The following is a 58,039-nucleotide window of genomic DNA, read 5'->3' as shown; positions in this document are numbered from 1 at the left end:
GCTACTGCTCAAACACCATGCCAGGCCATCCTACAACCACAATTCCTACCATGATAATCATGGACTCACCTTCTGAAACCATAAGCAAGCCTCCAATTAAAGGCTTCCTTCTCTAAATTAGTTGCCTTGGTTATGGTGTCTCTTTAGCGATAAAACACTAACAAATTCATTTCTAAGCTTTGGACATCTTGCCCCTTTTGTTTAACACACTCTTCCATGGTGCTCTACAAGTCTTTCATATACATAGAAATGAAGCTTGCTTACCTATTTTGCTCCAGGTCAAGAGTTCTAGGTCCATCAGCTAGTTTTGGCTAAGATCAAATCTGAAAAGCTGAGAAATGAACAAGAAAAACTGATAGGGCAGGGATGTCTGGGCTGAAAGTAGGAAACGAGGGGGGGTGGTAACCCACTGTGTCAAAAATTATTTTCTTAAAAAAAAATACTTAAGATACTCTCTTCTGACATCAGCTCTGGGAGCCTTTGGATCAGCTGGAGCTAACAATACTGGATGCCATAGGAAAAGCTTAAAAAAAAAAACCTGAGCCGGGCTTTGGTGGCGCACGCCTTTAATCCCAGCACTCGGGAGGCAGAGACAGGCGGATCTCTGTGAGTTCGAGAGCAGCCTGGTCTACAAGAGTTAGTGCCAGGTCAAGCTCCAAAGCTACAGAGAAACAGTCTCGAAAAACTAAAAAAAAAAACAACAAAAAACAAAAAACTCGTGGTCTGGGAGTCAGCCATGTCACGCCCTCAGACAGTAACTTGCTGCAAGACCCTAATAGGATCTTCAGCCTCTTGATGCCTTGGTAAATCTTTAACCCAGCTCTCTCGCTGAACTGTGAAAATCAAGCTTGATGTCTACATAGGTGTATGCATGCAATAAATAAAAAGAAGTGTCCAGCTAACAGACTTCTCTCCCTCCGCTAGGACCAAAGACTTTTTTTTTTTTTAAGATTTATTCATATGGTTGCTGGGAATTGAACTCAGGACGTCTGAAAGAGCAGAGGTCTAACCTCTGAGCCATCTCTCCAGCCCTGACCAAAGACTTAATAGAAACTCACACTGTCATTTTACCAAATATCTACTGGAACAGACAAGCTGAAACTTCAAGAACTACTTTTGCATTCTTTTTAAATTTGTTTTACCTACTACAACATTCAGAGCTCTACTGAAATCACAAATCGTTTATTTTTTTAATATGTATTTATTATGTATAGTGTTCTTCCTGCATGTGTGCTTATACGCCAGAAGAGGGCACCAGATCTCATTACAGATGGTTGTGATCCACCATGTGGTTGCTGGGAATTGAACTTAAGGACCTTTGGAAGAGCCAGCAACGCTCTTAACCTCTGAGCCATCTCTCCAGCCCCCCAAATCGTTTGTTTTTATTTTATGTCCTTAATCATTCCAACTGGATCAACATTAACTCCAGGTGCTAGAGAACTGGCTCTGTGGTTAAGAACACTTGGCTGCTCTTACAGAGAACAGGATTTTGATTCTCAGCACCCATGTGGCAGCCCAAAATTATAACTCCAATTTCAGGAGATCTGATGTCCTCTTCTGGCCTCTATGGAGACTCACTTCTTATGAGTCTCACAGAGGAGCTTGCTGCAGGCAAGAAGGTGAGGAATTCCACGTTGCTCAGTGCTTTCAGCTGGGGCCTCCAGGCTTGGTTCAAAACAAGAGTCTAAGAGCATTGAACACACCTTTATTCAAGTAGAAGTACAAAAGCACGTTCCTAACCCAAATGCGTACATGTGATTTTTACAGATTCTGTTACTTAAGGATGAATCAATCCTCTACCTCAGTCACCACAGGTGACTATTGGTCTCTATAAGTAAGAGTATACAAGTTTGATAGGGACCAAAAAAACATGCATTTTTTTATTTGCTTTTATATCTAGATCAATTTGATATATGTTGATTTTCTTGCCCTGATGAAACACTACACTTGCTGATGGCAAAGAAGTAAAATACAGTGGTAGGACTATCCTAGAGGTTAGCCACAAGGTTTACAGAGTGCAATTTATCTTATATACTGGTTGAGGATCCTAGGGAACATTACAACATCTGAACTATAAAAGCCTCAACTGCTTGATTGACAACTAGAATTTTAAATAATACTTTTCTTATTCATAAAATGTTATGAATTTTAAGGTGAAAAAAAATGTCTTGACATCATGTAAAGAATCATGAACTCTATGTAGTATAGGGCAGGGACCCTGAACTCAATACCTGTGATCACATCTATAAATCAAAACAGCCATGATCTTTTATATGGCCTGTAGATTCTATTGAAATACAAAAATAAAATCCAGGCACAGGAGCGCATGCCTATAATCCCAGCTACTTGGGAGGCAGGAAGATTGCATGAACCCAGGAATTCAAGACCAGCCTGGGCAATAAAGTACAACTGCATCTCAACACAAAGTATGGCAATGCACAAACAACTGTGCACAAAGCCCTAAGCTTCAAAATGCTATCCTGGCTTGATGAAGGGCGTGGAGGGGAGACAGATAAAGAAGCAATCCTAATGGTCACTATTTTACCAGAAACGGACCTGCCACTCTCTTGAAATACTGTCTAGATACATCAGTAAGAACAGCCAACATCTTTATTAGAAGGCTGTTTTTCCTTACCAATTTCTCTGATTAGTGTGTTCTTTGTTTCCCTATCAAAAGCAGACCTGAGCATTTTATTGGCCTTCAATATAGGCGTATAAAAAGGTTTTTAACATACACATACATGCAAAGTAGGCACTGAATGAAAGTAGCTAGGCCACCAGGAAGTCTTACTAGCTCCCTGATGTCCTTGGCATTTCTTCTAGAGGGCTGTGGATGCAAACAAGGCAGCTAAAAACTTGGGCATTACTTGTAAGTGTTTGGGTGCCTGCCACAAACTCAGGAAGACTGAATCCTCCAAAGGTGGATGGCTAATATGGAAATACAACTCTAAAGGAAGCTTCACCACAGAAGAGAAGATCCCACAGAAGAACAGTGTCAGCTAGAGATAAGCTTACAACCAGGACATCATTTAAAGAGTCCTATGAGAATGCAGAAATCAACAGGAAGCCAAGGGTATGGCTATAGAAATAATAGCATGTAGGGTCCTCAGAAAAGAAAGGCCCAAGTCTCCTGTGGAGACTCAACTCCTTGGCACTCAAGCCAAGAACAGAGAAAGCTCACAGAGCTACTGTCAGAAGCATGTCAACATTGGTACAAAAACAGCATCCTTGGCAAACTGTGAATATGAATCAATTTTAAGGAAAAACATGTTTTAATGTGTATAGGCCAAATTAAACTCACTTAAAATGAGTTCTATAAATAAAATACGCGTACCTACTTAGAATACTTATTAAAGGATGCTGTGAGAAAACACGTTCACCAAATATCTTCTGGATTTAGTTATTCTACACTGAAAACACTGGAACTAAATAGGAATAATTACACACAGAAGTAACCATTTTCTCTCCAATACTTTGATACTGGATAAGGCCTAAAACAGAGTGGTAAGTTTCACCGTTTGCATTCTATCAGTCTCAACTGGTGCAGACGTTCTGATCTTACCATTTTTATCATCTTGATTCTCACCTGGTATATTATGATGACAGATGAACCCCTGCTCACAGACTTGGGTATTGATTCTTCTATGTGAGCAAGCACTGGGGCATGACTGAGTTTCCTCACATACACACCTGTCTTCACAACTTTCTACATGGCACAAATGTGACACTGAACCAACAAGGTAGATGACAGATGGCTTTTTCACATTTGACAGTGGAACTCTACTCCAATACAAATCCCCAACTGGGACTAAGGTATGAAAATAAGCTGAACAATGTACCATGTCCTATATATTCTAGCACTGACTTACAGGAGTCAATGAAGAGTTTAACATCAAAATACTTCCTAATATTCATCACATTCAGCGGGTTTCTCTCTGGTATGAATTCTGATGCTGTCCAAGGGCCAGAATATGACTGAAGACATTACCACATTCAGTACATATGTGACTACTACAGTCTTTCTCACATACTGAATGAGGCCTGAACTTGACTAAATGTCTCCCCAAGTTCATTGCATTCATAAGGTTTCTCTTTGGTATGGACCCTTTCATGCTGGACAAGGTGTGCTCTCTGACTGAAGTTCTCGTCCCATGCATCACAATCAAAGACTCTCTCTCTAATGTGAACTTCTTGCTGCAGAGAAAGATCGGAGTTGTGACTGAAAGTTTCTTCATAATCGTTGTAATCGTAAGATTTCTCTTTCCTGTGCATTTTGTGATGCTGAATAAGGCATGAGGTTTGGCTGAAAGCTTTTCCACACTCATTACATTCATGCAGTTTCTCTCCCATGTGAATTCTTTGATGCTGAATAAGATGGGAGTTCAATCTGAAGTCTTTCCCACATTCAGTACACGTGTAGGGCTTTTCTCGGAAACGGGCTCCTTGCTGTTTCACATAGGCCAGCCCACATTCATCATACTCGTAGGGCTTCTCTGGATGATGCACCCTCTGATGTTCAACGAGATATGAGGTGTGGCAGAAGTCACTACCACACACGGTACATTTACAGGCCATGTCCTTGTGAGTTCTCTGATGCTGAGTAAGATGCACACTTCGGCTGAAGACTCTCTCACAGCTGCCACACTTGTAAGACTTGGCTTTGGCCTGAACCTTCTTATGCTGAAGCACATCTGAGCTCTGGCCACATGACTTCTCAGGGGCATCACAGGATTTATCAGACGCTTCACATTTGTAGGATTTCTCTCTAGTGTGTATTCTTTTATGTCGACTAAGACTTGAACTCTGACTGAAAGATTTCTCACATTCCTTACATTTGTAGGGTTTCTCTCTTGTGTGAATTCTCTGATGTCTAGTAAGAGCTGAGGCCTGATGGAAGGTTTTTCCACATGTATCACATTTATAGGATCTGTCAGTGGTAGGCATGTTCTCCCATTTATTAAGGTGGGACAGATCCATTAAGCTTTCTTTATAGTCACTACTCTGTGTTAGATTTATGGGTTCTTGTTCACCAACAGCTGGGTTCTGGTTGAAGTTCATGTCATACTTATTGTCATCAATGGTCTGTATTCTAAGAACTCTCTGATCTGTATCAAGTGTCGAGTCTAGACTGAAGCTTTTTTCAGGTTCACTGTTCTTCTCATTGGTGAAGTTTTTCTTGCTGATTGTTATTTGTCTAAACTCTCTCTCCAGAAAGAGAAATTTCCTTAGAATTTCCTGGAGCCTTTCTAATCTGTCCTCAGACTTATACACCTCTCTGGTCTCAGGAACTTGGGTAATATTCTGTTTGAATTTTCCTATTCTCACTTTGTATGAATGTACTTCTTCTGAAATTTTCCGCTTAGGGACCAACAGCTTGTTTTCTTCTCTGGTCTCTCCATCTAATACAATATATAAATAGAAAATGCAAATGTAATCTGTACCCTGTGCTTACAAAAATAAATAAATAAAATGAGGAAACTAAATAATGTAGTATCCTCAAAGATAAGCAAATTTTATTTACTTCAAAAACCAATCACAAAATTCCAACAGCAGATTTAAGGGCAAGAACAGCAGGAGCAAGGTGGGACAGAAATGGATCAAAGGGTGATACAAACAGGCTATTGTAGCAAAGTAAAACAACAGGCAGTAAGAAATTTCAAAGGAACAAATATAAAAATGGGTTAAAATGTCCTATAACTTGAACTGGGACCTAGCACACTTGTATAAAGAATTACTAACTGTAATCACAGGCAGGCTCTCTTCACAGAGAGTTGTGAATGAATGTGAGTTGAATATGAGCTCAGTCAGAACTTGGCTCAACACCTGAACTCTAGGTCTCCACTGATTCATGTGACAGGTTCTGCCTTACTCACCTGAATAGTTATCTTTTATGACTTCTCTATTCTTAGTTTCCAGATCAAAGACCTGTAGATCTTGTTCCCGCTGGGAGATCCCATCAGGCTTGGAAACTGGAAATCCTGCTCACAGAGAAGGAAATGGAATATGGCAATTTATCCTTAGATGCTACTGCCCTCTTTTCTTTTTAGTAATGATTAGTACAGAAGATAAGTTCTGAGAAGACATTGGTCAGGAAGACCTGGAGAACGAAGGTCCTCTAGGGAGTTCAGACTTGTACTCTGGTAAAGGGTATGCTAATGGGAGAGTTTGTAACTTGGAAGCAGCAACTTTCATTCAAATACAATTCAGGGAACTCATGCATGGGTGTGTGTACCTGTCTTCACAGAAGTTATCATTAGTATTCCTGTGGCCTAGTCACAATGTTGGTATTAGACCTGGTCTACAAGTACCAAATTGTATCCTCAAAATGTAATCCAAACACGTGCTACATAGCAAGTTAAAGTATAGCAGCAAATCAGTAATAAACAAATTTAGCAAAAACCAGTAAGGGCTGTTGAACAGAAAAATCCTGTCTCAAAAAAACAAAAAAAAAGGGATGAGCTGACTTGCCCATCACCTGAGGAACTGATAATGACAATGTGATGCATATACACAATACAATTTTATTCAGCTATGAAGAAAAATGAAGAAGCTGAGACATGGCTCAGCAGTTAAACAGAGTGTATTCCATTTACAGAGGACCCGAGTGTGATTCCCAGCACCTATGTCAAGCTGCTTACAACAGCCTGTAAATCCAGCTCCAGAGAACTGGATGACCCCTATGGACTCTAAGGGCACATGTGCACACAATTAAAGTAAGCCTTTAAAAAGAAAAATAAAATTTGTAGAAAAATGAAGCTGAAAATGTTATACTGAATGAGGTCACCCAGGTCCAGAAGGTTGCAATTTCCAGATTTCTGTATTTAACTTGGTAGTGTCTGGACAAATGAGGAAGTTAAAATGGACCTGGGGGTAAGGGGAGTGTTAAAGGAAAGAGAATAGTGGAAAACACAGAACACAGAAAATCGGAAGGAAATACTGGAGTGAAAAGGGTTAAACATGAATGGAGGCTAGGTGGGGTGGGATAAGGAGATGGGGGAGATGATGATGATATATGTAAAGGCCATATAGAAACCTATTGTAAGCTAATTTAAAAGGGTGGGGGGGGGCCTAATCCCAACACTGGGGAGGCAGAGTAAGGAGATCTCTGTGAGTTTGAAACCAGCTTGTTTACAGTAAGTTCCCAGCCAGCCAGGTTAAGGGAGGTTATGTTGCATGGGTAGATGATATTGCCTCCCCAAACCATAGGTAAATTAAATGAAGTACCAATGATAAGTGTGAAATATCTGCCGAAGTTGTTGATTGGAGTGGCTTCAGAGCTCCCCCTCCCCGAAGTATACAGGATATTGCTATTGCTCTTGGCCTGGTTGCCTTCCAGAACTAAGTATGGCTCTATTACTGAAAAGACCACACATATCTTAACTTCAGAACATAAATCAAGTTGGAAACTTCTATCTTTGCTGGCCAGTTTTCATAGTGCCAGAGGTGCTATGCAGGATACTGGGGAGTAAAACCAATGTTCTTACCTGTGAACCTGTCAAGCTACCATACCTCCCTGCTAGGCAAGCTGTGCCCACTGACACAATAACATCATAACCATTATGGAGATAACCTAGCACTTCCTCATTGGATTTGAGGCCTATTCTAAAGGAAAAAAATGTATGCCTGGGTATAAAACCTAGCCAAAAACTCACAGCTGGAGAGATTATAGGCCCTACTTCTGGTCTGCTATATAGACATGGTGTTAACCTGTCTTCTAAATATGCTTACACTGACAAATTAGTGCTGCTTTCGGCTATGGTCAGAGAAGCTGCTATATGGAGTAGGTGACAGTTAATGGAGAATCTAACTAGTCAAAAAGTTGAGAACAAGTGACTGTCAACTGCTCAGCCCAAAAGAGAACATCTGGATCACCCCCTCCATAACTCATCAGAGAAGGGGTTTACGTAGTGGGAACAGCGTATGAAACAAAAGTTGTTGCTTTCAGGAGCTCATGGCAGCAGTGGCTGGTTACCAACCTAAGAGTGGTCCCACTGCTGGGCGGTGGTGACGCACATCTTTAATCCCAGCACTTGGGAGGCAGAGGCAAGAGCATCTCTGAGTTTTAGGCCAGCCTGGTCTACAGAGTGAGTTCAAGGACAGCCAGAGCTACACAGAGAAACTTTCTCAAAATACAAAAAAACAAACAGGGCTGGAGAGATGGCTCAGTGGTTAAGAGCATTGCCTGCTCTTCCAAAGGTCCTGAGTTCAATTCCCAGCAACCACCTGGTGGCTCACAACCATCTGGAATGAGGTCTGGTGCCCTCTTCTGACCTGCAGACATACACACAGACAGAATATTGTATACATAATAAATAAATAAATAAATATTAAAAAAAAAAGATAGGGCCCTAACATTCCAATATGGATAGAGGAAGGACTCAAAGTCCTACCTTTTCTTGCTCATCAAGAGAACCCAGGTTTGGGTTCAATTCCCAGCACCCACTCAACTGTATAACTCCAATTCCAGAGGCTCCAACACCCCACAGACATACATACAGGTAAAACACCAATGAACATAAAATAAAAATAAATCTTTTTTGCCGGGCGGTGGTGGCGCTCGCCTTTAATCCCAGCACTCGGGAGGCAGAGGCAGGCGGATCTCTGTGAGTTCGAGACCAGCCTGGTCTACAGGACAGGCTCCAAAACCACAGAGAAACCCTGTCTCGAAAAACCAAAAAAAAAAAAAAAAATCTTTTTTATTTTATTATTATTATTATTTTAGTGGCTAGAGAGACAGCTATGGGTGCTGGGGACCCAACTCTTGTATTTTTGGTTGTGAGCCTAGCCTTTAATGGCTGAGCCATCTCTCCAGCCCAATAAATCATTTTTTAAAATTGGTCTCAGGCATTATCACCACTAATAATGCTCCTGGATAGCCAGAAACATGAATCTTGTATCTTACATTTCTTTTTGTGTTTGTTTTTTCAAGACAGTTTCTCTGTGTAGCCTTGGCCATCCTCAAACTCTCTCTGTAGACCAGGCTGACCTCAGAGATTCACTTGCCTCTGCCTCTCACATGCCTGAACTTCTTTTGAAAAACAGCTTATAGGGTGCCAACTTTGCACCCAAATGTCACCATAACAGCTACCCAATTTTGTAAAAAGGAACATTTGGGGACTGCAGAGATGCCTTAGATGTTAAAAAAAACCTTGTTACTCTTGGAAAGGACCTCGATTTAATTTCCAGTGCTCATCGGGGTTCACAGCTATACATAACTTCAATTTCAGAGGATTCAATGCCCTCTTCTGACTTCCACAGGCACAAGCATGAACGTGGTACACATACAAATAAGCAAAACACACATAAAATAAAATGAATTAATCTGAAAAAAAAAAAGAAAAACTTTAAAGGACATTTAGCTTGGAAAATATACGAACCTTGGGAGACCAGGTGAGAATAAGATCAGAACAGATGCATGAACAGCATGCACTGTTTCTGAATCCCAGCTGGGGGTTTAAGCAGTCAATCCCTTTTAGACTCTTAAATGGGATCTTTCATGTCAGACGAAAGTACTGCTAAACTACAATAGCAGTTGCCTCTACACATATGGCTTGGGGTTTACATCCCTATCATGGCAAAATAATAGTTATAGTGTAAAAATGTAACATGAGGGCCAGGCATGGTGGTGGAGCACACCTGTTTTTTGTTTTGTTTTAGAGACAAGGTCTCACTGTGTAGCTTTGGCTGGCCTTATAGAGATATATCTATCTGCCTCTACTTCCCAAGTGCTGAGATTAAATCTGTGTACAATACCTGGCTCAGCCCTTGCCTTCAATCCCAGCACTCAGGAGACAGATCTCTTTTCACCCTGAACAGACTGGTCTATACAGAGTTCCAGGATGCCTGACTTAAAACAAAAACAAAACCAAAACAAACAAACAAAAAAAAAATCCCAGAATTTTAATGTCATATGTGTGTAGGAAAGACTCAGCCAATCATCTTGCTTGCAGGAGGCGGGGTTCCCCGAGGATATTTTTTACTTATAAAGATTGCGGGTGTGCTCCCGCCTGTTCTCCGCTGGAACCTCTGGTTCTGTAAGTCTATTTCCCAATTAAAGCTGTATATATTATTACAATTTCTGTCTGCATTCATTTACGCCAATACAATATGTGATTGACCTATTGTGCCAAGCATACAAAAAACTAAGACAGCATGTGCCTCAGGGAAAGAACCAGGTCCCAAGCCTAATTTCTCAGAGCCTCAGTTTTCTCAGGAGTAATTAATACTATCTTGCATAGACAGTGAGATTGCTTAGTAAAGGTGCTTGATCTAAGTTCGACCCCCAGAACCCACACAGCACAAGGATAGAACCAAATGGAAAGCTGGCCTCTGACCTTGACACACAAAATGCACAAAAATGCAGGGTGCGACACCCCACCCCACAAAATTAGCAAATGAATGAAACTTTTTAAAGATTTTTGTTTCCCTTGAGACAAGGTTTCCACGTAGCCCTAGTTGTCCTAGATTTCACTCTGTAGTCCAGACAAGCCTCGAACTCAAGATCTGCCTGCATCTACCTCCCCAGTACTGAGATTAGAGGCTTTAAAAAAGCCCCCCCCCCCCCCCGCCTGCCTCTGCCTCCCAAGTGCTGGGATTAAAGGTGTGCATCACCACCACCCGGCTAAAAAGGCCTTTTTAAAGAGTAACATCCTCTACTCACTGTTGAGTTACAGCAAGGATTAAATGAGATACACACATCCACTGCATGTAGTATAAAGAGAAAATAGACATGACAGTAGCAAACACTTTGTGCAAATCACTGTTGCTTCCAAGACGTCAACATTTTTTTTTAAACTCAGCCATTTATTTATTTGCTGCTGTCTAGTGCAAAGACTTAACAAAGAGACTAACCTGGTGCCTGTGACAAATAAAAATACAGCCACGGAAAAATCATACACCGGAAAGGGAGCCTAAGCATAGACTGAAGTATAAAGTTCTTATGTTATAATCCCAAACACTAAGTAAAATTAGTAAGCATATATAACCTTAGATTCCAAATGGAGTATGGTGACCTGCAAAAATAAAATTCCCAAGAATGTTAAAAATGGTTGCTAAGAATATGCAGGCTTGGATGAGCAGTGGTGGCATGCGTCTTTAATCCCAGTGCTCCATAGGCAGAATCATGCAACCTCTGTGAGTTCAAGGCCAACCTGGTCTACTGAGCGAGCTCCAGGACAGTGAGGGCTGTTACACAGAGAAACCCAGTCTCGAAAAACAGAAACAAACAACAAGAATATGCTGGCTTGATCACACTAACAAGCTGGGTAGGACAGGAGGGTTTCTTGTAGTCTGTGGGTATGCAGGTATGTAGGACAAGATAAAATGAAATAAAGTTCCACCTGGTAGTATATTATACTATAATAAGGCTTATGCTAAACTACTACAAAATTTCTTTACTACAAAAAGTACACAAGTTAATTGTTGGAAATTCTGTATTAGTAAAATTAACAGTAGTTTACAATTATATATAATCATTTTACAATTTACAAAGCTTTAAAATATACATCAATTTTGATGCCCTAAACTATTTAATTTTTGTGCCCCCCCCTTCCCCTCCATCAAGGACAGAGTTAAGAACACTTAATTAGAAAAGGTAATATAAATACATCACTTGGTATCGTACCACAAAAAATCAGGGACAAGAAGACAGAACTTTAAAGGAAGGAGAAAATTATACCAAACATGAGGAAAGTTTGGGGGTCACAAGAAAGTGAGGTTAAACAGTGGACAGGCTATATTCACTAGTAGATGAGCACATAACATGTGCTCCCTGCTCTAAAATAACAGGAAATGACGGTAACTGAAGCGACAGGGTTAGCTTTGTGGCTTCTCACACAAGTAGCTGGTGTGGTTTATGAATGAACTGAGTTCCAAATGCATGTGATTTTAAAGAAGGCTTCCACGTAAGAGATTCACCAAAGGTCATTTGGGGATCGGCAACTTTTACATAATGGTGGCATCCCAAGGAACATCTATTCCATCAACCAAATTTAGTATCTTACAATCTTGGAAAAGGAGTTTCCGTGCAGGGACGAGTACTACCGATGGAAAGCCGATACCTGGGCCATCTCTTGGTGATTCCTGCCGTTAGGACTGCAAGTGTTTCTCCAGAGAAAGCACTTGCCTGGGTATGACTCAGGGCTGGGCAGGAATTCACACAATGAATCCGGGTGGTGGGAAGACGGAGAAGTATGCCTATAAAGATCAAAGAGCCAGGAATGGAAAACACACTGAAAAACCTTCCCAATGAGCAAACTGCCTCCCCACAGGTAAGAAAACTTCTTAGATCCAACATGAAATCAAGAAGGTTAAACAACAACAACAAAACAAAACAAAAAAAAAACAAACAAAAAACCCTAAGTGCTACCAAAAAAAAAATTGGTGGAGAAAGTTTTAACTATAGACATAAATGCACAAGAGTGGATGCAAGATCAAAGACAGGTCAAAATAAAGGGGGGAAGCAAAGCTCACATCAAGGAGTTTGCCAACAATCCTGTCCCCTCCCCTGCCCCCCCTCACAGGTATTTCTCAACATCACTATAAAATGCCTAATCCCAGGAAGCCTCAAAAAAAAAATAATGATTTAAGAATTTAGCCTGCCTAGTATGGGATGTCTCGGGCCTTCTGCTGCATGGGGTATGGTTGCTTGGGATTACCACCTAGTAATGCACTATAATATGTAGTACTACCCACAGTGAGTCACAACTTTAAATGAAGTCTCTCAAACCTGTCTATTTGGAGATGAGTTTGAAGATCTTAAAAAGTGAGAGACTACTCAACAAGAGAGATTTTAGCTTTTCTGTTAAATGTGTGTTTCTTTATTGGGAAAACTCAGGGCACAAAGGAATCAGAACAGAGTCTAAGGGGTTGGGAAGATCCTTAAGACTCTCACTTAAAAAAAAAAAAAAAAACGTAGCCAAAACTCAACCAAGTTTCTCTTTGCTAACAGGAAACAGATGTCCTACAAAAGCAAGAAACATGAACTGGGGATAAGGAGTAGAAAGGTCTCCTCCTGATAACCAAAAGGAACCCTAAATTAACCCTCCCAGAGGAGAGGACCTTAAAAATGGAGGGCTGAAACCTGAAACTTGAACATACTCTACGGACCACCTCGAAGACCTCACACCTACTCAGAAACAAGGAAGAAATTCAAATATTGAGCAACAGGAGGGTCCTTACCCAGAGAAACCACGTTTCCATAATTCTCTAACATCACTTCTCTGTAGAGCTCCCTCTGAACAGGGTCCAGGCATCCCCATTCCTCTCGAGTAAGATGCACAGCCACATCCTCGAATGTCACAAACTCCTGAAATAATAATTCTGGCTGCTTTCAGGAACGGGCTACCATTATAGCACCATGGCCAGAGAATGATGAACATGACACAGAGGGCATCTAGTGGCTATTGAGAGAGAACAGACTAGAACCTAGAGAATAAATCCCGTAAGTGCCCATCACAGTATTGTGAACAAAGGTGGTGGTGGGGAGATAGAAAACTTGTTTGTGTCAAATCCAGGTCTCTGAAGAGGATCTGTTCCCAAACTGCTTCTGAAAAGATTCCAGGCAAGTTTAACAAATGGAACAAAAGAGAGGCCACACTCAATCAGCAACAAGAAACCCTGAGGAAAAACAGAGGGTCCCTCAGCTCACCTGGTACCTGGCTGTCAGGAGCGCAGCTGCCTGGTCTCCTGGGCTTCCCTCATGGGGAAGAGCAGGCACCTGGGGAACAGGTGGAGCTGAGGGAGGAGAAAGGAGCCAAGAGTGAGAGCAGCCTTTTCACTGGACTCCCTTTTCAGAAGATACTTCTCCTGCCCAAAGCATGTGTGGCATCCTCCTTCACATCATCATTCCAATACAGTCAATAAACGTTTACCAGGTTTTAGGTAAGTCCACTCCTCCTTGGTAGCTGTTCTCACTTACATATGTTTAAGATTGTGATATGCATTTTATTAGGGTTCTCACTTTATCCTCAGGACATCCTCCCAAAAGGGTAAGCATTACACCTGTCGTTTGATGAGCAAAGCAAAGAATAAAGACAGATAACATTTCCTGGCAAACCTGGTCTACAAGTGAAAAATATGGCCTCAAAAAACAACAAAACGAAACAAAACAAAACAAAACAACAACAAAAAAGAAACCACAGAAACAGCAGCAAAAAGAATGCTGAGGACCTAGCTCAACTGGTGTAGTACTTGCTTGGCATGTATGATGCTCTGGGTTTAATGCCCAGCACCATATATTGGGTATGGTAGCACACAACTGTAATCTTAGCAACTAGAAAGTGGATGTAGAAGAATCAGAAGTTCAAAGTCATCAAAGCAAAGCAAAGTTCAATGCTAACCTGCACTACATAATAAGACTGTCTCAAGAGTTGAAGGGGACCAGGTGTGGTGGCACAAGCCAGTAATCCCCGGACTCAGGAGGCAGAAGCAACAGAATTTCTGCGAGTTCAAGGCCAAACTGGTCTACATAGTGAGTTCCAGGACAGCCCAGCTATGTAGAGACCCTATCTCAAAACAACAAAAAAGTTGAAGGACTTGAAGTGATTTATTCAGGGTCAGACTTTTTAGCAAACTTTTGATATTTTCCCAGATACCATTTACTATAAACTCCATATGCCTTCTTTTTTTTGTTACTGGGCACTGTTCTCTGCAATCACTGTATGAAACTTTCAGGAACAAGGAACATGTTTCTTCATAATCCTTTACATGCTCCAACAATGCCCCAACAGCACCCTCCACTTAACGGCTGCTAACACACAAGTTATTTCAGGCACTAGCATTGGTAAGATACAGTTTTTACATAACAGAATCAGCAGCTAAGTACTAGTAATGAATGCCTACAATTCTAGCAGTTGGGAGACTGAGACAAAATTCATCCAAATCATGGGCTGGACAGTACTAGGCCAGCTAGGACTATGTAGCAAACCTTGGGGGTGGGGGAAAAGACTGCCAAACCTACCTATCTAATAAATGTACATGAATGTACAGTTAATATGTAACATTTGTGCATTTAAACAGACACTGTGCTCAATCAAATTAAATGGTTGCTTTCTTGACCAAAATTAGATAATTCACAAACTGCAGTTGCAACAGAATAAATCATCAGCAAAGAAGACACAAAGTGAAGGGAACATAGGGAGGAAAAGGTTCTTTCTGAGTCTATGAGGAAGTGAAAACCAGGTAAGGCTAGTGAGATGTGGCAAAAGCAGCCTATCTTAAAAAATTATTAGGGTTATGGTGACAGGTGCACATTTTCTAAAGGATAAACAGCCAGGGCAGGACAGAAGTGCCCAAACCAGGAAGGAATCCCTTCTGTCCCTCCCTTCCAGTTCTTCCTCTCAGGGCCATCTTTTGACTCCAGCCCTTGACCTCTCACCAGGCCTAAGAATCCCTTAATACTCCCATTCTCCTGGAAATAAGTGTTGTCTCCGCCTTACCCCCAGGGAATCCCTGCTCCATCTCCGTGTCCTGCAGAAACTGAAGCTCTGGGGAAAGACATTCAGACTGGCTCTCCAAAGACTGAAACTGGACCCTTGGTGATCCTGCTGCTTCATGGGATATTTCCTCCATCCCTGTTCAGGAGGATAATGACCATCACTGCAGGGTGAGAATAGGAGAAATTACTTAATATATATGGATAGATATTTAAGAAAAATTAGCAAAAAATAAATTTTAAGGTCAGCCTGGTCTACAGGGCAAGTTCCAGGACAGTCGGAGCTACACAGAAAAACCATCTCAAAAAAACAAATAAATGAACAGAAGTACTCAATTCCAGGTGTCACTGTCCACAGAGCTAAGTTCCTCTAAATGCAATTAATTAATTAAAAGTGCATGGTAATTTGGGTGCAAAAAGGTTACCAAAATAATAGCCCAGCGGAGGTGGTGCATGCCTTTAATCCCAGCACTCGGGACATGAGGCAAGCTGATCTCTGTAAATTCGAGGCCAGCCTGGTCTACAGAGAGAGTTCCAGAACTGGCTCCGAAGCTAAAGAGAAACCCTGTCTCAAAAACAAAGTTACCAAAATAAATAGAAAAAAGAAAAAACGGGAGCTGAAAATACATACAGCTCAAGGTATGAGTATTTCCTAGTGTGGACAAGGTCCTGACTTCAATCCCTAACACCCTTCCATACACACACACACACGAAAACAAAAACCGGTATTATTCAGTTTCAAAACTCAAACTGTACAGTCTAAGAATTCCGCACTATTCTGACTCTACTGGAAATTCCAAATCTGTGGTATTAAAATGTATGTGTGTGTGTATTACATATGGCTGGGCCTGTAATCCCAGAACTTGGAAGATGTAAGCAGGAGTTCCTATTCAGGAGTTTAAGGCTAGATTCAAGGCTGTCTCAAAAACAAAACAAGCTAGCCTCTAAAATTAAAAAAAAAGAAAGAATCAACCAGTACAATCGCGTACATCTCTCCATAGGGCGTTCTAAGTATTTGGAGGCTCAAGTTCAGACCCGGAGAAACACGCCAGTTAAGATTACTCATTGTTTTTCTCAAAAGCAGGCCCCTTAGGAATTCTGTGGTAACCGGTTCTGCATTACTCAACGGGCCTGACGGCTAATGACACAACCCACTTTGGAGACGGACCCTCAGGGCAGGCTGGTGGGACCGCCGGGAAGCCGCACGAGGAAGGCTTGCGGCGTGCCTGGTGTCCTTCAGACCCAAGGACGCGCACACGGTTCCGTCCACCTTCCACCGCCCCCCGTGACGCTCCCGGCCCGTCCACAGGCCTCGCCCAGAGCCGCCCTCCATCCACTTCCCTTTTAGGTGAAGGTTCGGTTCCCAGAGGACGAAGTAGGCCACACCAACCTAGCTGCCACCGGGGCCCGGCCGCTAGGTTCGCCAGCACGGGGCCACTCCGGTTCTCCGGACTCGGCGACGAACCCGAGCTGACGAGAAAACAGGGCCGCGAGCTCGGCCCTCCGCGCGCCCAGGCTCCGGGAACAGCCGTCAGCCCGAACGCAGCGCCTCCTGCGCGTCCGCCGCAGACCAAACAAGCGACCGCTCCCACGGCGACGCGACAGCGGTTCCGGGGGACTCACCCAGGTGGAGAGGCGGGTCTAGCGACTGTCCCGTCACCGAGACGCTCCTGGCTGAGCAGCGCCAGCCTTTCCGGGGCCACACTCGACTGCCCCCAGGCTGGCGCTCCCGTCACTTCCGGCGGCGGAAGTGCACGGGAGGGCGGCTCCGGGGGGAGGTTCCCGGATGAACGGCCGAGACTCGGGGCCTCTGGTAGGAGGACTTCAGGATTTCTGGGCGAGCTCTTGGTTACTTATTTGCTTGTTTTTTTTCAAGACCAAACTGAGGTCGCACGGCCCTCCCTGCCGATTGAGGTCCATCTTACATTAGAAAGGAGGGCGACAGATGTTGGAAAAGAGCCCCCGACTCGTCCCTGTCACTATCAGACCCCGGACGCTGGCCGCCGGGAGAGTCCACAAGGATTCCTGGGCAAAAAGTGGAATAACACTAATGACGCCTTCTCGGGCCCTCACAACCCTCGTGCCCAATACTGGTTTGGGTGGGCCTTGATTCTTCTGGGAAGTGTCTGACCCCAAATTACCCACAGAAGGGGACGATCTAGGTGAAGGGGACTCCTTTATTTAGCGGGAAGGAAAAGTTAAAAGTGGCTCCTTTCTGACTCAGGCAGGAAACAGCAGCAAATGACCTTGCAGGTGTCATTTTTAAGATGAGGAAAGTGGGAGATCTGGGTTAGAATGGGCTAGGGCGCGATGATAAAGGAGATGGGGGACAAGAGAGTAGGGGACACGGGAAAGGGTGGAGGGGTATTTGTCCCAGAGGGACAAAAGACTGCCTCTAGATAGAGCGGAGACGGATTTGGCGCATAGACAAATGGTAGTTTATAAAGGTAAAGGGGGAAACCCTATGTTAGGACGAGGTGTTAATTTTAATTGGGCATGTTAATTAGGTGAGCCAAAGGGGGCTTTTTATTTCTGGACTTCAATACTTTGATAGCTGGACCTTGGTAGTTAGTCTCAGGAGGAAGTGGCCAAATAAGGGAATAGACCTTGGAGGCTAGCTTCAGGAATGTAATCTAAAGGTTTTTAGCAAGGTACAGGGAATGAGGGAGAAGGGCAAGGCCTGCCAGAGCCACACGTTCCAGAAGGCTAGTGTCCCTACAACAGGTGTTGCCCTACTGGGAAAAAGCAAACACATTTTTTCCCCAAGAGGATTCAACTGAAGTCACCAAGATTTTTCTGTCAGGCAGTCCTTTGGGATTCGCAACCCCTTCCTCCATGTTTGCTTCCAAGCCACCATGAGTTGAGCAACTTCCTCAGACATGAGTTCTCTGCTGCTGTGGGCTGCTTCACTAGGCACAAAAGGAACCAGTTTAAGTGAGGACTGCCTGAAGCCGTGAGACAAAAGGAAATCTCCCTTCAGAGTTGATTACAAGGCTAAGACTGCCGTAATTTTATTATGTTTTCCCTGGAAAGAAACCAGTGATACCCAGAATCTTGTAATTTATAAACTTATAGCTATCTAGTATTCTACTAACTGCTACATAAATCAAGTATTTAAAAATACTGCCCAGGGACTTAAGCGATAGCTTGGTGTTTAAGAACACTGTTACTCTTGTGAGGATAAAGGTTCAGTTAGTTCCCAGAGCCCATACTGTGGCTAACAACCCTCTGGTCACTCCAGTTCCAGAGGAAGATCTGATGCCCTTTGACCACTGGGAACACTGCACACCCTTGGTACTCAGATATCCATACAGGCAAAACACGGGAGGCAGAGGCAGACGGATCTCTGATTTCGAGACCAGCCTGGTCAACAGAGTTCCAAGATGGCCAGAGGTGCGCAGAGAAACCCTGTCTGCAAAAAGACAAAAAAACAAACATTAAAAACACTTAAAATAAAAATGAATCTTCTTCAACTTGGAGAAATGGCTTAGCTATTAAAAGCCCTAACTGCTCTTACAGAGAACCAAAGCTCAGTTTCCAGCAGCCATGTTAGCTTACAAGCACCTGTAACTCCAAATCCAGAGGGTCAAATGTTCTCTTCTGGCCTCTCTGGGCTCCCTCATACATGGCGCATGCAAACACACACACACACACACACACACACACACACACACACACACACACACAAACAAATCTTAAAAGAAAAAGATACTGCTATTGTGGTGGCCTATGCTTGAAATCCTAGGACTCAGGCAGAGGCAGGTGAATCTTGAGTTCCCAACCTAGTGAGCTCCAGGCTATCCAGAACTACATAGTAAAACCCTGCTCAAAAACAAAACTAGGAAGCCGGGCGATGGTGGTGCACGCCTTTAATCCCAGCACTCGGGAGGCAGAGGCAAGTGGATCTCTGTGAGTTCGAGACCAGCCTGGTCTACAGAGCTAGTTCCAGGACAGGCTCGAAAGCCACAGAGAAACCCTATCTCGAAAAACCAAAAAAAGGGGCTGGAGAGATGGCTCAGCGGTTAAGAGCATTGCCTGCTCTTCCAAAGGTCCTGAGTTCAATTCCCAGCAACCACATGGTGGCTCACAACCATCTGTAATAGGGTCTGGTGCTCTCTTCTGGCCTTCAGACATACACACAGAAAGAATATTGTATACATAATAAATAAATATTTATTAAAAAAAAGAAAAACCAAAAAAAATAAAAAATAAATAAATAAAAAACAAAACTAGGAGGAGGACGAAAGAAAGAAATCAGAGCATAAGCCTCATAACAGGGTTTTTAAAAAGTGAGTGTATGCATGGGTGTGTGTTTCTGGGGAGCTTTACATGTGTCGTGTCTATAGGTGTGGGTACATGTGTGTGCATGTGTACGTCAGAGGATGATGTGGCCATCCCTCAGGCACTAACCACTTTTTTAAGGCAGTCTATCACTGCCCAATTAGGGTAGGCTGACAGCAAGCCTCAGGGATCTTCCTGATTCTGCCTCTGCAGTAGTGGGATGACATCACCTGACTGGGATGATGACATATCACCTGACTGCTGCTGCTTTTTTTTTTTTTTTTTTGAGGCAGGATCTATGTAGTCCTGGCTCTCCTACAACCCATAGATGTGTCTGCCTCTACCTTGCAAGTTCGGGAATCAAAGGTGTGGGCTACCACACACAGTGAGGCTTCATTTTTTTTTTAACGTGGGTTCTGGAGATTGAAGTTGGATCAGTATGTTCTTGCAAACCCTTTATCAACTGAGCCATCGCCCCAGCTGTCACTCTGTCACTCACAGCTTTATCTCAGCCCTTTCCGCTCTTCCCTGCTGCTTTGCTTCCTCGTAGCAGCTTGTCTGGGTAATCTCCCTCTTTCTACCTCCAGGAAGTAAGACTTTTGTTGGAGACAGAGTCTCACTATGTAGTAACCCAGGCTATTTTGGAACTTACTGGGTAGCCCATACCGCCCTTAACTCAAGATCCTTCTTCTCTGCTTCCCAAGTGCTAGTAGGTTTATTGATGTGCATATCTTTTTTTGTTTATTTATTTATTTATTATGTATACAATATTCTGTTTTGCGTGTATGCCTGCAGGCCAGAAGAGGGCACCAGACCTCATTACAAATGGTTGTGAGCCACCATGTGGTTGCTGGGAATTGAACTCAGGACCTTTGGAAGAGCAGGCAGTGCTCTTAACCTCTGAGCCATCTCTCCAGCCCCTGATGCGCATATCTTAATGCTGGCCTTGATACCACCTCCCTAGTCACCAGCTTTATTTGGGTATGGGCATATGTCATAGTCTGGCTTATAAGACATGGGGGTGATCCACTGGGATATGTTTGTGGAGGTTTCCCTTGCTCTCAGAAAACATGAGGAATGGGAGTGACTTTGTGGTTTTTGTTTTGTTTTGGGGTTTGTTTTGTTTAGTTTTGTTTTTTGAGACAGAGTTTTTGTTTTTGGTAGCTTTGGAGCCTGTCCTGGAGCTCACTCTGTAGACCATGCTGGCCTCGAACTCACAGAGAAAGACATGTATCATCACCACCACCCAGATTGGTTTTTTGAGGCAGGGTTTCTCTGTGTAGCCCTGGATGTCCTGGAACTAGCTCTGTTGACCGAGGTCTCAAATTCGGCAATCTACCCCACCACCACCTAGCGACATCATATTTTAAATTCCTCAAATGTCTTAGAAATGACACAACATCCTGTGTATCAGAGCTTTAAGCCATAGGCAACATCTGTAGCAAACGTAAGTACTGTGTACCACTGACAAGCAGCAAAAATGACACACCTCGTTGGATCTGGTAGTAATTCCAGCACTTTGGCATGAGAATTGCCACAAGTTTGAGGCCAATTTTGGAAACAGTGAATCCTAGGGCAACCTGGGTTGTAGTGAAACCCTTTCTCAAAGAGAGAAAGGGGTCAGGAAATTTCAGCAAGATGGCTCAGCGTGGGGGAGATGCTCAGTATGAGAACATACAGACCTAAGTTCATGACCAGACTCTCTGAGGAGAGAAGACTTTTTTCTTTGTTTTGTCAATAGATGGTTTCTCTGTATAACCCTGGTTGCCCTGGAGCTCTCTGTAGACCAGACTGGTCTCAAACTCAGAGATCTGCCTGTGTGTGAGATTTGTATATGTGAGTGCGGGTGCCCAGGGAGGCTGTAAGAGGATGACAACATCTCCTGGGCCTGGATTTTTACTAGAGTTGTGGTCACCTCACATGGGTGTGAGGAACTGAACTTTGTAAGACCACTATGCACTCTTAACTGCTGAGCCATTTTTCTAGCCCTGGACAGGGTAATTTTATCACACCAAAGTAACTAAGGCAGGTTCTTTTTTTAAAAAAAAATTAAAAAAACATAATTTCTTTATTGGTTCTTTGGGAATTTCACATCATGCACCCCAATTTTTCTCACTTCCCAATTACTCCATATCTGCCCTTCACCTTACAGCATCCCCTCCCTAAAATAAAAACCTAAAATAAAATTTGAAAAAAATGAAACAAAGCAGAAAATGTTTTGCTCCTCTGTCTTTCCTGCCTCTCCAACAGCTTTTCATTCGCGTTAGTGGCATTGGGAGCTGCAGTGAGTCACTCTGCAGACCCTTTTGTCTATCAGTTTTACTTGTAAATTACAGTCAGCCATTGGTCTGGTTCAAGGTCTCTGGCTTCTGGCACACCAGTGCCAATGGACCCTCTTCTAAACACCACTCGGATATTCCTCAGCTACCCTGAGTCCTGGAGATCCTGAGGATATTGTGCTGCAGGACCAGCTTCTTCACATGCTCTAGTAGATCATAGATGGAGCAGATGTTAGGGTGGCAAACCCAAGGTCCTGGATGCAGACCTGGGTGGTAGTTGAGCTGGTCAGACCTGGCCACTGCGGACCCCCTCAGACATGGGCAGAGCCAGTTCTCCCACAGTAAGGCAAGTTCTTAGCAGAACATAGTTAACTCTAGTTTATTTTATTATGCAAGATGATTCTGTTGACCCAAGGGTTTATTGATATAAACCTAGTGATGAGTCTGTGCTAAGCCAGTCACCCTCTCAAGTTCAGTGATACCAGAATACTTGGAATATTCCTGAGCAAGCCTAGAGCAGTATATTATGTTGCTATATAATCAGACTCATCATTCTGCTTCTCTGAGAGTTAAGAAAGATCAAACAGCTTGTAAAGAGGTAAGTTGCCTTTGATATCTATTCCAGAACACACATGTTCTTTAGTTTGGGGTTCCTCCTTGATGTCCCCTCATTTACTAATGATATATTTTTCATATCCTTTGATTTTACTATCCACAAAGCAAGTATAGTTTCCTTATTTTCCACTCCTACATCATTCTGATTTCAAGGTGTATTTCATAAGGAAGTTGGCAGCTTCACCAGTGTGTGTGTGTGTGTGTATGTGTGTGTGTGTGTGTAATAGTAGTAGCAGTAGTGTAAATTGTTGTTCTTTCCCTCCTCTGGAATTTCTCTAGGTTCTCTTTTCTCCTTAATGATCCAGTGTTGTGGAATATTTGCACACTGTGTGAAGATGTTTTGCAGTGATTGGTGTAATAAAAAACTGAACAGCTAATGGCTAGGCAGGACTTCTGGGCAGAGGGAACTCTGGGAAGAAGGCGGAGTCGCCTGCCAGAGTTGAAGGCAGCTGGATGAGCAGTATGGAGAGATGAGGTCATGGAATGTGGCAGAGCAGAGATTAGTATAAACGGGTTAATTTACGTTATAAGAGCCAGTGGGACAAGCCTAAGGTAAGGCTGAGCTTTCATAATTAATAATAAGTGTCATTATTTGTGAGCTGGCAGACCAAAGAAAAATCCATCTAAGCTAAGGAGCCTACATGGACTGACTTAGACCCTCTGCATATGGATGACAATTTTGTAGATTAGTCTGATTATGGGGCTCCTAGTAGAGGGATCAGAACCGTTCCTGGCACATGAGCTGGCTGTTTGGAACCTATTCTCCATGCAGGGATGCCTCGCCCAGCCTTGGTGCGGTGGGAGGAACTTGGTCCTACCTCAGCTGATATGACGTGCTTTGTCGCCTCCCTTGGGAGGCCTGCCCCTTTCTGAGAAAGAGTGGATGGTGGGGAAGGGGGGATAGGCGGGAGGTGGGAGGAGAGAACAGGAAGAGTAGAGGGAGAGGAAACTGGTTGGTGTGTAAAATAAATGAAAAAATTTCATAAAAAAAGGAAAATCCATTTACATCCCAGAGCTACTGTCTCTGATGAAGTTATAGCATGATTTAAGACAAGGGTAGAAAAGATGAAAGCATCTTTGATTTATCTTTTTTTAATATTTATTTATTTATTTATTATGCACACAATATTCTGTCTGTGTGTATCCCTGCAGGCCAGAAGAGGGTACCAGACCCCATTACAGATGGTTGTGAGCCACCATGTGGTTGCAGGGAATTGAACTCAGGACCTTTGGAAGAGCAGGCAATGCATTTAACCTCTGAGCCATCTCTCCAGCCCCTCTTTGATCAAGCAAAAGAACAAGGAGTTGGAGGGACGACTCCGCTGATAAAAGCACCTAACACTCTTGCAAAAATCCTGAGTTCAGTTTCCAGCTGTTGGTAAACCAAGCCCCACCCACATGTGAAAGTTGTTAGAGCATAATTTACGAGAGTCAAATCTCTCCTTCCACCTTGTTATCGTCCAGGGATGGAACCGGGGTCAGACTTGGCAGCAAGCATCCTTACCGGCCGATCCCATCTTACTGGCCCCATGAACTTTCTGAGCTCTTGCTATGTGGCCAGTACCCTTTACATTTATCTTTCACGATGCCTTTATTGCGTAGGCAAGTCATATAAAAATCTCAAGTGACGCTTTATAGAGTTGAACAAAGCCCATCCCATGGATTAATTCACTTGATTAACGGCCACATTGGCTAGCACTAATGTCATACACAGAGCAACTAAGTGAGATGGATGGATGGAGCTACAGTTTCAGGTGTGGGAACGTCATTACGCTTTGCTGAAGTGACTATCTGGGGCATGCTTTTAACTCCCATAAACCTATAAACCTAAGTCAGGTTGAAAATGTAGCTTAGTGGCATAGCATTTGCCAAATGAAGCCTAGATTCAGTGCGATATGGAGACTCAGTGTGTTCAGTTGCTCACATCCATTTCCTAGAATTCCCTATTCTCCCTTTATAGAATTCCCTTATTCAGGACGTTCAAATGTCATACTCTTGCCACCTGTGTCTCATGGTAAATGATTGGAGAGAAAAAAGTATAAAGTTTATGTAAGGACTGAGGCTGTGAAAATTTAAATAAGTTGTAAGGGTCTAAGTAGTGTTTTAAGATATGTAAATGCACGTTATAAAGGTCTAATAAAGTGTCTTAAGCTGTGTAAATGCAATATGTAAAGGTATAAGCATATATACTGATTTAAAATATATATGAAAACAAAAAAATGTTTCAGATTGCTTTCCCTCTTTATGGTATCATTATGTTAGAACTTCAAAAGTTCAGAGTTTTAACATTAATCAATGGAGTTCTGATAAGCTCTCAATCTAGCTCTGGGGCTGGAGAGATGGCTCAGAGGTTTAAGAGAACTGACTGCTGTTCTGGGGGTCCTGAGTTCAATTCCCAGCAACCACATGATGGCTCACACCCAGTATAATGAGATCTGAGATCTGGTGCCCAGAACACTATATACATAATAAAAAAATAAAAAAAATTTCACACAACTGAAAACAGCTTAAGGGAATGAGACCATGTATTCCTCAGCACCACTGAGAAGCAGAAAAGGGATAAAGTCCTTCTTACTTTCTCTATTTCTAGGAAAGACCACAAGGAAATGTCTTATTCTAGGTGAAGTTCCAAAGATCCATTAAAAAAAAAACCTAGCTCTGATAAGCACTGCTACTATTATCATAATCACAAGCTCTAGATTTAAATTTTCTTTGGTTGTCTTTAAGTATAGACTCAAAAGTGCTTCTCATTGTGCTAAAATCATCTGTTGCATCTATATACACTCAGTCTTCTGGATAGCAGTGTTCATGTTTTTAACCCAAATCATTTTGGGTCCCCATGTTTCTACTGTGACTTACAGGCATAACTCTACAGCTATTTATTTATTATGTATACAATATTCTTTCTGCCTGTATGCCAGAAGGCCAGAAAAGAGCAACAGACCTCATTACAGATGGTTGTGAGCCACCATGTGGTTGCAGGGAATTGACGTTTGGAAGAGCAGGCAATGCTCTTAACCGCTGAGCCATTTCTCCAGCCCTATTTATTAATTTTTTGAGACAGGGTTTCTCTGTGTAGCCCTAGCTGTCCTGGAATTCATTCTGTAGACCAGGCTGGCCTCAAATGCAGAAATCCGCCTGCCTCTGCCTCCCAAGTGCTGGGATTAAAGGTGTCCACCACCACCACTGGAATTGAGTCTACAGCCTTTTATACAATGTGGATTTCAGCACAGATTACAAACAGTGGTAATGCTAGCATATCTAAAACTTATCTCTTATTGTAAGCTTTAAAAAATTATTGTAAGCTTCAGGGAGTCAACTTAAATACACTTCTCAAGGGTCAAATGAACTCTAGATAAGTTCAGTCAACCAACAGCCTGTTTCCCCACCTGCCTGTTCCATTTATTCCTGAGGGTGCGATCTACCTCACCCCTTCTATGGTCTTGGGACTCCCTTCCCCCAACTATCAGGAGCATGTGTCTAAAGTTTCAAATGTACACTTAGGAAAAAATTCCCCAACTTTACCTTCTGTCCCTAATGTGTGTGTGTGTGTGTGTGATGTGCTGCACACAGGCAGGCCTCAAATTCATGCTCTTCCTGCCTTTGCTTTCTTGTGCACCACTATACTCTGCTGAGAGATGATTTGAAAGTTTTTATTTTCCGAACCTATCATTGTGATGCTAGGTGAGATCAGACTATGATTATATATATATATAAAATCTGTCCAAGTAACCTCTCAGCTCCAGGTGTTCCCTCAATATCTGCATCCTGGATAGTTCCAGAGTGACTAGCCGAAGGTGGTCCAGCCTAACAGCTGCTGCCTGCACTTCCCTAACCCCAGAGGTCTTGGTCTTGCAGAGCCTGGACACTGAGTGAAACAGCCTAATCTTCCCAGACCTGACCAGCAACCCAGCTTTCATGGGTCCCCAAAGATGTCTATGTCCCCAGACATCAGGAGACAGCCTAAAGAGCATGGTACCCCCATTCCTGCCTCATCACCACCCTTTCCTATGTCCTCACCTTTTATAATAAGAGGGAAGAATTTTGATAAGCCAAGAACCACCCACATTTCAGAACCAGGCGCTCCCCCAGCCCACCTTCAGCAACTCAGCGCCAGCGGCGACATCATTACCAGCAGCCAAATGTGACACATTTCTACTTAGGCCACGAGCTGCAAAGCCTTTATAAAGCCCACACCGTCACGGTTCTCTTCTCTCTCCTACTCTCTCGTTCCTGCTCACTCAGAGTCAGCCTTGCATGCGCGCGCACACACACACACACACACACACACACACACACCTATAGATCTCTTGTGTGAGGTCTGTTGCGGGGTGTAATATTTGCGGCATTCCTTGGCCCCTACACACCAGGTACTCTTTCCTCTTTCACCACAAAACCCTAACCCGAGTGCCTAAGTCAGACAGTTCATAACTGACTCCAGATCTAGTGGCTCTGACACCTCTTCTAGCCTGGAGCAAGTCTTTCTCTGTACCACCAGCTCCCAAATAGCAACATGGAGACATTAATTATGAAAGCTTGGCCTAAGTTTAGGCTTGTCCCACTAACTCTTATAACTTAAATTAACCCACTTGTTTTAATCTACATCCTGTTGTGTGGCTCATTACCTCATCTCTCCATACAGCTCATGTTGCTTTCTGTGACTGGCTGGCGACCCTGCCTTTCTTCTTCTCCAAGACCTCTCTGTGCCCAGAAGTCCCACCTAACCTCTTCCTGACTAGCTACTGGCCATTCAGCTCTTTATTAAACCAATCATAGTGACACATCTTCATACAGTATAAAGGAATGTTCTGCAACACTGGCTCCTGCAGGCACCTGCACTCATGTGCACATACTCCACCAGAGAGACACACACAGAGAATTTAAACAAATCTTTAAAAAGTTAAGGCAAACTCAGTGGTGGTGGCACATGCCTTTAATCTCAGCACTCAGGAGACAGAGGCAGGCGGATGGATCTCTAAGTGTAAGGCCAGCCTGGTCTACAGAGTGAGTTCCAGTACAGCCAGGGCTATACAGAGAAACCCTATCTTGAAATACAAAACAAACAAACAAATAAAAAGTTATGCCAAAGCCGGGCGGTGGTGGCGCACGCCTTTAATCCCAGCACTCAGGCAAGGCAGGCGGATCTCTGTGAGTTCGAGGCCAGCCTGGTCTACAAGAGCTAGTTCCAGGACAGGCACCAAAGCTACAGAGAAACCCTGTCTCGAAAAACCAAAAAAAAAAAAAAAAAGTTATGCCAAAGAACAAAACTAGAATATGGGGCACACATGAAATGGGGGTGTAGACAGAAGTTTCTGTCCTGTCTGGTCCCACAGCCATTCAGTCCCAAATAAACACACAGAAGCTTATATTAGTTATAAACGTTTTCACCTACTGCTCAGGCTTATTACTAACTAGCTCTTACAACTTAACTTAACCCATACTTCTTATCTATGTCTAGCTAATGTGGCCTAGTACCTTTTCTCAGTAAGACATCTCATTCTCTGCATCTGGCTGACAACTACATCTCTACCTTTCCTCTTCCCAGAATTCTCCTAGTCTGGTTGCCCCACCTATACTCTCTGCCTGGTTACTGGCCAATCAGTGTTTTATTAAACCAATATGAGTGACAAATCTTTACAGTGTACAAGAGAATTATCCCACAGCAGGAGGGACGTCATTTACTGAAGTTTATGTAACCCACTGAATCCGATACAGACCTGGGCTGGGATACCATTTACCTGATTCCCATATACTTGTATTGTAATGGGTCAGGAAAATGGAACTTTGTTCCCCTTTATTATAGAGTACACCCACCTTGGTAAATAGCTAGCCATAGGTCACTTTGATGGGGGGAGTTCTGTATGTACACTATCCTGTTGCACTCTTCCTTGAAGGAAGTAGCCTCTAGCCTCTAATCAATGGGTGCTAAGTATAGCTGCAAACTACATCTCAAGTTATCATCATATATGGTATATCATGGGATATACCATATCCCACCCCACTTCACAAGTCAATGTCAGCAACTGAACAGAGCCCACCTTACCAAGGATTGTCAATACTCCAGTCATCATCAACCAAGAGCCCTCCTTGCCTCATAGTGAGTGACCAAGCTACTTCCCAATGAATGGCACCAACTGTCTGAGACCAAGCAGCACCAGAGACAGGGGTCAGAGCCATGTGACTAAGGGCATGCTCCTCGAGTCTGGGGAGATGACTCAGTGAGCAGAGTACTTGTGCAAGCTCGATATGTTGAGATCAGATTCCCAGAACATGTTTTTAAAAAGCCATGTGCAGTAGCACAAGGAGCTGTAATCCCAGCAAACCCCTACTAGGTGATGGGAGGCGGGAACAGGAGAGTGGTGGGAATCCTCAGAGCCAGCCAGCCTGGTATACGCAGCAGTGAATAACAAGGTGAGGTGAGGTTGTCCTCTGGTACGTGTGTGCTTGGTTTCACACACGACACACTCAAAAGTAAAGGACATCAAGCTTGCTGTAGTTCTGGTAGAATTTAACTTTGGCCTGATCCCCAGCGGGGTTCTGGAGCTCAGGCAACAGCAGTTTCCCCCCCGTGGGGCCAATGAATCAGAGTGTCATAGATCACATCGGCCACTGGCTGGAGGCATAAAGGGAGGAAGTCCTAGGCAAGGCAATTGCAGTGTGTGGTGAATCACAGAGCACACACTTAGTAGTTAAAAATGGTTTGGCAGCAGGGCAAAGTGGGGCAAGGCTGGGGATATGTCTCAGTTGGTAGTCTAAAATGCATGAACCCCTGGGTTTGATCCCTAGATCCACATCCAATCCAGCATGGTGGTACACACCTGTGATCCTATCACTGGGTGGTGGAGGCAGGAGGATCAATTCAAAGTCATCTTTCCGCCCCCTACATAATGAGTTCAAGTTAGCTTGGGTCTCTACACCACCATGCTGTGACTAGGTACACAAGGGCAAAATTCTTTTTTTTTTTTTTTTTTGGTTTTTCGAGACAGTGTTTCTCTGTGGTTTAAAATTCTTTAATAATAAAACTTGGTCCCATTCATTAGAAAGATTTAGCTGTTCACTTTATCTGCACTATAAGCCAGTCCACTAAGCAGCTTGTCCTTTGCAAAGACCCCCCTCCTGTAACTTATGTGATTATTGACCAGCATCCCTCATTTCTCATAAATTTACAAATTAAACTTTTTCCAGTTGAAAAAAAAAATAGCTTTTTTTCTGCCACACAACCTACCTTTCTTTCTCTTTTTTTTCTTTCTTTCTTTCTTCCTTTTTTTTTTTTAGGGTTTTTCTGTATATTCCCTGGCTGTCCTGGAATTCACTCTGTAGACCAGGCTGGCCTAGAACTTACAAGATCCACCTGCCTCTGCCTCTTGACTGGTGGAATTAAAGGCATGTGACACCACCGTCCAGTTTTCCACTTTGTTTTTTGGAGACATGGTCTCACTGTCTGGCTCTGGATGGCCAGAGTTACACCACCACACCTAACAAGTCAAACTCTTAAAAACTTATGTGTTAGTGTATGCAAGTACCAAAGCACATGTGTGGAGGTCAGAGGACAATTCACAGAAGTCAGTTCTCTCCTTCCACTACGTGGCTCCTGCAGACGGAACTCAAGTTGTCAATGTCAAGACTTGGTAGTCAGCCCTTTTCCCCACTGAGCCATCTCGCCGAACCTCAGGTACTTAATACTAGCTGACCTTGTTGCTAGCAGAATCAAGATGAAAACAAGTTGTGCTGTCTAGAAAAGCTGTAAACTGGAGGCAGCAGCAAGAACATGTCCCACCCATCCTCTGAACCCCAATTTTGACAAAGAGAAAAACTTCAAGTCAACTTCTTTCCCAAAGGTTTAATACTCAGGATGGGAACAATGACTGGGGTGGTTGGGCTAGCCGTTTCTGGAAAGATGGGCACCTTGCCACAGTTCCTGTCAATGCACGATTCTCTGAACAGCTGTGCTGTTGTGGTGGAAACTACAGGCTAATTTCTACTGCACTCATGAGGCTTCTTTGTTTTTTCTGAGCTTCAAAGAAACAATGTCAAGACTTCCCTTCATCTACAGTACCCAGAGGTGTGTGTGTGTGTGTGTCTGTCTGTCTCTGTCTGTCTCTCTCACTCAGGGGTCTCACTGTATAGCTCTGGCTGGTGTGGAACTTGCTATATAAACCAAATATTCCTGCCTCTGCCTCCCAAGGCTTACAGGCGAGCACCACCATACCTAGCCAGAGGGTCTCTTTTCATCTAGATTTCTAAGCATGAAGACGCTAACCAGAACACTCCATGGAGGCGACAGTGTCCCTGAAAGCTAAGTTCTACCTGCAGGGTTCCCCCTCGCCTGTAGGTTTGATGGTTAAGATGGAAAAATTCTTGTTGTCGTTACATTATGTCAGCCATGGAATGCTCTAAAACCAGGCTGTTTCCCAACAGAAACAGGCTCCTTCACGCTTCAGGTGTTTGGGAATCTGTCCTCTCATGGCTTCGCAGATGTTTAAAGAGGCTACAGCTCCAACTGAAACTCATTCCACATTCTTTGCACTGGAAGGGCTTCTCCCCAGTGTGGATTCTCTGGTGTTGACTGAGATGAGACTTCAGACCGAAGCCCTGCCCACATTCACTGCACTGATGGGACTTCCCGTCGGGGCAGCTTTTCGGATGCTGTTTTGTGTGGGGACACTGGCAGGCACTGTCTCTGCATGCATCACATTTCTGGGGTTTCTCGGCAGTGTGAGTTCTGTAGTGCTGAATAAGGTCGGAACTGTAACTAAAGGCTTTCCCGCAGGTATCACACTGGTACGGCTGCTCCTCTAACTCCAGCTTCTTGTCTTCTATCACAGTCAAGTTCCAGCTATAGGCTTCTTCACAGACGCCGTTCTTCTCCCCTTTCTGGCCCACATGGAGCACTTGGTGTTCAAGGAGGCTGACATACTGGAAGAAGATCTCTCCACACTCATGGCACTGGTGCGACTTCTCTCGAGAGTGGAGTCGGAGGTGGCCGGCCAGATGTGAACGCCTCCCAAATCCCTTCCCACACTCATTACACTTGAAGGGCCTCTCCCTGCTGTGCACACTCTGGTGCTGGACGAGATGGGACCTCACTCGGAAGGCTTTCCCACATAAATGACAGGTGTAGGGCTTTTCACCAGTGTGAACCCGGTGATGCTGAGTGAGGTGGACACGTTGATTGTAGCTTTTCCCACATTCCTCACACCGAAATGGCTTCTCCCCAGTATGGATGCGGCGGTGCTGAATAAGGTGTGCACTCTGAATGAAGCTTTTCCCACATTCGTCACACTTATGTGGCCGCTCTCCCGGGGAAGACTTTTTGTGGACGGAGCTGAATTCACTGCAATTCATCCTCTTTGAAGGAGGCTGTCCCGGGATCTCTCTCACAATTCCCTGCTGTCTACCTGCCCTATCTTGGTGTTCATAGCCTTCATTATAACCTTCAACCTGAGAAGCATTACTTTGGATTTCTTCTGATAGTTCCATGTCTCCTTCTGAAAATTCTGGAAGTTTCTTAACATTCAGTTCAGTGTTCTTACTTCTTTTGTCACTACCTAAAAAAGTAAAGGGCAAACACAACTTTAAACTTTGGTTCTTAATTCCTTTTACAGAAAAAAAAATGTAGCATATTAGGAATAACAAAAGGGGACATATGTATCTAACTAATGCCAACAGCAATGGAAAGAACATTGGTACTGAGCTAATGAAAAGAATAAGATTAAAACAACAACAACAAAACAGGGCTGGAGAGACGGCTTAGCAATTAAGAGCATTAACTGTTCTTCCAGAGGACCCGAGTTCAATTCCCAGCACTCACAGGGCAGCTCACAACTATCTGTAACTTCAAGATCTGACACCCCCACACAGACATACATGCAGACAAAACACAAATGCACATAAAAGATATAGATAGATAGATAGACAGACAGACAGACAGACAGACAGACAAGAGAGAGGAGAGAGGTAGAGACTTACTAGGTCAGGAATAGTGGCACCTGCTCATAACCCCAACAGCTGGGGGGCTAAAGCAGGAGAATATAAGGTTTGAGGCTAGCCTATACTACATGAGTTCAAGGCCAGCCTGGGCTATATAGGATGAACTGAGAGAGGGGGTGTGAGGAGCTAGGCATATTGACTCACTCCTATGATCCAGCACTTGGGAGGCTGAGACAAGAGGGTTGCAAATTGGAGACCAGCCCAGGCTACACGGCAATCCTAGTGTTCAGGAGGCTGAAGCAGGAGAATCAGAAGTTCAGTGCTGTATCTGGCTACATAGAGTCCAAGGCTAGCTTGAGCTAAATGAGATACACTCTCAAAAGAGAACAGAAAAATAAATATTTTAAATTTTTTAAAGCTTAAATTAAGAATAACTAAGCTATAACTTTGTCTATTACCACAATTCATCTGTTTTTTTTTGGGGGGGGGGCTGGTTTGTTTTTGTCAGTTATTGTGTGAGACAAGGTCTCAGTATGTAGCTCTGGTTAGCCTAGAACTAAGTAGACCAGGCTAGTTTTTAATTCATATCCATCCTCCCGCCCCTACTCCTGAGTGCCAGAATGAAGGGTGTATGCCACCCTGCCGGCCCATCTGTTCTTTCCTACTAAGCTAATAAATCAACGTTTGCTTCTAGCCACTCCCAAAACACATGCTCCCCAGACGTACATCTTTGGGATTTCTCTCTGAAGTGGCGTTTCAGGTGCTCGATCAGGTGCGAGTGGCGGCCGAAGCTCTTCCCACACTCATTACAGCCATAGGGCCTCTCCCCGCTGTGAACGCTGTGGTGCTGCACCAGGTGGGAGCTCACGCGGAAGGCTTTCCCGCACACCTGGCACTTGTAGGGCTTCTCGCCAGTGTGGACTCGCTGGTGCTGAGTGAGGTGCACCCGCTGATTGTAGCTTTTCCCACATTCCCCGCACTTAAATGGTTTCTCTCCTGTGTGGATTCTGCGATGCTGAATGAAGTTTGAGGCTTGGAGGAAAAACTTCCCACAGTCAGCGCATCTGTGACCTCGCTCACCGTTGGATTTCTGCTTACGGCTGCCATCTGGGCCTGAGTTCAGAGCTTTTTTCTGCCTTGACTTCCCCACAGTGGGGTTCACCTGCCACCTCTGCGCCATGTTCTTTAGGTCGCTAACTTCTGCAAGCTCTTGACTCTGAGCGCCATTGCTCTCTGTGCTTCCTGCTGCCCCCCAGTGTGAGTCAGCGCCACCAGAGATCTGCCGTGCCACAAGCTCTAAGTTGCCCTCCCTGGACTCAGAATCTGAAATGAGAGAAGAAACAGGCAATCAGCTAGTGCCCACACTGCAGAAGGGGACAGAGTAGCAGAGGAGGAGACTAGGGAAGCAAGCGAGTTAGGAGTGCACGGCTTTGGAAAATGACCACACAGGGAGAGGACAGAGATCGGCAGGACGGCGGGGAGGCAGCTCAGCCGGTGCAGTGCTGGTCAAGCGACAGAGAGCTCTGGGTTCTACCTCCAGCTGTGCAATTACCTACTCCTGGAGGTAGAGGCAGGCAGGAGGTAGAGCAGAAGTTCAAGGTCATCCTTGGCTACACAGAGCTCAAGGCCAGCCTGAGCTACAAGACCCAGACTACACAAAGAAAGAAAAGGGAAAGGAGGGAGGAGAGTGTTAGGATGGCAGGTGTGAGACACCATGTCTTGTTTATGCAGTGCTCGGGGTGGCTCCCAGGCCTCTGCACTCTAAGCAAGCACTCTACCAATAGCACTACAGATGAGTCTATATTTATGGACTTATTTTTTTTAAAAATTTACTTTAAAATATGGTAAGTATTTTTTTTAAATATTTATTTATTATGTATACAATATTCTGTCTGCATGTGTGTCTGCAGGCCAGAAGAGGGCACCAAACCTCATTACAAACGGTTTTGAGCCATCATGTGATTGCTGGGAATTGAACTCATGACCTTTGGAAGAGCAGGCAATGCTCTTAACCACTGAGCCATCTCTCCAGCCCCCTGGTAAGTATTTTTTTTAAACTTCTGGCCTTCTATGATGCTATCAGCAATCTGCAGGTATGAAATGATAGAATGTGGCCTTCTAAAGGAGAGAAGGTAAGAGGCAGAGACCCTGAACATGGTCTCGGGGCAGGGGATATAGTGAAGCTGTTAAGCTGCTGGAATGACAATGGCGTAGCCAGGCCTGGTGGCACAGGCCTGGAATCCCTGCTACTTGAGGCCAAAACAGAAGGATCAAAAGTCTAGGTCAGACAGGACAACTAACTTCCCAAGACCCTTTCTCAACACCGAAAGTATAAAAGGGGGTTGGGTGTGATGATGCACGCCTTTAATCCCAGCACTTCGGAGGCAGAGGCAGGCAGATCTCTGAGAGTTTGAGGCTAGCCTGGTCTACAAATCAATTTTTAGGCTAGCTAGGGATGCATAGAGTCCGTGTCTCAAAAGAAAAACAAAGGTGGGGAGGAGGCTGGGGATGTATCTCCGTGTACATGAGCCCATGCGGATTAGTAGAATGTTAGAGGTTCAACCTGCAGAATCACACACACACACAAAGAGAGACAAAAAAAAATCAGAACTCAAGAATGACACAGTAAGGGGCTGGAGAGATGGCTCGGCAGTTAAGAGCACTGACTGCTCTTCCAATTGGGTTCAATTCTCAGCACACACATGGCAGCTAACAATTGTCTATAACTCCAAGATCTGACACCCTTACACAGACATATATGCAAGCAAAACACCAATGCACATAAAAGAAAAATAAATGACATAGTAAACAAGTGTGGCTGGATTTGAACTTACAATTCTGCATAAAACCTGAATGAGTACCCAACGCACTCACATACTACATACACACACACACACCTCTGATAACTGGTAAGTATCTCTGTGTTAATTTAAAAGAGAATGAAGAAAATATTTTAATAAAATATAACACTTATTTTTTTCTATTTATGGGTCTCTATTTATGACATGTGTGCTGGTAGCCTTGGCATCTAGAAGACTACGCCAGATCCCCTGAGACTGGAGCTACAGGCAGCTGCGAGCTGCTTGACATGGGTGCCAGGAACCCAACTCAGGTCCACTAGAAGACTGCAAGTACTCTTAGACACTAAGCCATCTTCCCAGTCCAGAAAACAATAGATTTAATATATAACTAAATCACTGAGCTAAAAGGCTACCTCTATGGGGGCTGGAGAGACGGCTCAGTGGTTAAGAGCACTGACTGCTCTTCCAGCAGACCTGGGATCAATTCCCAGTACCGACATGGCAGCTAACAACTGTCTGTAACTCCAAGATCTGACACCCTCACAAAGACATACATGCAGGCGAAACACCAACACACATAAAATAAAAAATAAATTGAAAGACTACTTCTATGATCCAAACAAATTGAACAAAATACAGGTGCTGGAGAGATGGCTCAGTGGGACCATCCTGATGACATTAGGATTCCTGGAACCCTTATGGTGAAAGGAGAGAACTGGCTCCTACGAATTGTCCTCTGACCGCCATACGCACGCTGCGACACACACACTACCCAGTCCAGGACATTCCCTGAGGCTATGACGTATGAAAAAGGATGAGTTCCTTGTCTAAACCCAGGAACTTGCTTGTCAAAGCCAGTAATGGCCTGGGGTCAGGCCTTGTGGGGAGCTGACATTTTCTGGATCCTGAGAATTCAACTTTCCCCCCCCTGAAGGCCTGTGGTTATCAGTCCCAAGGCTGGTGAGCAGTGTGTCTGTGATGCAGCTGAGACGTCCTCTGTTCCCTTTGGCAACACTGCTTGATTAGCTTCCTGCTGACTCTGTCCCACTGTGTGACAGGCTGTGCTGACTTTGTCCCATTTTTCCTCCTGCAAGCTGTACATAAGATGTTGCTCTTCTTAATAAATTTGCATGAGCCATCAATTTGTACCGAAACTCCTGATCCCAAATTTTCTTGTCTTCTTTAATCTTCTCATCACCTGGTCTGGTCCTTCCCCTCAGGACCCTGTCACTGAAAAATGTCCAGATCAACCACCAACAAATAAGTAAATGTAAAAAGGGGCTGGAGGGTGGCACAGGCCTTCAATCCCAGCACTTGGGAGGTAGAGGTAGGCAGATCTCTGTGAGTTCAAGGCCAGCCTGGTCTACAGTGCATTCTAGGAGAGCCAGAACTGTCCCACAGAGAAACCCTGTCTTGAAAAACAAACAAACAAAAAGGGGAGGGTAGATTGATTGGTGATGAGAATGGGAATGGAAAATGAGTACAAAGGCAGCAAAGAACCAATGCTACTGAGATACAGTAATCACCACCCTACTAAGACATAGTGAAATCTCATATGTTCTCAGGGCTAATCATCACCTAGGAAACAAGTATCTGGACATGGAAAGGTACTTCCAGAAGGAAGACCCACCTTGAACAAGAATAGCACCGTTCCAGGGGCTTTGGACTATATAGAAAACAGAAAGCGCCTGGCAGTGGTGGTTGCACACCTTTAATCCCAGCACTCAGGAGGCCGAGGCAGGTGGATCTCTGTGAGTTCGAGGCCAGCCTGGTCTACAAGAGCTAGTTCCAGGACAGGCAGCAAAAGCTACAGAGAAACCCTGTCTCAAAAAAAAAAAAAGAAAAAAAAGAAAAAAAGAAAACAAAACAAAACAGAAAGCATCTGTGCCAGGCCTTCCTCGTCATGATGGCTGTCCCCTCAAAGTGTGAACCCAAATAATAATTTCTTCCCTAATGTTACTTGTCAGGGATCCTGTTCCAGAAACGAGAAAAGTAATGAACACAGGAATTTTTGTAGCTGAGGACTATTTGGCTAAGAATTACCTAACTTGGGCTGGACAGGAGAAATGGCTTGGTAATGAAGAGCATGTACTGCTCTTACAAAAGACTGGAGTCTCCAACCCCCATGTTGGGTGCCTCACTTACTGTAACTCAGGCCCCAGGAGGATCTGACACCCTCTCTGGCCTCCTCTGGCACAAGGCCATAGTTCATATACATACATGTAGGCACTCACACATAAAATAAAAATAATTAAAAAACAAAAGAAATCATTGTGTCACAATTTAGCATCCCTGGGTGTGGTGGCAAACACCTTTAATTCCAACACTTAGGAGGCAGAGAGAAGCCAAGCCAGTCCCTGTCAGTTTGAGGCCAGCCTGATATATACAGTGAGTTCCAGGCCAGTCACAGCTATAGAGGGAAAAAACAAACAAACAAAAAACCCTCAAAAACAACCAACCCCTACCTTCCCCCCCCAAAAAACCCCAAATTTAGTAACTTCTAGATTGTAAAAATGTTCCCTGGATAACTGGGTCTGTTAACTCTAGCACCTGGAAGGTTGAAGCAGGAGTACCAGGAATTCAAGGCCATCTGGACTATACGTATTGAGACTGTCTCAAAAAAACCAAAAACACGCTGGAGAGAGAGAGTAGTTAAGAGTACACCCTCTTGTGGCCTCCAGAGGCACCAGGCATGCGTGTGGTGCACACAGATACATGCAGGCAAAACACTCGCACACATAAAAATCTGAAAACACACACAGGGCTGGTCACATGACTCATCAGGAACCGTCACTTGCTGTGCAGGCCTGGCAGCCTGCTTGATCCCTGTAACTAATATAAAGGTGGATAAACAGAACTGGTCCCACAAAGTTGTCCTGTGCAGGCAAGATAGCGCACACTTTAATTCCAGCTTTTGGGAGGCAGAGGCAGGTGGAGCTCTGTCAGTTTGAGGATAGCCTGGTCTACATAGCAAGTCCAGGCCAACCAGGACTACAGAGTAAGATCCTGTCTCAGAAGAAAAAAAGGTGTCCTTTGCCCTCCATACTATGGCAAACAAACACATCATACATATACACAATAAACAAGGTAAAAACAGTAAGAATTTTAAAAACTACCTTCCTTGTACTAACAGTCCTTCAACCTCATCCTTTGTAAGCTAGAAATAATCTTCAGGAAAGGCTGGTTGATTTCCTTTCATAGATTATAAAAGTAAAGGGGACTGGAGTGATGGGTCAGTAGTTAGGAGCACTGGCTGCTTTGGCACAGGACCCAGGTGTGATTCCCAGCACCTACAGGGTGGCTCACAGCCATCTCCAACTCCAGAGGATTCAACACCCTCCTTTGGCCTCTGTGGGCACCAGGCATGCACATGGTACACATACATGAAGACAAAATATTCATACATATAACACAAAATAAAAAACTTTGAAAGATTATAAAGTAAAGCCATAGCGGTTGAAACATGCTACACAAACTCTTTACAAGGTAACAAAACCGGGGAGTCCTCCTCATGCAGGTGGACAATTCTTACCCACAGGAGTGATACGCTCACAATTCTCCTTTCTGTCATCCCTACTAAGAGACTTCTGGGACTGGTCCAAATGTCCCCATTCCTCCAGGATGAAGGACACAGCCACATCAGCCACATCTTCCATTTTCACCAACTTCTGAAATGGGAGATCTCCGCTAAATTCCCACTCCCTGTGTGTGAACCTGGGGCCCCAAGTCAGAAGCCAGGGGAGAGATTGTGCATCCAAAAGGGAAACATTAAGCAGAAAGGAAAAAGAAGGCAATGAATGGAAACCATCCACTGGAGATGGGCCTGGAAGCTAGTGAGGTACCTGGTAAAGACGGTGTCACACCTAGAATCTCCGTGAGTATCCACGAGGGAATGTCTAGAACAAGCTGGCCTATGGAAAGACCTCTGAATCGTTTCTTAATTAAGGAAACTGCTGTGGGAAGACCCAGCCTTCTGTGGGTGGCACCACAGCCTGGGTTTGGCTCCTGGATTGTGTAAGAGTAGAGAGGGCTAGCTGAGTGGGCATGCCTTTCTTTTTTTCTGCTCTGGACTGTGGATAGGTTCCTGCCACGCTAACCTCCTCGCGATGGCGCACTGTAACCTGGAGAGGGAGCTAAAATAACCCCTCTCTTTTATAAGCTGTGTCTATCAGGGTATTCTGTCCCAGTAAGCAGAAACAAAACCAGGACTGGTGGGGATGGAGGCTGGGGAGGGGCATGGGTTCTCATGGAGGACAGAGGAGGGCTAGCTCACCTGGGACCCGGCTGAGAGAAGCGAGGCTGTCAGCTCCTGGCTGTCCTTCGGGGGAACAGAAGGAACCTGGAGAACAGGATGGGCTGAGAGTGGAGAAAAGGTATAAATAAGACTATTTGGAGCTTCTCGGTGCCATCAGCCAGCATGCCCCTCCTTTGCCCACGGAGCCACCTTGGCTTTCAGGACCCTATACATTCTGGACCTGTCCCACCACTCCTTATTCCCTCTTCTCCCAGAACACTGACTAACTGGGCATGGGGGCCCAGGCTTTAATCCTAATGCTCAGGAGGCAGAGGTCAGTGGACTTTTATGAGTTCAAGGCCAGCCAAAGACACTTAGTGAGACCCTGTCTAAAAACAAAATTTCTCAGTCTCCCTGCTTTGGTCCAGCTAATCCCTGCTATGCTTAGGGCAAACTGATATTTCCCAGGGCTCAGAGTTTCACAGATTTTTACTGGGGTAACAAGTCACCTTCAGATCTCAGTACAGGCCAGATTCTGTCTCACTCAAACTCCTGGACTAATCAGATCCTCCTGCCTCAGCTTCTCAAGTTGCTGGTACCACAGGCAGGTACCACTGTGCCCAGCAGTATGGACTAGTCTGTTAACAAGGTGATGTGGGATGGATGTCCTTCTGTATATGTGTTGCTCTTATTGGTTGATAAATAAAGCTGTTTTGGCCAATGGCTTAGCAGAATAAAGCCAGGTGGGAAATCTGAACAGAGATATATAGAGAGTAGGTGGGGTCAAGGAGATGTCATGTAGCTGCCGAAGGAAAAAGATATCAGAACTTTACCAGTAAGCCACAGACTCTTGGCAATACACAGATTAATAGAAAGTGGTTAAGATGTAAGAGCTAGCTAGGATCACGCCTGAGCCATTAGCCAAACAATGTTGTAATTAATATAGCTTTTGTGTGATTATTCGGGTCTGGGTGGCTGGGAAAGAGCAATCTTCACTTTACACAGGTCTAATGAACACAATTGAATTTTTGAGTTTTTCTTATTGATCAACTTAAAATGATTTTAAGAGTAGGATTAAAGCCAGAAGTGGTAGTACACACCCTTTAATACCAGCACTCAGGAGACAGAGGCAGGAAAGAGGATCTCTGTGAGTTCAAGACCAGCATGGTTTACATAGTGAATTCCAGGACAACCAGAACTACATGAAACCCTGTCTCAAAGCGGGGAGGGGCAATATTTATATTGAGGCCTCACAAAAAACAAAAAAGAAACTTTTGTTTACAACTTGAATGACATTCATTGCATGGAATAAATTCCATGTTTGGTCTCAGTCACAGGTTGACAAACATCCACATGCACACTGCTAGAAATCTGTTTCCTCATCTTTAAAGTTACTAAGCATTGTTCATTCACTGTTCCCAGCAAGGCCACAAATACACTAAAGTAGTAAGAACAGAAATGCACTGGATAGTGTTCTGTCAACTTTTCTCAAGCTGGGGACATCTAAGAGGGACTTTTAGTTAAGAAAATGCCTCCATACACAAGTCTGTAGGGCACTGTCTTGACTGATGATCAAAGCGAGAGGGCCCAGGTCACTGAGCAATGCCACCTCTGAGCTGGTGGTCCTAGATGCTATAGAGCAAGCTGAACAAACTAGAAGGAGTTAGCCAGCACTCTTCCGTGGTCTTTGCAGCAGTTCCTGCTTCCAGGTTCCTCCCTTGAGCTCCTGGCCTAACTTCTCTGGATGACGGACTAAAAGCTTTATCATGAAATAACCCTTTCCTCACCAACTTGCTTTTGGCTATAATGTTTTGTACTGGGAGGTTTTGTGTGTCAAATTGGCACAAGCTGGAGTCAACAGAGGAAGGAGCCTCAGCTGCAGAAATGCCTACTTGAGATCCAGCTGTAAGGCGTTCTCATTTAATGATCAATGGGGGAGGTGCCCATGGCGGGAGGTGCCATCCCTGCACTGCTGGGCCTGGGTTCTATAAGAAAGTGGGTTGAGCAAGCCATGGGAAGCAAGCCAGTAAGCAATTTTCCTCCATGGCCTCTGCATCACGTCCTGCCTCCAGGATCCTGCCTCATTTGAGTTCCTGTCCTGACGTCCTTCATTGATGAATAGCAATGTTGAAGTTTAAGTCTAAAAAACCCTTCCTCCCCAAGTTGCTTTACGGTGATGATGTTTTGTTGCAGCAATAGAAATCTTAACTAAGACATGCTTTATCACAGCAACTGAAAGCTAATTAAAACAAGAAGTGGGTACCAGGAGTTAAGTATTGATGTGACAAACCTAACCACATTAAAAGTATGGCATTCTCAGATCTTTGCCAAGTGATGTTTCCCAAAAAGATCTTGGACCATCCCATCGTTCCAAAAGGACAGTATTATATAATAGTATTCTTTACTCTGTTATGATATTTGCCTATCAAAATGTACTGCATACAAAGAGGTTTAACTAAAGTATCTTTAAAAGTAGGAGTATTTGCCGGGGAGACTGGGACATGTATTGGGCCCCTAGCATCACAGAAGCAGACATGGTGGTGCATACCTGTAATCTCAGCAGTCTTAGAGGTAGAGACTGGGGGATCAAGGATTCAAGCCATTATCAGTTAATAGTGAGTTTGAGGCCAGCTGGGCTACATGAGACCAGATCTCAAAACAAACAGGGTGTGGGGCTGGAGAGATGGCTTAGTGGTTACAAGCACACTGTTCTTGCAGATAACCAGAGTTCGGTTTCCAGCACCCACATCAGGCAACTAACAACCACCTATAATTTTTTATTTCTGTAGACCAGGCTGGCCTTGAACTCAGATTCATCCATCTGCCTCTGCCTCTGCCTCTGCCTCCTGAGTGCTGTGATTAAAGGTGTGGGCCCACTGCCTAAACACCAGCAATTCTAGTTCCAGGGGAACCAATGCCTCTTCTGGACTCTGCAGGTACTGCAGGCACATGGTGTGCATAGACATGCAGAGAAAACACTCATACGTATAAAATAAAAATAAATGTTAAAAAAAATCTTCTAAAACTCTCTAAGTAGTCCCTATACTTAGAGACATTGTCTTCTGCTGTAGGAATTTAGCAGAGTCACTATCTGGGGGTAGACATTAGAACAGTTTTCACTGTATCCAGGGTAAATGGTAGAGCACTCTGACCTTCACCTGACTTTGGTCACAGGATGCCCCTGGTGCACCCAAGGCTCTTGGATTACTGTGTACTGCAAATGATAAAAGACTAAAAGAGGGCATGAGACACTTTCCTTCAGAGAGACATACAGATTAGGTAAGACCTTGGTATGAGGAAATTCTTTACCCAAAAAATAACTTAGTGTAATAATCAATAAATACACCTTTGTATGGCTGTTCGGGGTTCAGTTCATCTGAGGCTGGGCCTTCCTGCTGCCACACGGGCCTTAACATCTCTTCTTGGAGGGACCTCTTTCTCTGACTGACCTATGCAACACAGAATACCCCCGCAAGTCTCCATCATCATTTTTGCCATATTTCTGCTTTTGGAGGAAGGTCCTGGGAATGGCACCCAGAATTTAGTCTTACTAAAGAAACACTCCACTGCTGTGCTATGCATGTCCTGTCTCTATTATGGTTTCCTTAGCTGTGCTTTACTTGTTTCTGAGACAGGGTCTTGAGAGGTCCACGACAAACCTGCTCTGTAGCCAGGATGACCCTGATGATTCTCCTGCCTCTGCCTCCTGTGCTGGATCACAGGGTGTTCCATTCCTGGTTCATGTGGTCCTGGGGACAGAACCCAGAGCTCCATGCATGCTAGGCAAACGTCTGTTACTGAACCACATCCCCAGTTCATGGATTTTGAGCGAAAGTGTGATACAGTCTCAGAAATCCAAAAGGCTGTCCCTCTCTCAAGGGAGTCGCCCGCCCGTACTCTACTAGGCCCTCTTTTGCCCATGTGACCAGAGCCCCATGTTCTAGTCACATCGGCTGCACTGAAATGAGCCTTACTGTTTTCCTCCAGAAGATTCCGTGACTCTTGATTAGACTGGGCCTCCACGGGAAGAAACCGGTGACTGAAGGGCTCCTGCGTGGCTCCGGGTGGTACCATCTTCTGAGAAAGCACTTCAGGACATGTGACAATCTAACAACCACAACTACAAACAATCAGCAAAATCATAGACGGGAATGGGAAAGAACCCGTTAGAGTCCATTAGACTGTCACCTGTCTGTCCCCTTGCCCAGTATCGAACTTGTGTCTAAAGGAGCCAGGCTCTGATTAAATAGCAGGTTAACAAACATGGATTACTTCTACAAGGAAATGACTTCCATGCGACATAACCATATGCAAATACACAATTATGAGCTCCATGTTAGATGGGAAAGAAACACAATTACAGGACAGAACAGATGAGACCCGCTTTAGCAGGAGAGGCTAGGGAAGGTTGGTGTCACTCTGTAACACCTGAAAGATTAAAGGAGGGGCTGCAGAGATGGCCCAGCGGTCAAGAGCACTGGCTTCTCTTCCAGAGGACCCAGGTTCAGTTCCCAGCACTTGGTGGCTCACAACCATCTGTATTTCCAGTTCCAGGGAATCCAGTGTCCTCTTCTGGCCTCTGAGGGTACCAACACACTTGTGCATACATGCACGTACACACACACACACAAATTTTTAAATAATTATTTTTAAAGAGAAGGCAGCCAAAGGCAAAGGGGGAGAAGAAACCCAGGGACAGAGAGGGTTCCAAACTTTCTCTGATGCAAAATAGGGTATTTGATCCAACCCAGGAACCCTAAGACGCCGAGAGGGGGGATAAAGGTAAAGACGGGAGAAGAAAAGGGAGGATGAAAAGGTCATTACAAGACTCAGGAAGCCACTGCTGGTCAGACTAAGATTTAAGTTAGTTTATGTCCCATATGCCTGCAATTCCAGCACTCAGGAGGCAGAAAACAGGAAGGCTGCAGCAAGGTCTTAGCTAAACCAGGCTATACCCTGCCTCAAAAAAGACTTAAACTAGGGTTGGAGAGATGGATCAGTGATTAGGAGCACAGGTTGCTCTTACAGAGGTCCTGAGTTCAATTCCCAGGAACCACATGGTGGCTCATAACCGTCTATAGTGAGATCTGGTGCCCTCTTCTGATGTGTGTGTGTGTGCAAGCATGCAGGTTAAATAAATAAATAATTTAAAAAAAAAAAAGACTTAAACTAGCTGTAAAGTAGCGCATGCCTTTAATCCCAGCACTCAGGAGGCAGAGGCAGGCAGATTTCTATGAGTTTGAGGCCAGCCTGGTCTACAGAACAAGTTCCAGAACAGCCAGGACTGTTACACAGAGAAACCTTGTCTCGAAAAACCGAAAGAAAGAAAGGTAGGTTAAAAAAAAAGAATTAAGCTAGTTCATGTCCAGCGTGATACCAGCTTCTACTATCCTGCTCTCAGCCCTCAATCCAACCTAGGGTGTAAGTATATAATTATCCTTCTCCAAGGCACAACTTCCTCCTAGAAATTCTGGACGGCAATAAGATCAGCCACCCCCCTTCCCCTTGCTATCTGAGTCACAAGGTGAGCGAAAGCAGACCGAAAGTCTAGAACCGTCTGGAACTCTGGAGTACCCCTCACCCTCAGAGTGCAAATGATGAGGTCAGCACCTTCCACTTAGACACAGACACTCTGAGGAATGAGTGCGACCCTCAAGCAACCTTCGCTCTCTTCCAAACCCATAGGCTTCTGTTCTGTTTGTTTTTAGACAGGGCCTTCCTCCTGTCTCAGCTTCCCAAGTGCTAGGATTAAAGGAATGTCCCACCAAATCGAGCTCTAAGTTCATAAGGAGAAAATACTGAAAGGAAAAAGCAGAGGGAAGGAAATGCCAAAACTGTTTATACCTCACATAACTTTAAAGCAGGTCCAGAAACAGCCAATAGTATCAACAAACTAGAATACAAACATCAGAAACAAATGCCTCGAACAGGCGGAAATTTAACAAGTGATAAAGACAGCATTTTATTTCTGAGGCAGGGTCTCTCTCCCTATAATAATTTCGGGTGGCAAAAAAAAAAAAGCAAATTTAAAAAAGGACTGAAGGGGCTGCAGAGACAGCTCAGAGGTTAAGGGCACTGGCTGCTCTTCCAGAGGACCTGGGTTCAATTTCCAGCACCCATGTGTCTGTAACTCTGATTCCAGGGGATCTGATACCTTCATACCAAAGCACATAAAATGAAATGGATTCTTTTTATAAATAAATAAATAAGGACTGAGAAAAGGTTTTCATAAACTGCAGTCAAGAAAGTCTTCTAAAGCATGAATTCCAGAAACCAGGATGTAAGAATTACACTGGTTCATCTCTAAATACAACAGATTCCATGACAATAAACTGGAAAAATAGCATAGGCCAATCACATGGTAGGCGCAATGCCTATTGTTTCTAACAGGTAAGAAATGCACGTAAGAAACACAAGCATAATTTGCAAAAAGAAGAAGAGGAGGAGGAAAAAGAAGAAACACAATATTCTATAAAACTCATGGAACATGCGTTTAATTCCAGCACTTGTGAGGCAGAAGCAGTAGATCTTTGTCAGCTGGAGTCCACTCGGGTCTACAAAGGGAAATCCAGAATACCCAAGGATACATAGTGAGACCATCTAAAGCAACAACAGCAAGATCAGAATGTGATCGACGGAAGCACCAGAGGGCTAAGACAGCTTGGCAGCTCCTCAGCGCTCAGTTCCCTCCTCACTGCACCTCTCCCACGCACCTGTTGCCGGCGCTCCTCTAGCTCTTTCTGGATACTCTCGATCACAGCCACGGCTTCTTCTCCGCTCTCGGGGTGATGTTCTCTCACCCAGGCCTGGAACTCTTCAGGCAGGATGGTGAGGAACTGCTCCAGCACTAGCAGCTCTAGGATCTGCTCCTTGGTGTGCAGTTCCGGCCTCAGCCATTCACAGCAGAGTACCCGGAGCTGGCTGAGAGCATCCCGTGGTCCTGTCGCCTCATGGTACTGGAAGTGCTTGAAGCGTTGGTAAAAAGTCTCAAACACTGGCCGGTTGTATGCCTGCATCCAGGAGCAGTCCTCTTCTTCCACTTTCACTATGAGAAGATCAGCTTGCTCTTGAGAAGTCTCAGCTGGAGGCTCTAAGTGTGTAACTTTCTTGGATTCTGTCATTATCATTCCTACTCAGAGTCTCTAGAGGCTGCCCGTTACACTGACCCAATTCGTTCTCTGCTCTTCTGAAGGGCACTTTTTGCAGTCAACAACCTTACTGCTATGTCGGGAATTATTATTAGCCAAGAGAGGTGACAAAGACGTCATCTATACTAAAGAAAACCACTCAATAAAGATACCGACTACAAGTCAGTTATCACTTTACCCACAAAATTACTAATAGTAACTACGTCCAGATTTTAAAAACGCAAATAAACGACCACAAAAAAGTGATGTCAAGCCCAACGTAAAACACAATTTTAGAAATGAGAAAGCACACATCTCATATTAATAACAGGACTAGATTATTCCAGACAGAGTCGTTTCTTCTCTCTATCATAAGCCAAACTTAAGTCGGAATAGGAGTGAAACCCATTAAAATGGTCATATCTGGTCCCGGCTTTCAAGCCATAAGGGCTTGATAGGTGAACGGAAGACTTCATTAGTTCTAGGAGAAAGCACGGTCGTAGACAGAAATTTGGATCTGGATTCCTTAGACTAGCTCCTGACCACTGAGACAGAGACCGGACGGGTCAAGGTTAGGGACAGGACCCCAGTGTGGACACAATGCCCTACTCGCTCCTCTCCAGTCCCTAAGTCCCGGGGACCCAAAGAGCAAACTCCCCGCAGCCCAGGCTTGGAAGATGGAGTTCTCACAAGCCAAGGGAGAACCGCGTCCGACACTTTCCAACAGTTCCTCGCCGGAAGTAACCAAGTGCGAGCTTTAGCCATAAATCCCACCCCCAAGAGCGCTTCCGCAGCCGCTCTAGGAATCCCGGAGGTCCTAGCAGCGCAGCGGGAGGGAGGAGCTACTTCTGCACCCGCCCCCTTACGGGGGCTGACCAATCAGCAAGCTTCAAGTAAGAGGTTACTAGAGCCAAAGGAAAATAGCTCTATTATATATTTTCCATCCTAAAAACCAGTTTGCGCTCCGCTCCTCCCCTGCCACTAAGGTTAGAGGGCGGGTCTCAGGGGCGGGCCCCTACTCTTTCGCGTCTGATTGGTCAAGAACAACTTCCCCACCACACACACTCAGGAACTTGCCAGCTCATAACCCTTTGAATTCTATCACTGCCTTGTGATAGAATTGTTCCAAACTTAACCAAAGAGATTCTTTACTGCCCTATAATGGCGCGATCCAGAGGCTCACAGGACTACATCTCCCAAGAAGCCGCGCGAGAGCAACACAGTCTTGCCAATAAGGCTGCCGCTCACCTCGGTCTCCAGGGTTTATTAAGATGATGCACCAAGTGGACTGGACGGCTCACTGACATTTATCTTATTGCCAAGCCTGATGACATGAGATCCATCCCTGGGTTCGAGATATCCAAATGTCATGGAAGTCAAAGTCGTCGTGTATGGCCCCTCACCCCGCGCAGGCATCAGGAAAATTAATTTTTTTTTAAATGTTAAAAGGCAACAGGAACCAGGTGGTGGTGGCTCACGCCTTTAATTCCGGGAGGCAGAGGCAGGCGGAACTCTGTGAGTTCGAGGCCAGCCTGGTCTACAAGGGCTAGTTCCAGGACAGGCTCCAAAGCTGCGGAGAAACCCTGTCTCGAAAAACAAAAACAAACAAACAAAAAAAGGGCAACAGGGGATCTATTCCGAAGGTAGGGGGTATTTCAATTGATCACACTTTGCTCTCTTCTCACTACTAAACTTGACCAGACTTTTAAAAAAGTAATAATAATAACAATAGATGCAGCAAAGTTAAGATTATGCCAGGAGCCTGGCAGCCTGCTGTCTGGGGAGAAACCACACTTTAGAAAAGGGGAGTTTTGTTAAATCCTGTTACCCTTAACCGTAAATGCCTATCTTTATTTAATAATCTATTCCTCTTGTGTTTTGATCGCTTTCCACCGACAGGCAGTATCAAAGTTCCTGTCGTCATTCCTAGGGTCATACTGAAACAGACTACCGTGGAATTGCAACCTCTGCAAATAGCTGAAGACCTAGAGAATAAAGACCCCAATGCTGTAGAACAGTGGGGCGGGCGTCTCTCAGGGAGGGTGAGATTCTGAAATCCCTGAGTTCCATCTCCAGCACCAAGGAGATGGGGAATAAAATAAAGAGTTATAAGGCGCTGGAGAGATGGTTCAGTGGTTTGGAACATTTTGCTGCTCTTGTCAAATGATCTGGATCCGATTCCCCAAACTCTCATGGCTAGCAACCTTCGGTAACTCTAATTCCTGGGTATCTGGTGCCCTCTTCTGGCCTCTGTTTGCAGTGCATACAATGTGTATTAGAGATGTTACTCCCACTCACGCCATCCCACCACACCCGCCACCCCCATAGTGAAATACTCTCACTATGTAGCTCTGGCTGTCCTGGAACTCACTATGTACGCTAGGCTGAACCTGAATCCACAGAGATCGCCTGCTTCTGTCTCCGGAGTTCTGGGATTACAGGCTTGTACCACCTCTGCCTGGTAGCAACTATTAAGTCTGCACCATGTTGTGGGTGCCGAGAATTGAGTCCAGATCTTCTATAAGAGCACCTAGTGCTCTTAACCTCTGAGACATCTCTCTAGCCCCCTTTTATTTGTTTCTGTTTTGAGACAGGATTTCTCTGTGTAGTTCCCGTTTTACTTTTTTATTTTTGTTTCTTTGGTTTTTGTTTTGTTCTGTTCTGCTTTTTTGATTTTGTTTTGGTTTGAGATGGGATTTCTCTGTGTAGCCCTGGCTGTCCTGGAGTGCTCTCTGTAGACCAGGCTGGCCTCGAATTCATAGATTCTCCTGCCTCTGCCTCCAAGTGCTACAGGCACGCGCTGCCACCACCTTCTGGCTCCGCCCCCCCGCCCGCCCGCCACTCCCCAACTTTTTTTTTTTTTTTTTTTTTTTAGACCGTGGCCTCTGGCAGCTCCAGCGCAAATAGGAAGGCGAACCACCGAGATGCATCTTAGTCCTCCAGGGTGCTTAGAGAGACCTTGGGAATACAAGTCCGTCCCCAGCACGGGGGATAATGACGCACTTCCGGCTGGGTTTGTTTTTCTCCCTTTCACCAGTTAAAGTGAGACCTAAAGGCCATGGTAGCGAGTGTGTTGTGTCGGTAGGGGCTATTTTGGGGCCTCGTTTGTGGAAGAGAGTGGCAGTACGCCACGTTTTGCCCTTCTAGAAACAAGTTCGAGCTGGACGGTCCAGAGACTCCAATGGATACGGGTGCCGGGGTCTCCGCGCCACCGCTCGGTGCCGAGCTTTGTACCGTGAAAGTGGAGGAGGACTCACCCGGAAGTCAGAAGCCCTCCGGACCCGGGGATTGTCAGAACCCCGAAACTTCTCGAAAACAGTTCAGGCAGTTGCGCTACCAGGAAGTGGCGGGCCCCGAAGAGGCGCTGAGCCGACTCTGGGAGCTCTGTCGGCGGTGGCTGAGGCCGGAGCTGCGCTCCAAGGAGCAGATCCTGGAGCTGCTGGTGCTGGAGCAGTTCCTCACCATCCTGCCGCAGGAGCTCCAGGCTTGCGTGCGGGACCTCTGCCCTGAGAGCGGGGAGGAGGCTGCGGTGTTGGTGCGGACTCTACAAAGAGCACTGGACCGGGCCTCCCCACAGGTGAGATGCGGGTGAGCTCTGGGTGACGCCAGAGAGATGGTTTCAGCGTTTAAGATCCTGTGGGCTCTTCCAGAGGATGAGTTCAGTTCCCAGCACCCACGTAGGGTGGCTCACCACCTCCTGCAACTCTAGTTTCAGGGGCTCTAAATGCCTTCTGGGCATTTTTAATCGCGTGTGTGAGTGACGTCTATAGGCTCATATATCAGAATATGTTAAGTCCGTGGGAAGACACCTTGGAAAAATAGAGTAATACTCCTGACACTACTGATTGTGAAAATTTTTCTTATTTTTTTTTTTTAAGTCACTGAGTAGCCCTAACTGACCTGAACTCATTGTATAGACCAGACTGGTCTTGAACTCACAGAGATCCACTTGACTCCACCTCCAAAGTTCAGGGATTAAAGGTGTGCACCGCGATGCCTAGCTCGTTGAAACTAAGCTTGCTCGTGCCTTTTGGGATACAATTCACAATCATGGTCAGTGTGAAAAGACTCTTTTTTTTTTTCAAGACAGGGTTTCTCTGTGGTTTTGGAGCCTGTCCTGGAACTAGCTCTTGTAGACCAGGCTGGGCTCGAACTCACAGAGATCCGCCTGCCTCTGCCTCCCGAGTGCTGGGATTAAAGGTGTGCGCCACCCGGCGTTTTTTTTTTTTTGGCGTTTTTGTTTACGTGACTGTGCGTGTGAATGTGTGCCACGTGTATGTGTGTGCCTAAGGAACACAGAAGAAGGCGTTAGGTCCCAGGAACCGGGGACACAGACTATTGTGAGCTGCCCCGTGTAGGTGCTGGCAGCTGGACGCAGGTCAGTCGCCCTGGGAGAACAGGAAGCACTTAACTTCTGAAAAACCCTGAAAATTTAACCCAATCCCTCAAAAGTTAATACTGAAACATTTTCCAGGTCCTTCCCCCCAAAATGTCATTTCATGATTTAGCCATTTCAGAGGCAATTTTTCCTCCTCCGCACTATAGACATTTGGGCTAATATTTCATTGTCGGTGACAAACACTCAAGCACTTTAGAGTTTTGGGATCTCGGATTAGGAAAATGCTGGATCACTAATTTCATCCCTGGCTGAACTGAGATATTCTGACATTGTGAACAGTTTTGCTCACAAGCATTTTAGATAGAGGGAACTCAGCCTATATAAGCATACATGTGTTAGCCTTGTACATGTATACATAGTGTGTTTAGTTTGTCGCTATGATAGATACCTAAAACAACGTAAGGAACACAAGATCCATCGGGATTTAATAGTCCATGGTCGGCGGAATTCATTGTTTCTGGGCTTGGGGTATGGCAGAGCACCATTACAGAAGAGTATGCTGGAACAGGTATGTTTGCTTCCTGGCAGCGAGGAAGCAGAGTAGGGATGCAGAAAAGGGTCAGGATTAAGGAGCTGGAGCTCCCAGGGACACGCCCCTGCATCCGCATCCTCCGCCTAAGATGTCTCTTCTCTCCCCACCTGAAAATTGAGACATATTCTCATGTAGCCCAGGCTGGCCTGAACAACTCCCTATGTAGAGAAAAGATGATCCTAACATTTCTGATCCCCCTGCCTCCACCTATGGAGTTCTGGGATTACAAGTGTTTGCGGCCACAGCTGGCTTCTGTGATGTTGGGGTTGGACTCAGCTCTGTGCATGCCAGCCCAGTGCTCTTGAACTGAGCCACATCCCAGCCCCAGTGTCCATTTTGTAAGTCACAGTGATAGAACTAAAATATTTTGCTTGTGTCTTCCCCAAATTGTCATAGATGATCCACAGAAAATCTTTTCGTGATTATAGGAGGTTGTGACCCTCTAGTGAGAATGGTGACTCTTCTCACTGCTGTGACAGGATCAGCTTGAGGGGAGGGCTTATTTGGGTCAAGATTTAAGAATATCGCCGGGCGATGGTAGTGCACGCCTTTAATCCCAGCACTCGGGAGGCAGAGGCAGGCGGATCTCTGTGAGTTCGAGACCAGCCTGGTCTACAGAGCTAGTTCCAGTACAGGCTCCAAAGCCACAGAGAAACCCTGTCTCGAAAAACCAAAAAAAAAAAAAAAAAAAAAAAAGATTTAAGAATATCACAGTCTGAAGTCAGGAAGGTGTAGCAGAGGGTGTAGCTGGTAACCAGGCTTCACAGTTAGCAGGCAGAAGGAGGTGAGTGCTGATTTCCCTCGCCATCTTTCCCTTCATTCAGTCCAGTGCATCAGCTTATCGAGGGTTGGCCTTCCCCCCACAGTCAAATCTGTCTGGAAATGTTGCACAGGTAAGTCCAGAAGCTTAGTTTTGGGTGATTCTAAGTCCAGTCAGACTGACAATGAAGGTGATCAGTAGCAGGTCCCTTTGGTACTCCGCATCTGTGGCTGTTCCTTGACTCTCACACTAGCTCCTTACTTCCTAAAGACTGGCTTTCCCGGGGCTGGAGAGATGGCTCAGTGGTTAAGAGCATTGCCTGCTCTTCCAAAGGTCTTGAGTTCAATTCCCAGCAACCACATGGTGGCTCACAACCATCTGTAATGAGGTCTGGTACCCTCTTCTGGCCTGCAGGCATACATGCAGACAGAATAATGTATATATAATAAATAAATAAATATTAAAAAAAAAAAAGACTGGCTTTCCCTTAGAGTAATGAAGTGTTTGCAGTGACAGCAAGTGCTGAACGGAGATCTTGTGCTGTTTGTTCTAGGGCCTTGTGACTTACAAGGATATGGCCGACTCTCTGACCTGGGAAGAGTGGGAGCAGCTGGCCGCAGCTCGGAAGAGTTTCTGCAGAGAGAGCACGAAGGATCGTGACGGCACAGTTCTGCCTGGTACGTGCTGCTCTCTGACGAGTTGTACTCTGTGGCTTGTAGGGTGGCTGCTCCAGTTTCCTACCAGTTGCTGAGAGAAAACATTCTGACCAGAAGCATCTTAGTGGGAGAAAGGGCTTATTTGACTCTCAAGACCAGGTCGCAGTTCATCATTGAGACAAGTCAAGGCAGGAATCTGAAAGCAGACCCCCTTGCTAGTTCCCACAGCCTTGCCTCTGACTGAGGAACTCATTTCACAGCCAGTGCAGAATAGCAAGAATGGGGAAGGATGCTGTTTGCACCTGGCTTAGCTTCAGCTAGCATTTTTTGTTTGATTTTGGGTTTTTTGTTGTTGTTGTTTTTGATTTTGATTTTTTTTTTTTTTTGAGATGGGGGTTTGTCTGTAGCATTGGAGCCTGTCCTGGAATTCATAGAGATCCACCTATCTCTGCCTCCCAAGTACTGAGATTAAAGGTGTGCGCCATCACTGCCCACCTGCCTGCCCGCCCGCCCGCCCGCCCTCCCTCCCTCCCTCCCTCCCTCCCTCCTTCCCTCCCTCCCTCCCTCCCTCCTTCCTGCCTTCTCTCTCTTTCCCTTCCTTCCTTCCTTCCTTCCTTCCTTCCTTCCTTCCTTCCTTCCTTCTTTTTTTGCAGCAGTTAAGTTTTCTTTTAAATCTTTTATTTATGTGTTGTGTGTGTAGATCAGAAAACAACTTGTAGGAGTTTTTTCCTTCCACCATGTGTATACTGAGGATCATCAAACCAGCTGTCAGGTGCTTCTACCCACTGAGTTGTCTCATCATCCCCATCACGTAGCTTTTTTACATAGTTCAAAACCATCTTGCTTAGGAATGGTACCTCCCACAGTGGGTTGGCCCTCCTACATCATTAAGAATCAAAGTAGTTCCCCACAGAGAGCCCACAGGCCAATCTGATTTGCCTGGCTCCTCAGTTGAGGCTTTTCTTTCATAGGCTGTTGTCAGGATTAATAGCTGAGTTTTCTATGATCTGTGAGCTAGTTTGCCATTCACAAACATGGGTTAAGAGCCTTAGGATTTCTTTTGTGACCTACACAAGGTTTGTCTGTATTTTATTTTGTGTGCATGTGTTTGTTTTTAATATTTTGTTGTTGGGTTTTTGAGACAGGGTCTCACTATGTAACTCTGGTTGGCTTGGAACTCACTACGTAGACCAGACTAGTTGAACTCACAGAGATCTTCCTGCTTTGCCTTCCAAGTGCCAGAATTATGAATGTGTGCCACTCCACCTGGCCTCTAATAATTTTGTACTTGTTCTTTGATAATTTCATACATACATCTAATGTACTTTGATCAGAATCGACTTCCATTCCTGTCTTACCCTTTCCCACTTGCTCTGAAACCCTTCTTCCCAGAATGCCCCATTCCTATCCTTCTACTCTCTCTGGAACCCTTGTTTTTCCCAGCATGCTCTTTACATTCCTCTCCTCTTCCCACTCTCTTTGGAAACCTTCCCAAAGCGCCCCCTCCTACATTCAAGTTTGTGGTGTTTATTTTAATTTGGGTTTTCATGTGCATGAGTGTGGGTTTATTTATTAGAGCATGGTCAACTTAACAATGGCTACATTCATGCTGGGTGGTGGTGGCGCACGCCTTTAATCCCAGCACTCGGGAGGCAGAAGCAGGTGGATCTCTGTGAGTTTGAGGCCGGGCTGGTCTACAAGAGCTAGTTCCAGGACAGGCTCCAAAGCTACACAGAGAAACCCTGTCTCGAAAAGCCACACAAAAAAACAAAAACAAAAACAAAACCCAAAACCAACCAAACAAACAAAAAAACAGTGGCTACATTCTTGAAGAAAAATCACTCTGGCTTCCTCCGGCAGTGATTAGTTACCAGTAGCTCCTCAGCTACAGGTGGGATCTGATGTACCCTCCCCATTTTTATGGGTTTGTAAGAGCAAACATGTGTATAGTATGGGTGTATGTGTAGAGGCCAGAAGACAGGTTTTTTTTTTTTTTGTTGTTGTTGTTTTTTTTTTTTTTTGACAGATTTTCTCTGTAGCTTTTGGAGCTTGTCCTGGAAACTAGCTCTTGTAGACCAGGCTGGCCTCGAACTCACAGAGATCCGCCTGCCTCTGTCTCCCGAGTGCTGGGATTAAAGGCCTACGCCACTACTACCCGGCCAGAGGACAATTTTTATAGACCTTCCACCAATCCTAGATTGCCTTCCCACTGAGACCTTGCCTTCAAGACCTCGGAATTACCACCGATGTTCATTGTAGCTCACCATGGAGAGCCTTTCTTGCGTTAATCCTTCCCACATTCATGGAATAAAGGCAATACAGCCTGCCCTGACATTGTTTTGCAGTTCTACCTCTCTTAGTATACAGTCTGTAGCAATGCAGTGGGACCAGGGAAGAATGGCTTGGTATCTGTAGGCGCAAGTACAAAAGGAAGGCAGGGTATTTGCCTGTACAGCCAAAGTGGATGCCCCTGATGGGCTCATTCAGTTTCACCCAGGAGGTGGGGAGGACCACTTAGAAGTGGGTTAGAGGTGCTTCCTTTACCAGCATTTCTATTTCCCTGTGACACAGGCGAGAGATAACAGCAGCTTATGTTTTCATGTTTTAGGCTTGGAAACCAGAGCTTCAAGCACAGACTGGATTCCAAAGCAAGAAACTTTAAAGGAAGCAGAATCACAGGCATGGGTGCAAGAAGTGTCCGAGGGAAAGGTCCCACTATTTACCAAGTGTGCTGATGCCGTTGAGGACTGGGAAGAAAAGCTGCCGAAAGACACTGTATTGTTGCATCTCCAGCGTTCTCCTGAAGAGCAAGGACGCACTGCCATCCCTCCTCTCGTCGGTGTGTCCAAGGAAGGGGTTTCTGAGAGTCACGAATTTGGGAACAGTGCCAGCCTTGGCCTTGGTCAGCACATCCAGACAGCAAAGAGTCTCAGTGCCACTGGTGCACACGGGAGTGACCACAAACAAGGCTTCCGTGTGAAATGCTGTACAGTGAAACCTCACAACTCTGTTGACAGTAGTTTGGGGCTCCGTGAGGACAAACCCTACACATGTGATAGCTGTGAGAAGAGGTTCAGACAGTGCTCAGATCTTCTCAAACACCAGCGGACCCACACAGGTGAGAAGCCCTATCAGTGCCAAACATGTGGGAAAAGCTTCAGCCAGAGTGCTGCCCTTGTGAAACACCAGCGGACACACACAGGTGAGAAGCCGTATGCCTGCCCAGAGTGCGGGGAATGCTTCAGGCAGAGCTCGCACCTCACTCGGCATCAGAGGACCCATGCCAGCGAGAAGTACTGTAAATGTGAGGAGTGTGGGGAGGTCTTTCATATCTCTAGCCTTTGTAGACATCAGAGACTCCATAAAGGGGAGAGACCATACAAGTGTGAGGACTGCCAGAAGAGCTTCAAACAGCGCTCAGACCTCTTTAAGCATCAGAGAATCCACACGGGAGAGAAGCCCTATGTGTGTTTTGTCTGTGGGAAAAGCTTCACTCAGAGTGCAACCCTCATTAAACACCAGAGAACTCACACGGGAGAAAAACCTTATAAATGTCTTCAGTGTGGTGAAAGATTTAGACAGAGTACACACCTTGTCCGACACCAGAGAATCCACCAAACCATAGTCTCCTAGCTTTCATGTGTCTCTGTGTGACTTGTGGGTGTTTTTGCTGTTGCTGCTATTTTTGAGAAAAGGTCTCACTGTGCAGCCCTGGCTGACCTGGAAGAAGCTATATAAAGCAGGCTGGCCTCAAATGTGGAGACCAACCTGCCTCCGCCTCCATCTCCTGAGTGCTGAGATTAAAGGTGTGCACCACCATGCCCAGCATGACTTGTATTTTGATTCTTCAGTTGTTTCTTTGTCCGAAAACTACATTCTTTGTCATTTGGAACATTTTAGTCATTCATAGATTTCCTTAGGCCTCTCACACAAGAGACATTGGGTCTGATTTGAAAAATTTTGTCTGTTTTTTGAGATAGGATTTCATTGTGTAGCTCTGGCTGTCCTGGAACACACTATGAGGACCTGGCTGGCCTAGAACTCAAAGATTCTCCTCCCTCTATTTTCCAAGTGCTGGGATTAAAGACATGTACTACCAAGCTTGGCTTGAACCTTAATACATGCTTTTTTAAAATAGTTTTTTATTATTATGTATACAATAGTCTGTCTGCATGTATGCCTGCAGGCCAGAAGAGGGCGCCAGACCTCATTACAGATGGTTGTGAGCCATCATGTGGTTGCTGGAAATTGAACTCAGGATCTTTGGAAGAGCAGGCAGTGCTCTTAACCACTGAGACATCGCTCCAGTCCCCCTTAATACATGCTTTTACAGACAAAAAATAAGCAGAGAAACATCATAAACTGGGCGGTGGTGGCACAAGCTTTTAATCCCAGCACTCAGGAGGCAGAGGCAGGTGGATATCTGAGTTTGAGGCCAGCCTGGTTTACAAAAAAGAGAACCTGCTACCCTACTCTAAATACAGGCAGACTCAAAAGTTTGGTGGTACACACCTATAATGCCAGCACTTGGGAAAGTTGACACAAGAGGTGTTAGGTTGGTGCCGATCTTTGGCCCAAGATGGAGTCACTTAAGACACCAAGATGGATGACTGTTGTGGGATTCAGCCTCTTCGGTAACTGAACAGTCTATAGTTTTCAGAAGTCTGCTGACTCCTTGTCTCAGTAGAAACAGCCTCGTGCTACCCTAACAACCCCCCAGTAAGTCTTGCTTAGTGCAGTACGTTTTGCCTGGAACAGTTCTTTTTTCCCTAATGGTTTCCCCACCAAACTCCAAAAGGCAGTCCAAATATCCAGAAATGAACTCAACCTGGACAATAGAATTTCTGGCAGTTAGATAAAGCAGCATTCCTAAGGACCCCGTGAAGCCCATTTCCCTCTGCTAAAAGGAGTCACTTCCCTTATCTCTGGCAAAAGAGAAGTCTGATCACCTATGATGTCTATCAACATGCCAAAGTGCGTGCTGGCCTCCAG

General features: G+C 44.9%; 3 protein-coding genes across 9 annotated transcripts; 1 reads left to right on the top strand and 2 right to left on the bottom strand.

Moving 5' to 3' along the window:
* Positions 1-1,685: 1,685 nt before the first annotated feature.
* Znf655 (zinc finger protein 655) lies at positions 1,686-17,161 on the bottom strand. 7 transcript variants are annotated; one of them, XM_075973060.1, is made up of 6 exons: positions 16,824-17,045; positions 15,438-15,597; positions 13,649-13,734; positions 13,180-13,306; positions 5,874-5,978; positions 1,691-5,399 (listed from the first exon to the last, which is right to left on the bottom strand). In XM_075973060.1, exons 2-6 carry the CDS (start codon positions 15,568-15,570, stop codon positions 4,024-4,026), a joined length of 1,827 nt encoding a protein of 608 aa, XP_075829175.1. In that variant the 5' UTR covers positions 15,571-15,597; positions 16,824-17,045; the 3' UTR covers positions 1,691-4,023. The 7 variants fall into 7 exon arrangements, with proteins under 7 accessions (XP_075829121.1, XP_075829130.1, XP_075829139.1 ...); XM_075973032.1 differs by lacking the exons at positions 1,691-5,399; positions 5,874-5,978 and adding an exon at positions 10,792-12,195 and having other exon boundaries at positions 16,824-17,109; XM_075973006.1 differs by lacking the exons at positions 13,180-13,306; positions 13,649-13,734 and having other exon boundaries at positions 1,686-5,399; positions 16,824-17,154.
* Positions 17,162-29,586: 12,425 nt separating this feature from the next.
* Positions 29,587-47,707, bottom strand: Zkscan5 (zinc finger with KRAB and SCAN domains 5). Its single transcript, XM_075972993.1, has 6 exons — positions 46,287-47,707; positions 43,548-43,680; positions 39,613-39,695; positions 38,872-39,007; positions 33,265-33,861; positions 29,587-32,156 (listed from the first exon to the last, which is right to left on the bottom strand). Exons 1-6 carry the CDS (start codon positions 46,698-46,700, stop codon positions 31,039-31,041), a joined length of 2,481 nt encoding a protein of 826 aa, XP_075829108.1. The 5' UTR covers positions 46,701-47,707; the 3' UTR covers positions 29,587-31,038.
* Positions 47,708-47,811: 104 nt separating this feature from the next.
* On the top strand, positions 47,812-56,875 carry Znf394 (zinc finger protein 394). The gene is made up of 5 exons (XM_075972667.1): positions 47,812-48,343; positions 49,576-49,713; positions 49,848-50,277; positions 52,945-53,068; positions 55,656-56,875. The coding sequence occupies exons 2-5, from the start codon at positions 49,625-49,627 to the stop codon at positions 56,678-56,680; spliced, it is 1,668 nt and encodes a 555-aa protein (XP_075828782.1). The 5' UTR covers positions 47,812-48,343; positions 49,576-49,624; the 3' UTR covers positions 56,681-56,875.
* The last annotated feature ends 1,164 nt before the right edge of the window (positions 56,876-58,039 follow it).

This window comes from Microtus pennsylvanicus, chromosome 1 (assembly GCF_037038515.1).
Source record: "Microtus pennsylvanicus isolate mMicPen1 chromosome 1, mMicPen1.hap1, whole genome shotgun sequence".
Taxonomy (NCBI): domain Eukaryota; kingdom Metazoa; phylum Chordata; class Mammalia; order Rodentia; family Cricetidae; genus Microtus; species Microtus pennsylvanicus.
Note: the sequence above shows the minus strand (reverse complement) of the source record. Positions and strands in the feature narration are given on the sequence as shown.

Coding starts and splice junctions, on each gene's coding strand:
- Znf394 (XM_075972667.1), top strand. CDS start 49,625: ATGCATCTTAGTCCTCCAGGGTGCTTAGAGAGACCTTGGGAATACAAG. Junction 49,714..49,847: donor AATGACGCACTTCCGGCTGG/GTTTGTTTTTCT, acceptor TTGCCCTTCTAG/AAACAAGTTCGAGCTGGACG. Junction 53,069..55,655: donor TGACGGCACAGTTCTGCCTG/GTACGTGCTGCT, acceptor TTCATGTTTTAG/GCTTGGAAACCAGAGCTTCA.
- Zkscan5 (XM_075972993.1), bottom strand. CDS start 46,700: ATGATAATGACAGAATCCAAGAAAGTTACACACTTAGAGCCTCCAGCT. Junction 43,681..46,286: donor TAGAGGAGCGCCGGCAACAG/GTGCGTGGGAGA, acceptor TGTGGTTGTTAG/ATTGTCACATGTCCTGAAGT. Junction 33,862..38,871: donor TGAGCGTATCACTCCTGTGG/GTAAGAATTGTC, acceptor CTCTCATTTCAG/ATTCTGAGTCCAGGGAGGGC.
- Znf655 (XM_075973060.1), bottom strand. CDS start 15,570: ATGGAGGAAATATCCCATGAAGCAGCAGGATCACCAAGGGTCCAGTTT. Junction 5,979..13,179: donor TGGAAACGTGGTTTCTCTGG/GTAAGGACCCTC, acceptor CTCTGTGAGCAG/GATTTCCAGTTTCCAAGCCT. Junction 5,400..5,873: donor CATAAAAGATAACTATTCAG/GTGAGTAAGGCA, acceptor ATATTGTATTAG/ATGGAGAGACCAGAGAAGAA.